The sequence below is a fragment of the Zootoca vivipara genome, chromosome 9 (assembly GCF_963506605.1).
Source record: "Zootoca vivipara chromosome 9, rZooViv1.1, whole genome shotgun sequence".
NCBI classification, from domain to species: domain Eukaryota; kingdom Metazoa; phylum Chordata; class Lepidosauria; order Squamata; family Lacertidae; genus Zootoca; species Zootoca vivipara.
The window spans coordinates 569142-631262 of NC_083284.1; the positions used below are offsets into that span (position 1 = coordinate 569142).

Sequence of the window (62121 nt, forward strand, 5' to 3'; positions counted from 1 at the left end):
TCTATGACACAAACAGAAGGAAGCTGGTTTTTTACTCCTGTGGAGAGTAGAACTTAAACCAATGGTTTAAAGCAGAGCTTTCCCAACTGTGCGTCGCAACACATCATTGTGGGTCGCTATGTCTTGCGAATGCTCCCTGTGTTTCTCCAGGGGCTGGAAATGGGTTAGTTTAACCTCTGGTTAACCTGACTGTCCCCTGACTGTATTGCAAAATGATGCCGGTCTAAAAAGTGTGTTTCCAACATGAAAAGTTTGGAAAGCTCTGCCTTAAAACTTGTAAGGAGATTCCGATGAAACATCAGGAAGGAAGGGGCAGCCTCTCCTTCCTCGGAGGTTTCTAGGCAGAGGTCGGATGGCCGCCTGCCAGGGATCCTTGAGCTCCGATTCCTGCATTGCAGGGGGTTGGACTAGAGGACCCTTGGGTGTCCCTGCCATGATGATCTGCCTTTCCAGCTGCTAAAGGCGATGAAGCCCTGCCATGTTTGAGAGGAGCAGGAAGCAGTGGCGGCGGCGGCGGAGGTGGTGGTGGTCATCTCCCCCTGCCGCCATTTCTGCTTCCCTCTTCCCCTCTGCATGCTTGTTTGGGAAATGGATGCAGGAAGGTTTTTCTTCCTCTCTCAGAAGACCAGGACCTGGGCGGTTCTACAAAAGGGAAGAGGTCGGTCAGTAGTGGCTGGAGGCAGCCACGCTTCTGAATAGCACCTGCTAGAAACTGCAGGAGAGGAGAGAGGACCTAACAGCATGAGTGGCTGAACCCCCTGCTTGTTTGTGAGAAAAGGATGCTGGGTGCTTTGCAGGGGGCTGGACTAGATGACCGTTGGGGGACCACTGGGGTCCCTTCCAGCTCTGCAGTTCTAGGATTCTACGGCCTCATCCAGCACAGCTCTTCTTCTTGCAGAGGGGAGTTGACACCCAGGGGTGCATTTCCCCCCTTTGCTCGTCCTCCTAGGGAGCAGGGTCTCTGCCTTTGGCCTCCTCCAAAAGCCCTTCCTGCATCAGACTGAGTGGCGGAGGGAAGAGAGAAGTGTTGGCTGGGGCGGAAGTCATGAGAGTGTTGCTCCACGGAGCACCTGACGTCCCCTGGCAAGCCTCCTCTTCTTCCAGGGCCTGCAGCTGCCTTCTGGCCCTGGGGGGCTTGGGCTGGAGCTGCAGAAGTGCCCAGAGAGGAGCCCCTCTACCCCCGCCCCCAGGACCCTTGATGTGGGCAGAGGCGAGAGGCCTCCTGGTTTGCAGGAATCCTTTGCTGCCACGAGCAGGGCAACAGCCTGGCCATTTCTAGAACAGCCCTGGAGGAGGAGGTGGCTGCCCAAACGCCTGGGCAGGGAGAAATGTGATCGGAGCCTGTTTATAGCTGCTTCCAGGCCCCTGCCCAGCCCTGCCCGCTGTTGCAACACGCTGCCAAAGTTGGCATCCCTCCACTTCCACGCAAGCAGGAGCTGCCCTTGGAGTTTGGCCCAGAGGCTCTTCGTTGCTGTTCTGTGCAGCCAAGAGGGAAGCGCTGGGTTCAGACAACCCCCTTTCCCTTGGTCCCCTTTGACTACAGGTGGAGGTCACCTGGGCGGGGGGGGGGGAGCCCCTGGAGCGGCGGCTCCTTCCCCCAGTCTCTCCCCTGGGGAAGCAGAGCAGCAAGACCAGCCTAGATGTCCGTTCCCCCCCCACTGCAACCGGAGAGGCAGCGATGTTGCTTAAGGGAGCCACAGGGCAGAAGGGCCCATCCTGCCAAAAGCAATGTTGGGCGCGGAGGGGGCTTGGACCGTTACATGCCTTCTTTGCAGAAGGGTAATTAGAGAGATGCCCAAGGCTGAGCTGTGACCTTATGCGAGGGTCTGGTCCTGGGGGTCCGCATGCAAAGGCCAAATGGGGCACAGCCAAGAAACCCCCCCAGCCGCTCCCAGCAGAACCATCCCTACCAGTCTGCAGTGGGCCTCTGCCTCACTCACAGGCCTCTGGGAAGGGGGGATGAGATCTGATTGCCCCTTCTAATTCTCCATTCATTTCCCTGCCTTTCCATGCAAGGCTGCAATCCCAAAAGTTGTGAGACTGCCGTATGCACACACACACACACGCTGTGGCCGGGGGGTGGAAAAGCAAGAGGCCTTTTCCCTTTCCCAAATGGGACAAATGCTTCCACACTGGTGGCTAGCAGTGAACATCTTTATTCATCTAGCAAAACACAGTTCAGCTCGTAGACAGAAACGGCGGAAACTCTGAACACAGAACTCTTGTGAGCAACACCACATTTGCGACCTGACTTGCACCCACGGGAGCCCCTCCTGGGGGCTTCTCGCTGCTCTTGGGCCAGGGGAGGACCGGGGTGGGATGTGGAGTCCAGCCCCCTGGGGAGGGCCAAGGGCTGCATGCCCCCTCCTGGCAGCTGGCTAGTGATCAGAGTGCCAGGAGGAGAGGGGAATTAGTCCTGTCGTCCGAGGCTCCTGTTGCTGGGCTGATCCTCTTCACCTGGCACTAGAAACCACCTAACATGACTCCCTGCCCCCCGCATGGTTGGTTTGAAGAACTCTTGCTCAGCTTCTCCTTAACTTTCTGTTTCTTGCTAAAATATTTTTTACACTATATGTAAAAAAATAAATGTGACCATTGGTAGGCAAACCCTCCTGTCTAGCCTCTCCTGGTGGGAGGCAGAGAACAGCAGGACCCCAGGCAAGAGGGGGGGGGCAAGGCCAGGGACTCCCACCAGCACATGGCCCTTTGCATCCGGGAGAGAAGCTGTAGAAGGGCCAGGCCTGGGGGGGGGGAGGCCTGCATCAGAATTTGCCCCCTCTGGGCCAGGAGCCACTTCAGCCTGGATCCCAGCACTCCGAGGGTCTGGGCGATAGGAGATCACTTCCGTCAGGGACAGCTGCCCACTTTTACCAGCCTGGTTGGGGCCAAGCCCCCTTGACAAGTGCCTTTCTAATAGGAGGAGGAGGAGGAGAATATGAGGTGTGGGGTGTGAGCAATCCTCCTTCCAGCTTGCACAGTTTCTTCTCTCTCCCCCTTCAGGTCCCTTGGGTCCGTGAGTATGAGGGCCCTGGGAAATATTCTCGGTTCTTCTCCCCCATCGCTGGGCAAGGATGATGGTGGTGTCCCGGGTTCTGGAGCCAGAGTAAGTGGTCAGCGGGGGGGGGGGGGGAGGGGGAGGCAGAGACAGCAGCTCCTTGGGGCTTTGAACAGCATGAGGTTGAGAGCAAGTGGGGGGGTGGGGTTCCACATGAGGATTTGTGCTCCCTGCCTTGCCCGGAATGCAGACAGTGGAAGGGAGTGTTTGGGGGGCTGTGGCCCTAAAAGGAGGAGACAAGTTGGGCCCCTGATGCTTGTTCCCTGAGCCCCCTCTCTGCAGGATGCCCAGAGAGCCTGTTTCATCCATCCCACCCCCGCCCCCCCTCCAGGCCTGCCTCCAGATGGTCCCCTCCTCTCCTGCAGGGCTATGCCAGGACATAGTGGATTATCTCGCTGAGCTCGAAGCCGGTGACCGCAAAGGCGCTGCCCTCAGGGTTGCAGAAGCGGGCGCCACAGATCATGGTGTCAGTCACGCATTCCGCGTGGCAGTGCTGAATCTGCAGGGAGATTTGGGGGGGGGGACCTTGTCATTCCGGGCGCCCACCGTAGAGGAACTCCCTGACCCCCATCCTCTGGCAGGGACAGGAAGAGAGCCGTGGGCTTGCTGCAAGTCTTCCACTTCTGACTGGGGCACAGCGGGGGGGGGGGAGATAAGTCACCCAAATCCCTTTCATCCTCCTCCTCCTCCCGCCCACCCCTGCCCTTGGGAGGCCCTGGGCTCCCTCAGCCTCCGTCCTCTGCCCTCTAGACCTGCTGCTCAGCTTAAAACAAACCAGGATGTTGCTTCAAGGCTGTGCAGTTCGTTTGGAAACAGATTGGGGAGGAAGCACCCTGTTATTTCGGGGGGGGGTGGATGTTGGGCTGCCGTGGGAAGGGCTAAACCTCAGGGGCAGAGAGACTGTTCTGCACGGCAGGTCTCCGATTCAATTTCGAATGGCATCTCGCAGCCAGGCTGGGAAGGGGACCTCGGCTGAAATCCCAAAGAGCTGCTGCCAGCCAGTGTTGACAGCACTTAGAGGCTGGCTCGGTATAAGGCAACTTCCTGTGGAGAGGAATGTCCCTAGGTGGCAGGGGGTTGGACTAAATGGCCTTGGGGGGGTCCCTTCCAACTCTACAAGGTTATGATTCTGTGAGAACAGAGAGGCAGAGCTGCTGGCCCAATCCAGCCAAAGGGCTTCTGTCCCTCTTTTTTGAAGTTTGTCAGAAATGTCTGCCCCCCCCCCATCGTCAGCATGGATGCTCCTGTTTCCGCCAAGTTCCAACTCAGGCCCAGGAGGAGGAAGCAGGTTGCATGGACGAGCCCCAGCTGAGCCCAGGAGCCCCATCCAGTGGTGGAGAGTCCCCCTGAACACAATCCAGGGGGCAAGGGTGGAGTGTGGGGTGGGCAAGCAATAGGAGATATGCCCCTGGCAGAAGTGCCTGGAGGAATCACAGAATCTAAAGAGCTGGAAGGGGGCCCAGGGTCAACTGGTTCCAACCCCTGAAATGCAGGAATCTTGGCTAAGGCATCCATGACCGATGGCCCCCCAAGCAGGCAAGCCAGCCCTCCTTACTGACCTCAATGCCCTCCGTGTCCTGGCTGGGGCTCAGTTTCCAGACTTGCACAAAGGAGTCCTCCGCTGCCGACAGGAGCTGTGGGGGGAGAGGAGGAGTCAATGGGGCTTGGGCCTCCCTTCACTTGTTATTGTTGATTGAATTTATATACCACCCTATCCCTGGCGGTTCACAGAAAAGATCAACATAAAAACCGTAAAATCAAAACCACCACCCAATAACTCCCTTGTGTTCTGGAACCCTGGCCTGGGAGAGCTCCCCTACGGTAGGAGCGACTGAGAGCACGTGCAAAGGGCAAGAGAAGTCAAGCCGGCACCTCCTGATGGGAACTGCCGCTGGAGAGAGCCTCTCCCCAAAATGAGCGATGGCACTTTGGTCGCCAGAGCTCCTAGCCCCTTGGCACAGGTTGTACTGATCCCCCATGAAGCCACTGAACTGTTAGTCTGGGCTATATCCCGGGGCAAGGAGTTCCACTGGTGCAGGCTCACTCCTGCCCAAACCTGCTGTCTGGCATGTCAGTGGCCCAGTCAGAGGAGGCCTTTCACATGCGATGGAGCCTGAAGGAGAGGAGATGCAACTGGATTGTGCTTCTCCCAGAAGGGAGACACTTCCGTGACTCTCTGCCCGGTCTACTGCACCTGCAAGGCTCTGCCCTGCCCCAACATAATAATAATAATAATAATAATAATAATAATAATAATAATAATAATAATAATAATCTACTTCTGCTTCATTGACTATGCAAAAGCCTTTGACTGTGTCGACCACAGCAAACTATGGCAAGTTCTTAAAGAAATGGGAGTGCCTGATCACCTCATCTGTCTCCTGAGAAATCTCTATGTGGGACAAGAAGCTACAGTTAGAACTGGATATGGAACAACTGATTGGTTCAAAATTGGGAAAGGAGTACGACAAGGTTGTATATTGTCTCCCTGCTTATTTAACTTATATGCAGAATTCATCATGCGAAAGGCTGGACTAGATGAATCCCAAGCCGGAATTAAGATTGCCGGAAGAAATATCAACAACCTCAGATATGCAGATGACACAACCTTGATGGCAGAAAGTGAGGAGGAATTAAAGAACCTTTTAATGAGGGTGAAAGAGGAGAGCACAAAATATGGTCTGAAGCTCAACATCAAAAAAACCAAGATCATGGCCACTGGTCCCATCACCTCCTGGCAAATAGAAGGGGAAGAAATGGAGGCAGTGAGAGATTTTACTTTCTTGGGCTCCTTGATCACTGCAGATGGTGACAGCAGTCACGAAATTAAAAGACGCCTGCTTCTTGGGAGAAAAGCAATGACAAACCTAGACAGCATCTTAAAAAGCAGAGACATCACCTTGCCGACAAAGGTCCGTATAGTTAAAGCTATGGTTTTCCCAGTAGTGATGTATGGAAGTGAGAGCTGGACCATAAAGAAGGCTGATCGCCGAAGAATTGATGCTTTTGAATTATGGTGCTGGAGGAGACTCTTGAGAGTCCCATGGACTGCTAGAAGATCAAACCTATCCATTCTTAAGGAAATCAGCCCTGAGTGCTCCCTGGAAGGACAGATCGTGAAGCTGAGGCTCCAATACTTTGGCCACCTCATGAGAAGAGAAGAATCCTTGGAAAAGACCCTGATGTTGGGAAAGATTGAGGGCACTAGGAGAAGGGGACGGCAGAGGACAAGATGGTTGGACAGTGTTCTCGAAGCTACGAACATGAGTTTGACCAAACTGCGGGAGGCAGTGGAAGACAGGAGTGCCTGGCGTGCTCTGGTCCATGGGGTCACGAAGAGTCGGACACGACTAAACGACTAAACAACAACAAACAAATAATAATAATAATAATAATAATAAGAAGAAGAAGAAGATACTGTTTATACCCCACCCATCTGGCCGGGCCTCCTCAGCCACTCTGGGTGGCTTCCAACAGAAATATTAAAATACAATAATTTATTAAACATTAAAAGCTTCCCTAAACAGGGCTGCCTTCAGATGTCTTCTAAAAATCTGGTAGTTGTTTTTCTTTTTGACATCTGACAGGAGGGCATTCCACAGGGCGGGTGCCACTACCGAGAAGGCCCTCTACCTGGTTCCCTGTAACTTGGCTTCTCGCAGCGAGGGAACCACCAGAAGACCCTCGGCGCTGGACCTCAGTGTCCGGGCAGAATGATGGAGGTGGAGACGCTCCTTCAGGTATACTGGACTGAGGCTGTTTAGGGTCCAGTATCTCCTGAGAAATCCCGACTTCCTCCAACGCAGGATGGACTCACCTTCCCCGAGAGGGGTGCCAGGTCCAGGGCATAGATCCAGCGGGCATGAGCACGGACTTCCGCTCGCAGGATCCCGCTTGCTGCCTCATACAGGCGAATGTGCCCGTTGCCATAACCAGCCGCGATGATGCCGTTCCACAGCTTGACTGAGGAGCAGGTGCACCTGGGCAAGGAGGGGGGGTCTTGGGTGAGGCTCCAGTGCTAGGGGGCAAAAGCAACTGCTGGACATGCAGGGCCCCCCCCGCTTGACCCCCAGGGGCACCTCTGGACAGGACTGGGAAAGGGGCCTGCTTGGAGCAAGGCAGGCCCCTGGCAGAGGCTGGGGCCAGCCTGCTTCTGCTCAGGCCCTGGAGTGGGGCAGGGCTGGGCTGAGCTGGGTTCAGGGCAGTGTGCTCTGCTCCTCCCTCCTCCCCTGCCTCCCCCCATTAGCCAGAGGGGTCAAGGCTTAGTTTCCATCTCTCTCTGGGTCGAGTGCTTTCAGGAGAGCCAAATTCCCGTCCCCAGAGCAGGCCCCTCTCTTTCCGCGCTTACTCAGAAGCTGGGATCTTGTTGGCCAGTGTGAACTTCTCTCCGGAAAACCAGACACACAAGGCTCCAGAGTCATCGGCCGTCACCAAATCAGGCACTCCTTCCTGCAGGGGGGGGGGAAGGGCAGAATCAGCTCATTGCCCCCACAACGCTTGGCAGAAACTCACCCGTGAAAAGCGCATGAGGAGGAGCTGCAGGACAGCTGCTCCTGCTCTAGGCAGGAAGGCGAGCACAAAGCTGGGCGCCATGCACTGCCGAGGGTGATGCTTGCTGTTGCCTCCGCGTTAAAGGTTTGCAGGACTTGACATGACATGGCCACCTGTCTTGAGCTAAGATTCCTGCCTTCCAGGGGGTTGGACTAGATGTCCCTCGGGTCCCTTCCAACTCCAGGATTCTATGGTTGAAGAGGCTCTTCCTCAAGCTCTGCTCTTGCCGCAGGGAGCAGGGAGGATGCAGACAGGGGCCCCCCTGCCTTGGCCCATGGCCTCTTAGGTTGCCACAGAAGCACCCTGCAATGATCCTTCTCCTAGGGTGCCCCCACAGTGAGCCTTTTAATTCAGGCCAAAGGGCTGGGTGCAAAGCGCCTGGGGCCAAAATGGGACTCCATTTGCTTCCCAACGAGCTCAAGGCGAGGCGGGGCCACGGCCAGGCAAGCAGCAGAAGCTCCCCCTGAGCAGGGGGCTCTGGGGGCCCTGTGGGAGCAGCACCCACCCACCCGGCGGCTCCCGGCTCCTCCTTACCGGCTGCTCGCACAGCTCGGCGCCAATGTCGGTGATGGAGTCGCAGTGCCTCTCAAGGACTTCGCTCAGCGTGATGTTGGTGCCTTTGGCGGGGACGTCGAAGACGAGGACAGACCCCAGGGACGTCCCTGCAGAGGGAAGGCGGGCAAGGGGTTTCTGAAGCAGCAGCCCCAGGTGGGCCAGTCTCACCTCACCTGCGGAGGAGCAACCTCCCACCGGCCCAGGCGAGCTCACCGTGGCAACCCATTCCTTGGGGAATCTGCCTTCATGCAGGGCGAACAAGTCCTCTGGAGTTAGTGGGTCCTGGCTAGCTCCGCAAAGCCGTGCCACTAGCTTTCCATTCCCACCGCCAAATGCAGGGTCAACAAGGTTTACCTTGCCTGGGCCACTTCACTCCAGCGGAGATCCCTCCGTGGGCCAGATTGCAATTCCTGCAATTTCTGGCATCTGCGTCTGCACAGACGCGATTTCCGGTGCGGCGGAAGTGAGTCCCTGCGCCGGTTTAGTGCAGCGGGCGGGGACTTGCCTAGCAGGCGGCTCAGTTTGGGGGCGGCTCGTGGGCCAGTTAAACGACCCCCATGGGCTGCTTGTGGCCCGTGGGCCTTGGGTTGCCGACCCCTGGCCAAACGTGTATGTGTGAAATTCAGCCATGGGGCCAATCCCTTCTGCAACTGCTGCCACTGACACAGCAAACTGAAGCAATGGGGTCAGCCCCCTGACCAGCAGTGCCTTTGCCTGTCCTCAGCTCTCCTCCTCTGACCTTCCCCCCGCCCAGGTCCCTCTCCTGCTTCCTCACCTACGCAAACAAAGCGCTGTCCAGTTGCCGCGATCCCACGAGCTAACACGGCCTTCCCTGGAAAGGAAAGAATGCAGAGATCAGGCAGCCGCAGAGGCCCGGGCCTGGCTGGGGGTCTTTGCCCCAGACAGAGCTCCCTGGGCGTGAAAGTGCACCCCTCCAAACGGGCAGGAGACATGTGCCAGGGAGGTGCCTTGCTACTCGCCCCTCACGGCTTTGGAGGTGTGCACTGCCACATCCCCAGCAGGGGGGAGCGATGCAAATTCAGAAGAGGGTTGGGTTTCTAAAAAGTTCAGCTCCGAGGCCTCTGCTTCTTCTCCGACCTGCTGAGATGCAACTTCAGAGAAGACATCAGGACTAGAGGAAAAGAGAAGGAGCCTACAGGAATACGAGACAGGAGGATTCCAAAATACCAATTGTATCTGAGGGCAAGACCCTACTGGTAACTGGTCTCCAATAGCTAAGAAAAGAGGGTGTTTTATAGCTCCTGTTTTGGAAATGTGATGTTTGTTTGTCTATAGAAGTATTTATATACTGCTGCATCATACAAATATTTCACAGTGGTTTACATGAAACGAGCAATAGATTAATAAAAAGTTTAAAACAAGTGAAAAGCAAAAAGAAATGAAAAACAAACATCAACAGAGCATTATGGAAAGATGTACTTCTTGGTGGACTGCATAGGCCTGGCAAAATAGAAAGGCTTTCAGCAGGTGTTTATAAGTTGGCACAGAAGGCACACACTGAATCTCTAGTGGCAGCATGTTCCACAGGACTGAGACAACTTCTTGTACTTCTTTTTGAAATATTTTTGGTGGTTCTTTTTTTTAAGGGAGGGGAATATCTCCTGTCTTGGACAAAAAAGGCGGGACAGGTGAAAAAAAGGCTATTGCTGCTGCTTGAGATAGGAAAGCTCCATGGAATTTCACTGTTTGAAATATGGCAACGGCACTTTTGCACTTGAAAGCAGGGGCCCTTCCCAAGAGATCATCCTGCCAGGAATAGAAAGGGTACCTGGAGGTGACTCCAAGCCCTCCAGGGCATGCCAGTAGACCATGATGGACCCGTCCGACTCGTACATCTTGGAGGAAGAGGGAAAGAGCAGAGAGAGAAAGGTCAGAGGCGGCAGGCAGTTCTCAGGGGCCAGTCCGCATCCCAGAAGACGGGGTCTGGAAGGTCACCAGCTTGAGGCCCTTCTAGGGCAGAGGTTTCCGTGGGCCCTGGTTCCATTTCTCACCTGGATCCCCTTCCGTGAAGTCAGAACCAAGAGGACCCGGGAAGGGAGGACACACCAGGCAGCCTGGAAGACAAGGGTGCAAATACAGGAAGCAGGAAGATGTCGGGTGCCTTTCTCTTCTCCACCCTCTGCCTGCTTCCCCTCGGCCACAGAGCAAAGCACAGAGATTGAATGAGGAAGGCAACGCTTCAGAGCGCGTGCAAAGTGCCTTCCAACTCTCCCCTCCCTGTGGAGTAAATGCAGCCAGGGGAACCAGGCTGCCATCACCTGTTAAGCACGGAGCTGTCCACCTGGGGGCCAAAGAGACTCTGGGCGAAGGGTCTTATGTGGACTTCCTCATCCTCCGTCACCTGTCAGGGGTGAGGGAAGTGCAGGATCCAGCCTGCTGCACGAAAGCTGGAATGCAAGGACGCCAGGTCCTCGAGGGACAGAGAAGGGCTTGCCGATGGCAAGAGCTGTTCAGCAGTAGAAGGTGGTGGTCAGGGATGCTTTAGTTGTGATTCCCGTATTGCAGGGGGCTGGACTAGATGACTCCCTGGGGACCCTTTCACTGCTACAGTTCTATGATTCTACGTCTGTGGGCAGCAAGGCAGGGAGATCCAAGGAGGCTGCCTGAGATGCCACCATGCCCACAAGCCACAGAGCTAATGCAGGCCTAGAAAGGTGCCAGCGACTGACTGGCTCAATAGTGAAGGAAAGGCATTCTGCACGGGCTCAGAGGGCACTGCCCTCTTTGTTGTTCCTTTTGCGCATTCTGGACTGGGAGTCTGAGAGAAAGATCTGGGGCTGAGTTTAAATAAAGCCCTGCACTTAGAATCATAGATTCATAGAGCTGGAAGAGACCACAAGGGCCATCCAGTCCAACCCCCTGCCAAGCAGGAAACACCATCAAAGCATTCCTGACAGATGGCTGTCAAGTCTCTGCTTAAAGACCTCCAAAGAAGGAGACTCCACCGCACTTCTTGGCAGCAAATTCCACTGCCGAACAGCTCTTACTGTCAGGAAGTTCTTCCTAATGTTTAGGTGGAATCTTCTTTCTTGTAGTTTGAATCCATTACTCAGTGTCCGCTTCTCTGGAGCAGCAGAAAACAACCTTTCTCCCTCCTCTATATGACATCCTTTTACATATTTGAACATGGCTATCATATCACCCCTTAACCTTCTCTTCTCCAGGCTAAACATACCCGGCTCCCTAAGCCGTTCCTCATAAGGCATCGTTTCCAGGCCTTTGACCATTTTGGTTGCCCTCTTCTGGACACGTTCCAGCTTGTCCATATCCTTCTTGAACTGTGGTGCCCAGAACTGGACACAGTACTCCAGGTGAGGTCTGACCAGAGCAGAATACAGTGGTACTATTACTTCCCTTGATCTAGATGCTATACTCCTCTTGATGCAGCCCAGAATTGCATTGGCTTTTTTAGCTGCTGCATCACACTGTTGACTCATGTCAAGTTTGTGGTCTACCAAGACTCCGAGATCCTTTTCACATGTACTGCTCTCAAGCCAGGTATCACCCATCCTGTATTTGTGCCTTTCATTTTTTTTGCCCAAGTGTAGTACCTTACATTTCTCCCTGTTAAAATTAATCTTGTTTCCTTTGGCCCAGTTGTCTAATCTATTAAGGTCATTTTGAAGTGTGATTCTGTCCTCTGGGGTATTAGCCACCCCTCCCAATTTGGTGTCATCTGCAAACTTGCTCAGGATGCCCTCAAGCCCATCATCCAAGTCATTGATAAAGATGTTAAATAAGATTGGGCCCAAGGCAGAACCCTGTGGCACCCCACTAGTCACTTCTCTCCAGGATGAAGAGGAGCCATTGATGAGCACCCTTTGGGTTCAGTTAGCCAGTTACAAATCCACTGAATGGTAGCATTGTCTAGCCCGCATTTTACCAACTTCTTTACGAGAATATCATGGGGCACCTTGTCAAAGGCCTTGCTGAAATCCACAGCATTCCCTTCATCTGGCCAGGCGGACTCCTCTCCACCCCAGCCTGTTCCGATCGCCCTTTCGATCAGCATGTTCTGGGCTGGCCAATGTTGACGCCTCAGGGTGCTGATATTGGCTTCTCAGTGACAGCAGAAGAGCAGCTGCCCTGTGGGGAATTGATCGGGTGGGGACTGGGTGGCCGGGGACGGTCTCTCCTCCCTCCCTCCCTCCCTCCCTGCCAGCCCCGTTACCTGGGTGATGATGGAGGCCCCGATGCCCAGGCTGCCCTCCTTGGCCTGCAGCTGGCGGTGGGAGAAGCTGAGGCCGTCGTCGGAGGCGCTCACCATGTTGACGGTGCTCCCATGCACACTGGCAAAGTAGGTGAGCTGCTTGGCTGGCAGGGGCAGGACGCTCAGGTTGTTGTAGAGCGCCAGGCTGCTGTCCTTCAGCAAGATGCTCTTCTCCTTACGGTACATCTTGCTCGGGGGAGACTGGAGGAGGAAAGGGGGGGCGGAAGGGGCATGAGGCCAATAGGCATTAGAAGGCGGCTCCTGAGACAGGCAGCAGCACAGCTTGAGAGCCCGGTTGAAGTACTGGCCTCCAGGACTGGACTACAACTCCCATCAGGCCCAGCCAGCGCTGCCAATGGTCAGGGGTGATGGGAACGGCAGCTCAGCCATGATGAATGTCCACCTAGGGGGTTGGACTAGATGGCCCCTGGGGTCCCTTCCAACTCTTCAGTTCTATGAAGGTCTGCAGCCCTGGACCACCACTACCACCTGAACCTGCCAGGATTGCTTTTGACATCTTCTGGAATTTTCGCCTTGGCCCCTGAGGCTGCTGGGAGGTGCCCTGGCCTCATTTTTTTTTAATGTTTGATGTTTTCTTCTGTTTTTAATATTCTGTTGGGAGCTGCCCAGAATGGCTGGGGAAACCCAGCCAGATGGGTAGGGTATAAATAAATAAGGTAAAGGTAAAGGGACCCCTGACCATTAGGTCCAGTCATGACCGACTCTGGGGTTGCGCGCTCATCTCGCATTATTGGCCGAGGGAGCCGGCATATAGCTTCCAGGTCATGTGGCCAGCATGACAAAGCCGCTTCTGGCAAACCAGAGCAGCGCACGGAAACACCGTTTACCTTTCCGCTGTAGCGGTTCCTATTTATCTACTTGCATTTTGACGTGCTTTCGAACTGCTAGGTTGGCAGGAGCTGGGACCAAGCAACGGGAGCTCACCCCGTCACAGGGATTCGAACCGCCGACCTTCTGATCAGCAAGCCCTAGGCTCTGTGGTTTAACCCACAGCGCCACCTGGGTCCCTGTATAATAATTATAATAATAATAATTAATTAATTATAATAAATAAATAATTATTATTTATTTCACACTCACCTGTGGCATAAGAATTACACACCAAGCACCATCTGAAGAAGTGTGCATGCACAGGAAAGCTCATACCAATGACAAACTTACTTGGTCTCTAAGATGCTACTGGAATGTTTTTTTATATATATATTTTGTATCAACCCCAAGCGCCAGGCGCTGGATTCATGATCCACAAAGGCTAACACCCTAATAAATTTGCTGGACATGCACAAGGTTCTTCACTGGTTTTGTTTTAATATGCATGCATTAACGAAAACGAACGCCTGCTGCACACACATATGAGGAGGGAGGGAGGGAGGGAGCAGGCCAGGACTCTGGTTGCCCTGCACTTCGTCCCTCGGGATCCGTTACCCGTTCTTGGCTCAGGCTGAGCTGCATGCAAGGTGGACAGGAGCCTTCCTGTGGCTTCCTCAGCTGCAGAAGCCCAGCTTCCTCCCTCTGCCCCCTCCCTGCCCTGGCAGGGTGCTCAAGGTGGCATGGACAGTTCTTCCCCTTCCCTGTTGCGTTTTCGCTGCAACCCTGCGAAGGGAGGCGAGGCAGAGAGGGTGGGACTGGCTCAAGGTCTGCCCACCAAAACCCATGCCTGAGGGAGGATTTGAACCGGGGTCTGGCACCCTGAGCACCCCTCAGGAACACTTCCAGCCTCTGGGGTGGGTTTATTTGGGGGTGGGGGACGGTGTGCCGACATAGGCAAACAAACTTGGCCCTCCAGATGTTTTGGGACTACACTTCCCACCGTCCCTGACCACTGGTCCTGTTAGCTAGGGATCATGGGAGTTGTAGTCCCAAAACAGCTGGAGGGCCGAGTTTGCTTCTGCCTGGGGCAGAGAGAGATGGGCCAGGGGCTGGTGCTGGGGAGACCCAGTCAGATGGGCAGGGTACAAATAATAAATTATTCTTATTCTTATTATCTGGAAGATATAATAAGTTCCAGAAAAACGTCTACTTCTGCTTCATTGACTATGCAAAAGCCTTTGACTGTGTCGACCACAGCAAACTATGGCAAGTTCTTAAAGAAATGGGAGTGCCACACAATTGAGCTCAACTACCACACAATTGAGCTCATTTCACACGCTAGCAAGGTTATGCTTAAAATTCTACAAGGCAGGCTTAGGCAGTATGTGGACCGAGAACTCCCAGAAGTGCAAGCTGGATTTCGAAAGGGCACAGGAACCAGAGACCAAATAGCAAACATGTGCTGGATTATGGAGAAAGCTAGAGAGTTCCAGAAAAACGTCTACTTCTGCTTCATTGACTATGCAAAAGCCTTTGACTGTGTCGACCACAGCAAACTATGGCAAGTTCTTAAAGAAATGGGAGTGCCTGATCACCTCATCTGTCTCCTGAGAAATCTCTATGTGGGACAAGAAGCTACAGTTAGAACTGGATATGGAACAACTGATTGGTTCAAAATTGGGAAAGGAGTACGACAAGGTTGTATATTGTCTCCCTGCTTATTTAACTTATATGCAGAATTCATCATGCAAAAGGCTGGACTAGATGAATCCCAAGCCGGAATTAAGATTGCCGGAAGAAATATCAACAACCTCAGATATGCAGATGACACAACCTTGATGGCAGAAAGTGAGGAGGAATTAAATAACCTTTTAATGAGGGTGAAAGAGGAGAACGCAAAATATGGTCTGAAGCTCAACATCAAAAAAACTAAGATCATGGCCACTGGTCCCATCACCTCCTGGCAAATGGAAGGGGAAGAAATGGAGGCAGTGAGAGATTTTACTTTCTTGGGCTCCTTGATCACTGCAGATGGTGACAGCAGTCACGAAATTAAAAGACGCCTGCTTCTTGGGAGAAAAGTGATGACAAACCTAGACAGCATCTTAAAAAGCAGAGACATCACCTTGCCGACAAAGGTCCGTATAGTTAAAGCTATGGTTTTCCCAGTAGTGATGTGTGGAAGTGAGAGCTGGACCATAAAGAAGGCTGATCGCCGAAGAATTGATGCTTTTGAATTATGGTGCTGGAGGAGACTCTTGAGAGTCCCATGGACTGCTAGAAGATCAAACCTATCCATTCTTAAGGAAATCAGCCCTGAGTGCTCCCTGGAAGGACAGATCGTGAAGCTGAGGCTCCAATACTTTGGCCACCTCATGAGAAGAGAAGAATCCTTGGAAAAGACCCTGATGTTGGGAAAGATTGAGGGCACTAGGAGAAGGGGACGGCAGAGGACAAGATGGTTGGACAGTGTTCTCGAAGCTACGAACATGAGTTTGACCAAACTGCGGGAGGCAGTGGAAGACAGGAGTGCCTGGCGTGCTCTGGTCCATGGGGTCACGAAGAGTCGGACACGACTAAACGACTAAACAACAACAACATTCTTATTATTCTTATTCTTCACCTGGCGGGCGCATGGCTGCCTCTCTGCCCCCCGACCTACCTCGCAGGGGGGGTGTGTGTGCTAGGGCTCTTGTGGCGAGAAAGGCGGGCTCGAGAGGCCAAGGAGGTTCCCCTCCCTCCCTCCCTGCACTCCGACAACTAGCTCCTCAGGGCCGCCTCCCGCCGGGACGGAACAGGGGCGGGAAGGGCAGGGCAGGTCACCGCCGCGCAGGGCGCATGCGCTCTCTCTCTCTCTCTCTCTCTCTCTCTCTCTCTCTCTCTCTCTCCAGCTCCGGGGGGGCGTGGCCTTGGTGGGCGAGGCGGGGTCCCGGCTCCTCCCGGCCCCCGCGACCCCCTCCCCGGCCCGCGGCGGCCGCCTCACCCGCCTCCTCCTCCTCCGGCGCCTCTCCCGGCTCTCGCCCGCTTTCCCGCTGTCATGGAGACGGCGCACGGGCGCGCTGACGTCACGACGGCGGCCGGCAGGGCGCGGGCGAGGGGAGGCGAGGCGAGGCAGAGTAACCATGGCGATGGCGGCGCGGCTCCTCGCGGCGGCTCGCGGGGCCCGCCCATCGCTGCGCGAAGTCTCCTCGACCTTCCTCAGCTTGGCGGTGAGGGGCGCCAGGGGCGCACTGCGCATGCTCGCGGGTCGCCCGGGGGGGGGGGCGGAGGGCGCGCCAGGCTGGGCGGGATTGTCTCGGGAGCGCGCGGGAGGAGCTGCGGAACTCCGCGCCTCAGGAGGCGTCCGGCCACATGCGCGGGATGCCAGAGGCGGTAGGGACCCCCAGGGGACATCTAGTCCAACCCGCCGCCTGCAAGGCAGGAAGATCTTCTGCCAGGGATGCTGGGGCTGAAATCCCTGCTGCACGGCAGGGGGTTGGGCTGGATGACTTCTGGGGGTCCCTCGCCAGCCCTCTGGTCCTAGGGTCAATGAGCACAGGTCCCTGCCTTGCAGGAGGTTGGAAGGAATGGTTCTGACTCCAAGGTTCCGGCTTGAAGGTTCTGGTGGCCCCGATGGCTCTGCTCGGCTGGTTCCCCAGGTCAGAGGCAGCCCTGCAGCGCTGGAAGGCGCCCGAGGGGAGAGGGCGGCTCTGGGGCCAGCGGCCGGCTTGCAGGATTCCCACCCTGGAGAACAGGAGGCTGGACTGGACACCAGGATCCCTCGGGCTCTGATCCAGCAGACTCCTCTGACGTTCCTGGAAAATTCTCCTTTGGACATCAGAACGTCAGCGTTCGGCTGGATCAGGCCTCTGGGTCTCCCCGTGGCCGACCAGATGCCCTAAATGGGAAAACCGCAACTATGACCCAAGCAGAAGAGCAACACTCCCCTCCTGTGGCTCCAGCAACTAGGATCCAGAGGCATACAAATCAAATAGCATGCAGACTTAGTGGTGGGAGGAAAAAATCCTTAAATAAGAGACATGGAGCAATGGTCTTCAATGTCTGTATACTAATGCACAATGCCTGTATACTAATGCACAGAGCATGGGAAATAAAAAAGATGAACTCGAGCTCTTGGTACAGCAAACTAAATGCAACATAATAGGCATCACTGAAACCTGGTGGGATGAGTCTCATGATTGGAATGTGAGTAATAGAGGGATACAATCTATTTCAGAGAAATAGACCAAACAGGAAAGGAGGAATAGTGGCGTTATATGTCAGGGATGTGTATAGAGAAGAGGGCAACCAAAATGGTCAAAGGCCTGGAAACGATGCCTTATGAGGAACGGCTTAGGGAGCTGGGTATGTTTAGCCTGGAGAAGAGAAGGTGAAGGGGTGATATGATAGCCATGTTCAAATATATAAAAGGATGTCATATAGAGGAGGGAGAAAGGTTGTTTTCTGCTGCTCCAGAGAAGCGGACACGGAGCAATGGATTCAAACTACAAGAAAGAAGATTCCACATAAACATGAGGAAGAACTTCCTGACAGTAAGAGCTGTTCGGCAGTGGAATTTGCTGCCAAGGAGTGTGGTGGAGTCTCCTTCTTTGGAGGTCTTTAAGCAGAGGCTTGACAAGCATATGTCAAGAATGCTTTGATGGTGTTTCCTGCTCAGCAGGGGGTTGGACTGGATGGCCCTTGTGGTCTCTTCCAACTCTATGATTCTATACCTGTGAAGAGATCCAGGATTTAAAACTTCAAAGCCATATTGAGAGTATCTGGTTAAAAATTAAGGGAGAGAAAAATAAGAGTGACCTCATTGTGGGAGTTTACTATAGATCCCCAAGCCAAACTGAGGACACAGATGATGCCTTCCTGGAACTGATGGCCAAGCATTCAAAAGGAGGTGAGATAGTAGTAATGGGGGATTTCAACTATCCTGATATTTGTTGGATATCAAACTCAGCCAAGAGCATAAGGTCGACCAGATTCCTCACTGGCCTTGCAGACAATTTCATTGTCCAGAAAGTGGGAGAAGCAACAAGAGGATCACCCATTTTAGATCTGGTCCTAACCAATAGTGATGACCTGGTTAGTGGGGTAGAAGTGGCAGGATCATTAGGTGGGAGTGATCATGCTCTTCTGGAGTTTATTATACAGCGGAAAGGAACAACCAAGCATACTAAGACTCAAATCCTAGATTTCAGAAAGCCGACTTCAGAAAACTTAGAGAAACGCTGGGTGAGATCCCATGGACAGAAATACTAAAAGGGAAGGGAGTTCATGATGGTTGGGAGTTTGTTAAAAGGGAGATATTAAAAGCACAATTTCATGCAATACCAATGAGACGGAAACATGGAAGGTGCCTAAAGAAGCCAGGGTGGCTATCTAAAGAACTTTTAACTGAGTTAAGATTTAAAAGGGATATGCACCAAAAATGGAAAAAGGGGGAAATCACCAGAGAGGAATTCAGACAAATAGCCAGCACTTGTAGAGACAAAATCAGAAAAGCTAAAGCACAGAATGAACTCAGGCTTGCTAGAGTGGTTAAAAGAAACAAAAAGGGCTTTTATGGGTACGTCCGTAGCAAAAGGAAGAACAAGGAAACAGTGGGGTCACTTAGAGGAGAAGATGGTGAAATGCAAACAGGGGACAGAGAAAGGGCAGAACTCCTCAACGCCTTCTTTGCCTCAGTCTTTTCCAAAAAAGAAAACAACGCCCGACCTGAAGAATATGGAGCCGATCACTCAGCAGGGGAAACACAGCCCAGAATAAGTAAGGAGGTAGTACAAGAATACTTGGCTAGTTTAGATGTATTCAAGTCTCCAGGGCCAGATGAACTACATCCAAGAGTATTAAAAGAACTGGCAGAGGTGATTTCAGAACCACTGGCAATAATCTTTGAAAATTCCTGGAGAACAGGCGAAGTTCCAGCAGACTGGAGGAGGGCAAATGTTGTCCCTGTTTTCAAAAAGGGGGAAAGAGAGGACCCAAACAATTACCGCCCAGTCAGCCTGACATCAATACCAGGAAAGATTCTAGAGCAGATCATTAAGCGAACGGTCTGTGAGCACCTAGAAAGAAACTCTGTGATCACTAAAAGTCAGCATGGGTTTCTGAAAAATAAATCATGTCAGACTAATCTGATCTCATTTTTTGACAGAATTACAAACCTGGTAGATGAAGGGAATGCTGTGGATGTAGCCTATCTTGATTTCAGCAAGGCCTTTGATAAGGTGCCCCATGATATTCTTGTAAAGAAGCTGGTAAAATGCGGGCTAGACAATGCTACCATTCAGTGGATTTGTAACTGGCTGCCTGACCGAACCCAAAGGGTGCTCATCAATGGGTCCTCCTCATCCTGGAGAGTAGTGACTAATGGGGTGCCACAGGGTTCTGTCTTGGGCCCAGTCTCATTCAACATCTTTATCAATAGTTACAGGTAGGAAGCCGTGTTGGTCTGAGTCGAAGCAAAATTAAAAAATTCCTTCAGTAGCACCTTAAAGACCAACTAAGTTTTTATTTTGGTATGAGCTTTCGTGTGCAACATCATTACTGGCCCCAACAACATCCAACATACCATCTCAGGACTATTTAATTGCTCATCTTCTAACATTGTGTATGCCATCAAATGCCAACAGTGCCCTTCAGCTCTCTATATTGGACAAACGGGCCAAACCCTACGCCAAAGGATAAATGGACATAAATCTGACATCAGGAACCAGAAGACAGAGAAACCAGTAGGAGAACACTTCAATCTCCCAGGACATTCTATACAAGATCTCAAAGCAGCTGTTTTAGTACAGAAAAAATTCAGGAACAGACTGGAAAGAGAAGTTGCTGAATTGGAACTCATTACCAAGCTTAAAACCATGGAGCCACCTGGAATGAACAGAGACATAGGATTTTTATCTCATTATGCATGATCAAGCTTTCTTTAGCACCTCAGCCCTTGCTTCCCCCCCCCCCGCAAGACCAATTGCAGTCATCAACAGTCGTTAACAGCCATCTACATGTTTACCACTCCCATCAGCCCATCACCCATTCCCACCCCCCCACCCTCTGTATATACATAAGGGTCTGACTTCTGTTTCAAGTGTATCTGAAGAAGTGTGCATGCACACGAAAGCTCATACCAAAATAAAAACTTAGTTGGTCTTTAAGGTGCTACTGAAGGAATTTTTTTATCTTTATCAATGACTTGGATGATGGGCTTGAGGGCATCCTGAGCAAGTTTGCAGATGACTCCAAATTGGGAGGGGTGGCTAATACCCCAGAGGACAGGATCACACTTCAGAATGACCTTACAACTGGGACAAAGCAAACAAGATGAATTTTAACAGGGAGAAATGTAAAGTACTATGCTTTGGCAAAAAATAAAATAAAATTAAAAGGCACAAATACAGGATGGGAGACACCTGGCTTGAGAGCAGTACATGTGAAAAGGATCTAGGAGTCTTGATAGACCACAAACTTGACATGAGTCAGCAGTGTGATGCAGCAGCTAAAAAAGCCAATGCAATTCTGGGCTGCATCAATAGGAGTATAGCATCTAGATCAAGGGAAGTAATAGTACCACTGTATTCTGCACTGGTCAGACCTCACCTGGAGTACTGTGTCCAGTTCTGGGCACCACGGTTCAAGAAGGATACTGATAAGCTGGAACGTGTCCAGAGGAGGGCAACCAAAAATGGTCAAAGGCCTGGAAACGATGCCTTATGAGGAACGGCTAAGGGAGCTGGGTATGTTTAGCCTGGAGAAGAGAAGGTTAAGGGGTGGTATGATAGCCATGTTCAAATATATAAAAGGATGTCATACAGAGGAGGGAGAAAGGTTGTTTTCTGCTGCTCCAGAGAAGCGGACACGGAGCAATGGATTCAAGCTACAAGAAAGAAGATTCCACCTAAACATTAGGAAGAACTTCCTGACAGTAAGAGCTGTTCGGCAGTGGAACTTGCTGCCAAGGAGTGTGGTGGAGTCTTCTTGTTCCGGTAACGTAGAACTGCAGAATTGAAGGGACACCAGGGATCATTTAGTCCAACCCCTGGAATATGTCCAACCCTCTTCTCGATTAGTGGTCATCACTGCCTCCTGTGGCAGCGAGTCCCGCGGTTTATCTCCCGGCTGCGTGAAGAAGGCCTTTCTTTCATTTCTTCTTCATCTCTTCCGCATGAGCTCTAGCTGCCCCGCTCTCCCCTTGGCCTTCACCCTTGGGGTGTCCCCTGGCGATGACCTGCAACTCCCGTCCTCCTCCCTGACCATTGGGCCTGCTGATGGCGGGTGCTGGACTTCAGATCCCCTGGAGGGGTTTGTTAGCTGGCCCCACGGCAACCGCAGCTCTGGGGCCCTTGCGGCTCCTCCTCCCTTCAACTCCTCTCTGTTCTCACTGTTCTCAGAAGAATGAGCTTTGTGGGTTCTTTGGAATGGTCTGGCGGTTGGTGGGCAGGGCTAGGCTTCCGATCTGGGACTCTGCGGAGTTTGTGGTCCAGAGCGGCCGCAGGTGAGCCTACCTCAGGTGGGCATCAGGTGTGTGACTCTTCCCTAAAGAGAGAGCAGGTAAAAAATGGCAGTGTCCCGCCAGCACAAAGAAAGGGGTGGAAACCCAGAGGTGCAGGGTGCTTCCGGGGGGGGGGGGTCTTCAGTCCTGGGGGTTTCATCACAGCTGAATTGGTTTCACTTTGTTTCCTTTTCGGGGGGCAGAGGAGTTGGTGGCAGGTTATAGGTCACTTGCATCTTGCGCATGGGTTATGTTCTGGGACGGAGCACGTGATGCAGAAGTACACATAGTTGGGCCGCCCAATTCGAACTGCTCCTGCAACATGGGGTGCCGTGTGGAATAGGTTTCTGGCCACCATCGCCCCCCCAAAACTACAAGGTTAAAATCTCTTTTTGCGCAGGGTCATTGCAGCACAAAATAGCTTCTAAGCTCTCTACCATCCATGTTTTTGTAAGGTACTACACTTGGGCAAAAAAAAATGAAAGGCACAAATACAGGATGGGAGACGCCTGGCTTGAGAGCAGTACATGTGAAAAGGATCTAGGAGTCTTGGTAGACCACAAACTTGACATGAGTCAACAGTGTGATGCAGCAGCTAAAAAAGCCAATGCAATTCTGGGCTGCATCAATAGGAGTATAGCATCTAGATCTAGGGAAGTAATAGTACCACTGTATTCTGCTCTGGTCAGACCTCACCTGGAGTACTGTGTCCAGTTCTGGGCACCACAGTTCAAGAAGGATACTGACAAGCTGGAACGTGTCCAGAGGAGGGCAACCAAAATGGTCAAAGGCCTGGAAACGATGCCTTATGAGGAACGGCTTAGGGAGCTGGGTATGTTTAGCCTGGAGAAGAGAAGGTTAAGGGGTGATATGATAGCCATGTTCAAATATATGAATGGATGTCATATAGAGGAGGGAGAAAGGTTGTTTTCTGCTGCTCCAGAGAAGCGGACACGGAGCAATGGATTCAAACTACAAGAAAGAAGATTCCACCTAAACATGAGGAAGAACTTCCTGACAGTAAGAGCTGTTCGGCAGTGGAATTTGCTACCAAGGAGTGTGGTGGAGTCTCCTTCTTTGGAGGTCTTGACAGGCATATGTCAAGAATGCTTTGATGGTGTTTCCTGCTTGGAAGGGGGTTGGACTGGATGGCCCTTGTGGTCTCTTCCAACTCTAGGATTCTATGATTCTATGAAACTACAAGAAAGAAGATTCCACCTCAACATCAGGAAGAACTTCCTGACAGTAAGAGCTGTTCGGCAGTGGGATTTGCTGCCAAGGAGTGGGGTGGAGTCTCCTTCTTTGGAGGTCTTTAAGCAGAGGCTTGACAGGCATATGTCAAGAATGCTTTGATGGTGCTTCCTGCTCGGCAGGGGGTTGGACTGGATGGCCCTTGTGGTCTCTTCCAACTCTAGGATTCTATGATTCTTTAATGTCCACGATTTAAACCAGCTGTCAGCTGCGTCAAGTTGAAATCGTGCAGGTGAACGGGCCTCAGTTGCGAGTGACCTGCATTTCCCAAGGGTTCTGGGTGCGGTTTCTTGTAAGAACTTACTTCTTTTCATCTTTCGTTTGCGATCCCCACTCAGGCGCTTCCAGTTCTGACCAGCAAGCAGACATGGCCGGACGCCTGGGTTCCCTCTCCGGGCCTGAGGTTGAGCTGTCACATCAGGTACACCCGGCCCCCTGCTGGCTGCTCTGCTGCTTTCCTGCCTGGCCCCATCCTGTCAAATGTTCTTCCTGCAGAGATAAGGCTGGCACCAGCTGGAGGGCCTTTCCGCCTCCTCCCGGACTTTCCCTAACCCTCTCTTATTTATTTCCTTGATCCCCCTTTGCTCTAAGGAGGTCCGTGGGGTATGCCTGGCTCTCCTCTTCCTCACTGAATCCCCGGAACAATCCTGCAAGGTAGGTGAGGCGGAGAGTCGGGGCCTGGCCCAGCATCACCCACTGAGCTTCCTGGCTGAGTGGGGAGTTGAGCCGTGGTCTTCCAGCTCAGAGTCTGAGACTCTAACCATTACGCTGCACAGCCTCTCCCTCCCTATTGGTTCCTGGTGTCTTCAGCCACGATGGTGACTGTTGATGGTTATCTTCGTTGCCAGTTGCTCCACGCTATCATTACGTGAGCCGCTTTCCTTTTGTAAATGAAAGGCAGCACGTAATGTTCTAATTAATGTCTTTAATTAACTCCCTGCCTTGTGTCACGAGGATCAGACAAATCCGCGGAGGAGGAGAGGGCTAGCGATGACTGCTAGCCAAAAGGCCTCTGCTCTGCAATGCTTCTGAATCCCAGTTGCTGGAAGCCACAGGAGGGGAGAGGGATCTCGTGTGCGAATCCTGCTTGCGGGTTTCCTATTGGGGCATCTGGTCGGCCACTGTGAAATCAGGGTGCTGGACTAGATGCCCTCCCTTTGGCCTGATCCTGCTGCCGGTGGTCTCTTACGCTGTTAGATCCATGCTCCACCGCCCATGTGGCAGAGGCGAGAAGGGGCCAGAACCCCCACCAGGGACCCTACAGAGCTGTGACCCCCTTTGGCCAAAGCTGGAAAGGGCCCAGAACTCATAAAAGATCCTCTGGTGTGTGCAGAAGCCCCCAGATTCCCTCCGGGGCATCTCTTGCTCCTTGGAGATCCTGGGAAGCTGCTGCCACCCCCCTACCCCCAGAGTAGGTGTCCCAGGCTGGATGGACCAGTGGTGTGAGCTGCGGGGAACCGGCTCCCTAAGCTAAGCCAGTCACCTTGTCCCTGGAGCCCATGCCAGCCTTCGGTGCTGAGTATCTTTTCTGGGACCCAGAGCTTCTGGCTTGGCTCCGCTGCACCCCATTTCCTTCCCTCCCAAGGAAGACCCTTCCTTTCTCACCCCAGCTCCAGTCCCCCTGCACCGCTTTGCGGGATCAGGGAGGGCAAGGGCACGGGAGCGTTCGTTGGCACCAGCGCCGTGCCTGAGGACCAGGCGCAGAGCTGGGCCCCAGGGTGTCCCCAGGGGGGGCTGTTCCTTGCTCACCCTCCTCCCCCCATCTCAAGAGCTGACTGGGAGGCACGTTCTGTTTCCCCCTGCAGAAGATGTCGTCCCGCGTGACCCTGGCCAAGTCCCGGGCGGAGAGGTCGCGCCCTCCCACGGTGCCCCTCCCCCAGGTGGAGATCGTCCCGGGGCGCATGACGGAAGGAGACTGGTTCTCCCTGCTGGGCTTTGAGGAAGCCGAGGATCATGTGGGCGACATCCTGGCAGGGCTGCTGGATCAGGTCCTGGAGGAGTGCTTCAAGGTCTATTTGGAGCGGCAGGTGAGTCGGTCTTGGGGCAGGCCTGCCTTCCAGGGGGATAAGGCCACCAGCGTTAGAAACTCGGATATATAAGCTAGGAGGCATTTGGGGGCAAGTCTTGTTTTTTAAAAAGATGGACTGTGTGATTCGGAGAAGGCGGTGTGGTTAATGCTGCTTCTGTTCTTAACAGGTCTTATATATATATATATATATATATATATATATATATATATATATATATATATATATAGTTTTAATGCCTTTGCATTTTAGTAGCTTCCTCATGATTACCGTTCTATGCTTTCAGCTTTTTCTCTAGCTTTCCCTGTAAGCCACCCTGAAAAACAGAAGATAAATATAAATATAAATGGATGGTCCCCTGTCATGTGTGATCTGGTGGAGATTCCTGCATTGCAGGGCGTTGAACTAAACGGCCGGACGACTCGGGGTCCCTCACAACTCCACCATTCTGTGATTCTATCAAATAGAACAAGAATAAGAATCATGTGCACCAGGCATGTTTTGGTTCTTAGCCCAGCCGTCGCAAACAGCTCGGAATCAGAGAATTGCAGAGTTGGAAGGGCCCCCCAAGGGCCATCTAGTCCAGCCCCCTGCAATGCAGGAACATTTTTTGCAGGCACCAAAGGGGGTAGGCTGAAGGTGTCCATCCCATATCAAGGAGCCTGGCGGTGTGGCCTTTTGAAAGAGGCCAACCAGGTGCGCATGTGCCACAGGTGCAAATCTCACCCCTTAGCCTGAGCTTCCTGCCTGCCGCTCTGCCTTTGATGCTCAGAGCTGGGCTGTTTGTGTGAGAGTGCAGTGTGTGTGTGTGTGTGTGTGTGTGTGTGTGTGTGTGTTTCCTCTCCTTGGGGTTTCTAGACTGGCTGGGGGGGGGGGTGAGGCCGTGAGCCTTGGAGGGGACCCTGCCGGACTCTCTCCCCCGCCCCCCCCGCCTCCTGCTCACCCTCCGCTCTGCCCCCTCCCTCCCTAGTGCATCCCCTACGTCATCACCCAGGCCCGGGACGCCATGCTGCAGATCATCGAGTGGCGCTTCCTGGTGCGGGACGAGGGTGAGGCCGGGGTACCCACGGAGCCCACCTGGCAGGAGGACGAGGAGCCTGTGGCCGGCATCACCGACTCCTGGGCTCAGGGCTCTGTGCCTGTCTTGCAAGCCATGCCACGCCCGGAGGAGCCAGAGGTAGGATGGCAGAGGGGCTGACATCGTCCTGCTTGGGCTGAGGAATCTGAGATCCTTCCAAGAATGCTTTTGGGGTGGGGGTCAGGGAGGCATCCAGAGGAGGGCTGGGTGGACCAGGGGCCTCAGAGGGCAGATCCTGCTTGGCCCGCAGAGAAGGCGGCAGGCCTTAGCAGCTGATATTAGAGCTGGACGATATCTTGTCCAAAATTATATCATGACCTCCATTTCATCATTTTTGACCTGGCAATATACAGCTGTGCCTTGGATCCTGAACGCTGCAGACCCGGGAGTGACTGTTCCACTTTGTGAACGTTCTTTGGAACCCAAATGTCCGACGAGGCTTCCGCGGCTTCCGATTGGCTGCAGGAGCTTTCTGCAGCCAATCGGAAGCCGCGCTTTGATTTCCGAACCTTTTGGAAGTTGAGTGGACTTCCAGAACAGATTCCATTTGACTCCTGAGGTGCGACTGCATTGCAAATCATGCTGTGTTTGCGCTATCCAAAAATCACAATGCGGGAAATACCATGGATTCAGCCAGAGCCTCTACGTAGTTCCATGCTGGCTTCATTTCAGAGAGGCGGCCTTGGCTGTAAAAGAGCTGCAGGTCACCTTGTTCTCCTCCTCCTGGGCCTGCAGCATTCTGGCAGTTGCACAAGCCCTGAAAATCCCTCCCCATTTGGCACAGCCCTCCAGCCAAAGTTCACGCTTTGCCCTTTCTGCTGAGGTGCCTCCACCCCTCTGCAGTTTTGCAGTTTGCCAATCCCGGGCAGAGGAGTCGGGTTGGGAATGTCCCCTGCCTGAGTCTGACTCCCCGGAGAGCCTCTGCCAGTCAGAGCAGGCGGTGCTGAGCTCAATGGTCTGCTTCTTCAGTGCAAGGCAGCTGCGTGAAGCGTCCCTTTGCCTGCACCAAAGGAGAAATCCTGATGCTTGCCTAGAAACAGAGAACCAACGTCTCCCCACAAACACTGGGATTTGTCTCCTCCTCACTACGAGGACTTGGAGAAGTGGCTTGTGCGGCAGATGTCTGGATTCTGCTCTTCAAACCCCCAGTTTGGAGGCTAGCCTTGGAGTCTTGGAACCATAGAGTGGAAAGAGTTCCCCGAGAGTCCTCAAGTTCAACCCCCTGCAGTACAGGAATCTCAGCGTAAAAGCCCCAAGGAAGGAGAGTCCACCACCTCCCAAGGGAGACTCTTTTACCATAGCAGCAAAGCCTAGTCTTTCAAAGCATTGCAAGAAACAACCACCACCCATAAATTTGGTATTTTATGTTGTGAAATGCCCTGTTGTTTCTTGAGGAAGGGTGGTGCATACATTGAATAAATAATAATATTATAACCAGTCAGCTTTCCCCACCCAGCCCAACAGGCTGCCTTTTTCTAGCCCCTTGGCTTGTTTTTTAAAACTGTTTTTAATGGGTTTTTCAAAAGGAACATGAGACTACAGCCCCCCTTAGTAAGCAGCTTCCCCTCCCCACCCAATTCCCCCAACCAGAGAGTCCTATGGAGAAGCATCTTTTCAAAGCCACTCTTGAGAGATGCCATTGGAATGGACCTAGTGCCATGTCTCTATGAAACGGTCTCTTCCCAGCTTAAGGCTTTAAGCTTTTGTCTCCAATGCGGCCTTTGCGAGGGTTCCAGAGACTTCCAGTTTGGGCCTACAAGTTCTCCGGCTTCTCCTGAAAGAAGAGCAATCGGTCCTTCTTTTCTCAGACAGATATTGCCATTTTTAAAGGTTGCTAACCTTTAAAGTTGGGGCGCTGGTCTTCCGGTCCCTCGGCTGACCTGGTCAACGTCTCCCCTCCAGGTTCCCAGACTCCCAGAGGAAGTTCCTCAACTCCTGGAGGAGTCCCACGTTGCCAAAGAGGAGCTTGCGGCGCCCTCCGATATTGCTGCTCGGGGCTTCCCCCTGGGGACCCCCAGCGGGGAGGCAGAGAGGCTGGCTCAGGAGTCCTTGAAGGAGCTGCAGCTCACCAGGTCCCGCAGCAGCAAGGCGGTGCTGAAGTCCGGAACCGAGCTGGCCCGCCTGGTGTCCATCGCGCCCCTTCCGTCCCCCCTTCCGTCCCCCCTCCCGTCCCCCTCGCCATCCTGCAAGAGCAGGCTGGGCCCCCAGGCCTACTGTGGGCCCCTGCAGCCGTCCCGGCTGAGTGACATCGTGAAGCCGCTGGCTGGCTCGGAGAAGGAGACCCTCCTGCGCCAGCTCTCCCAGATGCCCATGGAGGAGGCCTTGCACCCATGCCTCCTGCCGCTCTCCTGCAGCAACCTGCTGCGGATCCAGCTGGGCCGCCCGCCCAACACGCGGGACGTCTTCTACGACCAGGCGGGCAACATTACCACGGCGCCGCGCCTGGAGCCAGCCAGCCTGCCCAAGCGCTGGGTCAAGCCCTCGGCTGAGGTGGTGGACCCGGACGTGGAGTCGCAGCAGCAGGAGGCCCTGAAGTCTGTCTCGGGGCGCCGCAGAGCCCTCAAGCTCCGCAGGGGCCTGGCTGAGCCAGGCAGCGCCCATGGCGAAAGGCGGGTGGCCGTGCGGAGGAGCCTGGCAGGGAAAGCCGCCCAGCCGCCCAGCCCGGCCGGGAGGGTCCTGCAACCCACCAGCTTCGTCTTCGTCAAGCCCAACTTGCTGACCAAGACGGTGCAGCTGGCCACGGGGGTGACCCTCCGGTGCGTGGGGGGCGTCCGGGAGAAGGTCTCTTCCCATGCGCACCAGGAGGAAGCCAAGGAGGGGCCAGAGCACCTCCACCCCATGGGCCTTCAGGTGCCCTCCCCCAGCCGGGAGATCATCCTCCAGCAGCCCAAGCCCCTGCCCCGCTTGCGCCCGGGAGCTGCCCTCTGATCAGCACGGCCCTGCCCTCCCTGACAGCCCCTCCAGTGATCCACCCCTTTCATCTCCTTGTAACTTAATAAACGGAGAGGTTTTTGGAGCCTGGCTTCTCTTCTTGTCTGCCTCACGACTGCAACGCCTCAAGACCTGCCTCGCCCCGTAGGAAGCAAGCCGGACCCTGTCACCCGAGGCCCTTCCTCGTGTGCCTCCTACAGGAGAGGTCCTTTTTGGAGGTGGCTCCCCGGTTGTGGGATGCTCTCGCCAGGGAGGTTCGCCTGACGCCTTCGCTACGTATCTTCAGGTGCCAGGCAAAAATGTCCCTCTCCAAGTAGCCTTTGGCTGTTATACTGTGACCTTTTAGATGTGCCTGCAGGGTTGGGGCGATGGTAATTGTTTTTAAATTATTTTATTATGCATTTTGTGGTTTTCCGTTGCAAACTGGCCTGTGATCTTTGGATGGAGGGTGGTATGCAAATTTAATAAATAATAATGATTGGCTCTCGCAGGTTCTCTGGGTAGCAGCCAAGTCCACACACACACACACCCCAAGCAGACTGTTGTGTGTTTAATTTGCAAAAGGCAATGGCTCTGGGGCCCAGGCCTGCCTGGAAACCTGATGCTCTGGCCCAGAAGCCCTGCCTCCAGTCCCAGGCATGCTCCGAGGGCTACTTTGCAGAGAGAAATACTTTGCATGTGCTCAGAGGCACCAGTGCTGTTGCTTTTCGTGCCCCGGGTCTGGAGCTCCATGGCGATCCCTCCTGCCCGGTTGCCTCCACAGATTGAGGCGAGGGGGGACCCCAAGACACAAGGAGGCCTAGTTGGGTTTCAACCAAGAGCTTTCCTAGCTAGTGGGTTGGCTCCTTCCTTGGTGCACAGAGGGCAGGAACGGAGCTTTTGGGGGGAGGAGGGGAGGCTGGCTGGCAGGCCGGCCGGCTGGGGGTAAAGCTTCATGGGCGCCCCTCATGAATCCTTCATCCATTGAGGGCAGGGGGCTTGTCCTCTGGGCCTTCGCATGGAGAAGAAGCCATTTGCGCAGGAGATAATCTAGGGGCTGCTGAGGTGGGGTTGGGCTGAGGGGAGCTCTGGAGGGCACCCTGTGGGCCAGGCCCCATTCAGAACTCCCCCCCCCTTAAGAACTGGCCCATCAGATTGCAGCAGGTTCTGATCCATCGTGGGTGTCCGTATTCTAGGAGAGAATGGGATGGAGTATGTTCCTCCATCTCCCTCCTCGCGCGAGAACCGTGATGGTGTTTAGGCACAACGTCCGGCTTGAGCCTGTTTGGCCACGTCAGAATGTCAAAGGTGATTTCAGCTTTTCTTGCAAAACTTGTCCCTTGCGGTTCCTTAGCTGGGCTATAAAAACCTGTCGGCTCAATTGATTGGTCAATCGGTTCAGAAGAGTGTCCTGCTGCTGGGCTTTTCTCCCACTCAATGGCCTTGTCTTGAGATGTCTATCTGAAGCAGTGTGCATGCACACGAAAGCTCATACCAATGACAAACTTAGTTGGTCTCTAAGGTGCTACTGGCATACCCGCCAAGTTGCTGTCAGAGAAATAAGGGACCGGGCTGGCAATAGCAAACCGGAAGTAGCGCTGCCGCCATTTTGGAACTGGGCGGAGCATGCTCAGAAGTGACTTTTGATGCTGCTTTGCCCAGTTCCAAAATGGCTGCCGCGCCAGAAGTCGCACTGCAGCCATTTTGGAACTGGGCAGAGCAGCATCAAAAGTCGCTTCTGAGCATGCTCCGCCCAGCTCCAAAATGGCCGCCGCGTCAGAATAAACCGGGGGGAAACAAAAAAAATCCATTTTTTTCAGCTAGGAACAGCTGGAAAAACGGGGATTTCCCGGGGAAAATGGGAGACTTGGCAGCTATGGCTACTGGAAGGAGTTTTTAAAAATCTTGTCTTGAGAAACATTCTTGGACAGACCTTTCCCCTAACTGCATCGCAAAGGTTGGGTTTTCTTCCACAATTTTGGTGTCAGGTGTGGTCCGCATTCGAGACCTCAGCAAACCCCCGGGTGCCGCCTTTCCCGTAATCCTAGCGAGACGGGTTGGTTTTCTTCCACAGTGGTGAGTTTGAAGCAGGGCAGGGCAGGGCAGTCGGGGTGGATCAGTTGAACCATCTTCGTGTCATTTCTGCGTCAGCCGATTGGGATTCTTATTGATTTGTTTCATGAAATTTATACACCATTTGATTGTAAAAAGAAAACTAGGTGGTTTACAAAAACAATTAAATTAATGGTTAAAAAACTTGCTGCTTAAAACATGCAAAAAATGAAAACCAGCAATAATTAAAAAAACAAAAAGAAAGAAAGAAAAAGAAACCAGCATTCTAGATGTGGGTCGGGTTGTCTAAAAAGAAAAATGTTTTTCGCAGGCGGCTTAAAAGGACAGGGAAGTTGCCTGCCTGGCTATCTGTTTCTTCTGTCTGTTGAGGCCCTGATATGTGCAGCAGGGAAGGAGGCATGAAGGCAGGATCAAAGGGGAAATATGCCATGTTTTGGCAAGCCAGAATTAAGGGCATATCAGGGTGCCTTGCTGATGAAGCAAAGAGCCCAGCCACTCCCTTGCCATTCCCAGAGAGATAAAGATCTCTGTGTTACTCATGCAAGCAATGGGGAAGGTCCAGAACCCCCCGTCCTTGATAGAATCTCAGGTATTAAAATGAATGTATTGCCCAAGATGTTGTTTTTATTCCAATCAATTCCAGTTGTAAATAATTCAGGCTGCTTCAAAGAATGGAAGAAAGATATTTCTAAATTTACCTGACCGGGGGAGGAGGGGAAGCCAAGAATTAAACATAAAAATTATGATAGGTATAAAGGAAAGAGGAGGCTTTGCCATACCAGACCTGCAAATGTATTATGAGGCAGCCTGTTTGTGTTGGTTAAAAAAATGGATTGCATTGGATAATGCAGACATCCTGGATTTAGAAGGTTATGACCTAAAATTCAGCTGGCATGCATGACTTTGGTATGGGAAGGCAAAAATGTATAAATGTTTTATGAACCATATTCTTAGGAAGAATCTGTATAGAGTTTGGGGGGAAATATAAAAATCATCCGGAAAGGAAAACACCTTTATGGCTATCTCCTATTGAGGCTATTACTTTTAAGAGAGTTAATATGGATAGACAGTGGGCGACTTACAGGGAATTGATTTATTTTACAGGGGGGGGGGGGCGGGAACCAAATTGAAATCAATGGAGAATGTAAGGAGCAATGTTACGGATTGATTACAATACCATCAGTTACATGAAATGTTTAAATAAGATAGAAAAAATGGTTTTTCAGACCAAAGCTCACAATTCGAAAAAGAACTTCTACAAAACAAAGAGAAACCTTTGTCCAAGATGTACATCTTGGACAAAGGTTTCTGCAAAACAAAAGTCGAGCTTGTTTAAGCCTCAATGACACACTGGGCAATAGATATAGGACACAATATAGATTTTAACGTCTGGGGAAAACTCTGGAAAAGTGACTTGACATTTACAGCATGTTATTCTTTGAAGGAGAACTACCTGAAAATGATTTACAGATGGTATTTAACTCCGAGTAGGCTTGCTAAGTTGCATAATACTGAATCAGATAAGTGCTGGAAGTGTAAGGAGGTGAGGGAACGTTCTTTCATCTGGGGTGGACTTGTAAAAGGGTAAAAGAGTTTTGGGAAATTATCCATAATGAATTGAAAAAAATGTTTAAAAGTACTTCCCCCCCAAAACAGAGTCCTTTCTGTAGGGGATAATTCAGACTGACATTCCCAGGTGTCAAAGAAGGTTATGTATTTCACTACTGTGCCCAAAAATGGAAAACGAGCGAGGTCCCAACCAAAGAAGAATGGCAACTTAAATTGACAGATTATGCACAACTCGCAGACTTAACATATAGAACAGGGGTCCACAAACTACGGCCCGGGGGCCGGATGTGGCCTGCGCAAGCCAATTGTGCGGCCCCCGCTGGCCGCTCTTACTGGTGCGCTGCAGTGCGGTTGCCCATCTCCAGGTCGGTGCGGCGCCAGAAATAGCTTGTGCGCACGTGCGGGCCGTAGGGCGGGGGAATGTGCTCCCATACGCATGCGCACAAGCTATTTCTGGTGTCGTGCCGACCCGGAAGTGCACCAGAAATGATGTCTGCATATGCGCAGAAGCCATTTCAGGCACCGCGCCACGCCAGAAAAAGCAAGTGCACGCACGTATGGGAGCGCGTTCCCCCGCCCTCCGACCCACCGCACAATCGGGGCCGGAGGAACTGTCCCGAAGCTGGGTAAGTTTGGAGACCCCTGATATAGAATAAAAGAACAAGAAGAATATATGTTTAAAGAAGATTGGAAAACGTTTATTGAATATATGGGAAATAACTGTGTACAGTTGACAACACTGACAGCATTAAGATAAATTCAACAGTGTAAATAATAATAATAATAATTTAATAATAATAATAATAATAATAATAATAATTATTATTATTTATATCCCGCCCATCTAGCCGGGTTCCCCCAGCCACTCTGGGCTGCTTCCAACAAAATATTAAAATACAGAAATCCATCAAACATTAAAAGCTTCCCTAAACAGGGCTGCCTTCAGATGTCTTCTAAAAGTCTGGTAGTTGTTGTTGATGTCTTTGACATCAGATGGGAGGGCGTTCCACAGGGCGGGCGCCACTACCAAGAAGGTCCTCTGCCTGGTTCCCTGCAACCTGGCTTCTCGCAGCGAGGGAACCGCCAGAAGGGCCTCGGCACTGGACCTCAGTGTCCGGGCAGAACGATGGGGGTGGAGACGCTCCTTCAGGTATACAGGACTGAGGCCATTTAGGGCTTTAAAGGTCAGCACCAACACTTTGAATTGTGCTTGGAAACATACTGGGAGCCAATGCAGGTCTTTCAAGACCGGTGTTATGTGGTCTCAGCGACCGCTCCCAGTCACCAGTCTAGCTGCCGCATTCTGGATTAGCTGTAGTTTCCGGGTCACCTTCAAAGGTAGCCCCATGGAGAGCGCATTGTAGTAGTCCAAGCGAGAGATAACTAGAGCATGCACCACTCTGGCGAGACAGTCCGTGGGCAGGTAGGGTCTCAGCCTGCGTACCAGATGGAGCTGATAGACAGCTGCCCTGGGCACAGAATTGACCAGCACCTCCATGGACAGCTGTGAGTCCAAAATGACTCCCAGGCTGCGCACCTGGTCCTTCAGAGGCACAGTTACCCCATTCAGGACCAGGGAGTCCTCCACACCTGCCCACCTCCTGCCCCCCCCACAAACAGTACTTCTGTCTTGTCAGGATTCAACCTCAATCTGTTAGCCGCCATCCATCCTCCAACCGCCTCCACACACACACGACCTTCGCTGCCTTCACTGGTTCTGATTTGAAAGAGAGATAGAGCTGGTCAAAGTGTAGCAAGTATGTTTGCAAAGTGTACCAAGTATGAGCTAGCAAGGCGTAAACATACTTGGTACACTTTGACCTGTGAATCTTTGCTGATGAAGAATAGTCGAAACAGGGCCTTGTCCTGATTTTTACTGGAATTTATCTTTATTTGCCTTCGACATTGGGATTGATTCCTATTTAAACTCCGCATCACATCAATAAAACCTTGTGAAGATTTTTTTGAAATCCATCTTCTTTTGGCCTGAGTTCTTGCAATTTATCGTTTATTTCTAGAAATGTTAAAAAGCATGGGGGAGAGGACAGAACCCTGAGGCAACCCACAAGTGAGAGCCCAGGGGTCTGAACACTCATCCCCCACCACCACTTTCTGAACACGGCCCAGGAGGAAGGAGCGGAACCACTGCATGACAGTGCCCCCAGCTCCCAAGCCCTCTAGACGGTCCAGAAGGATGTTATGGTCGATGGTGTCAAAAGCCGCTGAGAGATCCAGCAGAACAAGGAAACAGCTCTTACCTTTGTCCCTAGCCCGCCAGAGATCATCGACCAGTGCGACCAAGGCAGTTTCAGTCCCATGATGAGGCCTGAATCCTGACTGGAAGGGATCCAAATGGTCCGCTTCTTCCAGGCGTGCCTGAAGTTGTTCAGCAACCACTCGCTCAATCACCTTGCCCAAGAATGGAAGATTTGAGACTGGGCGATAGTTGGCCATATTGGCCGCATCTAAAGATGTTTTTTTAAGAAGCGGTTTAATAACCGCCTCTTTCAGCGGGTCTGGGAAGGCTCCCTCACAGAGAGAAGTGTTCACCAACCCGCGAAGCCCATCGCCCAGCCCTTCCCGGCTAGCTTTTATAAGCCAGGATGGGCAAGGATCAAGGAGACAGGTGGTTGGTTTCACTCGTCCAAGCAGCCTGTCCACATCCTCGGAGGTACCGGTAACAGAGTTTTGATGGATGTAATAATGGAAAACCGATTGGTATAGTTTTTGTAAAATATGCAGGGATTTATAGTATGTAAAATGAACCATAGAAGAAAGGAAGTCTTTGATATCTTAAGGATGTTAAATGAGTATTTTAAATTGTAAAACAGAAAATTTAATAAAAATTATATACAAAAAAGCAATAAAATTAATGGTAAAAAATTGAAACCCAGCGATTATGATTATATATATATACCAGCATTCTAGATGTGGGTCGGGTTGTCTAAAAAGAAAAATGTTTTTCGCAGGCGGCTTAAAAGGACAGGGGAGTTGCCTGCCTGGCTATCTGTTTCTTCTGTCTGTTGAGGCCCTGATATGTGCAGCAGGGAAAGAGGCATGAAGGCAGGAGCAAAGGGGAAATATGCCATGTTTTGGCAAGCCAGAATTAAGGGCATATCAGGGTGCCTTGCTGATGAAGCAAAGAGCCCAGCCACTTCCTTGCAATTCCCAGAGAGATAAAGGTCTCTGTGTTATGTGGGTCCACAAATATGACTCATGCTGCAAGCAATGGGGAAGGTCCAGCAGCCCCCGTCCGATTCCACATGGATAAAAGGTGCAGTGTGAGCCAGAGTTAGTTACTTGCTGGGGGGGGCTCTTATTGAGAGGGGGTTCTTCTCCTCCTCCTCCTCCTCCTCCTCCTCCTCCTCTGTGCTCCCCTTTGCCCATCTGAAGGCTACACAACTCTTCTGCCTTGGATTCGTAACGATGAAATTTGCTAATCTCACTTGCATGTTACTAGCTGGGCTAGAGGAACATCATGTCCTTTGGTGTTTGGCTTTCCCAGTACTGTACAGTACATACTGTTTATTACTTCACACCATTCCGAAGCCATTCTTAATTAATTTCATAGGTTTAACTTTCATCCTGTGCAAATTCCTTGCAGCCTGCCAATGCAGCATACAGGTAAACGCTTTAAAGTCTCCTGGGAACTGTAATTTACCTGTCACCGAGCTGCAATTCACAGCACCCTTAACAAACTCTGGTGCATACACAGTATCTAATTTGCCCTATTTCCTATAAGTTAAATAAGCAGGGTTAAAGTTAAATTAAATTAAAGTTAAAATAAGTTTATTTAACTTATATGCTAAGTTTATTTAACTTATATAAGTTTATTTAACATATATGCAGAATTCATCATGCGAAAGGCTGGACTAGATGAATCCCAAGACAGAATTAAGTTTGCCGGAAGAAATATCAACAACCTCAGATATGCTATTGAAACAACCTTGATGGCAGAAAGTGAGGAGGAATTAAAGAACCTTTTAATGAGGGTGAAAGAGGAGAGCGGAAAATATGGTCTGAAGCTCAACATCAAAAAACCAAGATACATGGCCACTGGTCCCATCACCTCCTGGCAAATAGAAGGGGAAGAAATGGAGGCAGTGAGAGATTTTACTTTCCTGGGCTCCTTGATCACTGCAGATGGCGACAGCAGTCACGAAATTAAAAGACGCCTGCTTCTTGGGAGAAAAGCAATGACAAACCTAGACAGCATCTTAAAAAGCAGAGACATCACCTTGCTTACAAAGGTCCGTATAGTTAAAGCTATGGTTTTCTCAGTAGTGATGTATGGAAGTGAGAGCTGGACCATAAAGAAGGCTGATTGCCAAAGAATTGATGCTTTTGAATTATGGTGCTGGAGGAGACTCTTGAGAGTCCCATAGACTGCAAGAAGATCAAACCTATCCATTCTGAAGGAAATCAGCCCTGAGTGCTCACTGGAAGGACAGATCGTGAAGCTGAGGCTCCAATACTTTGGCCACCTCATGAGAAGAGAAGACTCCCTGGAAAAGACTCTGATGTTGGGAAAGATGGAGGGCACTAGGAGAAGGGGACGACAGAGGACGAGATGGTTGGACAGTGTTCTCAAAGCTACAAACATGAGTTTGACCAAACTGCGGGAGGCAGTGGAAGACGGGAGTGCCTGGCGTGCTCTGGTCCATGGGGTCACGAAGAGTCGGACACGACTAAACGACTAAACAACAACAACCTATAAGTTACTTTATTTTCTAGAGCAGGGGGTGAGCAGCGAGGCGGTCAAGTTTGCTGACCGTACCAAATTCCAAGTATCAGGATGGAGATAGTTCGTGAAGGGGTGTGTGGGTGTCTCTTTTTATCTCAAGTTATGCCAACTTCACTGATGTCATGATCTGCAGGAATAAACCATGCAATAATGTCTAGCTTGGAATCATAGAATTGTACAGCTGGAAGGGCCCCAAGGCTCATCTATAGATAGATTGAGATATAGATAAACATTTCTGTATGCTGCTTGACTCCACTCCAGCTCTGCCAAGCCCCCACTGTGTGCAAACACACATTCTTCTATTTACAAAGATGCTTTTTTAAAAAAGAAAAAGAACAGGCTTTTCTTAAAAAGAAAAGTCGATTGATTCTGAAGTCCCCTGCCTTCTCCCAAAAGGCTGCTTCTCAAAATGCTACACCTGGATGGCCTGGGGGCGCTGATCAGGCCCGCCTCACCTCTATGCGAAAATAAAGACTTCCTGAGCATTAACAACCAGGGCTCAAAACGGGTGAAAATTGGACATTGGTTGCAGACGCCTCGCGAAGCCTTCCCTCTATGAGGGGAGGGGGGACTTGCCAGGGTGCGGAGGTGTTTTGCCCCCTGGAGCCTGAGGCGGCACCTAGCAACAAGCCAGAATTGTTCGTGGGATGCCCAGGAGTGCCCAGACCACGCGAGGCAGAGGCTGAAAGAGCAGGATGTTGGGTTCAAGCTCCAAGTTGAGCACAAGATTCCTGCCTTGATGACCCTCGTGATCCCTTCCGACATTGGCCTGATCCAGCAGCCTGCCTCTTCATTTGCTCCTATGTTCATAAAATGTGTTTGCGGGGTGGGGGTGGGGAGGGTGATTGCATTGTCTTCGTTTCGTTCTGCATGTTGTGCTCTCATTTTTTATTTTTATATTGTGTGCTGCCCTGCTGCGATCTTTGGATGAAGGGCACCATGCGGATTTAATAGGTAGATAAAATAGAGAAACCTATAGCTGAAACTCCCAGAGGCACAAGGAGTGCGCACAATCAAAGACTATATTATAGCAAGAAAAAATCCAAAACTAGAGCAATGCCGAAAACACTTCTTGTTGCCCACAATGTTGCCATTGGATATGAATATGGACCGAGCTTTAGCTGACGGGGGAAGCTCTCCTTTTCTTTCCCAAGGTAACACCCAGGGTGACACAACAATACACCCGCCGCACCCACCCGCTGCTGGCTCCCTGCCCAGTGGAAAAGCTGGCTATTAATTAAACCCCAACCCTGCTGGCCCGGACTGGCAGAGTTCGCACCCCTTGGCCACTCTTTTTCTTTGCAGCCGGCGGAGCGGAGCGCCTGGCCGGAGCGCCCCGGGGAGGGAGAAGCGCTGCAGGGAAGGAAGCGCAGCTGGGCGCCAGGACGCACCGGCTGTGTCTCGGGGAGACGGGGCCCCCATGGAGCTGCTAGCCCTCTTTTGGCACCCTGTCTGGGTGCCTTGCACCCTGGTCCTGTCCGTGGTGCTCTGGGCAGGGAGGCGAGCGTGGAGACCAGCGGCTTGTCCCGTGGATCTGCGTGGCAAAACCGCCGTGGTCACTGGAGCCAACAGTGGTGAGTCCGCTAGCTGTGCTGGGGTCAGTGGGCGCGTAAGCCTTGACCCCTCCCCTCCCCAGACCCCAACCCCCAACCTGGTAGATTTTACCTGCTTATTGGGGCTGCGCAAAGGGGTTAAGGTCCCATGGAACGCTTCGGAAAACAGAATCGTAGAATTGCAGAGTTGGAAGGAACTGCCAGAATCATTTATCCCAACCTCCTGCAGGACAGGAATCTCAGCTCAAGATTCTGGAGGGTCATTTATCATAGAGTTGGAAGGGACCCCCGAGTTTCATATAGTCCAAGCTCCTGCCATGTGGAAATCTCGAGACACAGTTGTTGCGTGGTTCTGAATTTGCGGGTTATGTCTGCATGGGCGTGCATTTCCCTTGCACGTGCACCCTAATATTATTAGAACACCATGCATGTGATGTGGGAGTTCAAGGTTAACAGAAGCAGAGGCTGGATGGACACCTGTCGGGTATGATCTAGTTGAGGTTCTTGCATTGCTGCATTGTCCAATTGGGTGGGAGAGAGAGAGAGAGAGAGAGAGAGAGAGAGAGAGAGAGAGAGAGAGAGAGAGAGAGAGAGAGAGAGAGAATGTTGCAGCAGGACAGATCCGACGACGTTGCAGCGCATGGTTAAACTATGTAACTCGCTCCCGCCGCAGCAGGGAAGGCTTGAAAATGCCTGGCGGACCCATGGAGGAGGGGAAGGTGGGAAGTCCAGAGATTCGGAGGAAGGAAGCTGTAAATATGGATGTTCGTATTGTTATAATTTTACACTTGTAATACAAGTATAATTTTATACTTGTAAAACCAAATAAAAAATATTTCAAACAAACAAACAAAATTATATAAAAAATAGTTATGTTAAAATAAAAGAAAATGCCTGGAAGAGGAGAGGGCTCTCGAGGGCTGCGAGCCACAGCTGATGGGAGCAGAGCTTCTGAGTCCAGTATTGGTTGTTGGAGACCCCAGGGGGGGAGGGGGCTCTGGGGCTCCAATCCTATTTACAGGTTTCCCATAATAGACACCTGGTTGGCCGCGGTGAGAACTGGACGCAGGACCGGGGTGGCTTCCCTTTGGCCGGATCCAGCAGCCTCTTCTGATTTAGCACTGCGGGGATTGCTGGGCCTTCCTTCCTCCTGCCCCCCTGAAATAATGGGGCTGGGGTGGTGGCGGGGGTGGCATGAGCTGGCCTGGGCTGATGCCTCTGTCCTGACTTCATAGCACTGCAGAGTTGAAAGGGACGCCGAGGGTCATCCTTCTAGTCCAACCCCCGCAATGGCAGAATCCTGCCCACAGGCAGCTGTCCCTGAATGGGCTCAGACCACCGACCTTCTGGCTGACAGCCAGACCCACTGACCCTGCCTGGCTGGGGGCCTTCCCAGGGAACCCCTACTCCCCTGCGGCAGGTGAGCGGGGTGCAGGATCTGGGCAGAAGGACGAGCCTGCTGCTGCCAGCTGGGTCAGGTTGGGTTCCCAGACCAATAGGGCAGCCGGTGGGGGTGGGTGGAAGCCGGGCGCGCCCCGCCAAGACCCACCAAGCGCTGGTGAGGGGCTTTGGCACGGTCCTGGCCCTTGACTGCCCCCCCCCGGCTCTTCTTCTTCTTCTTCTTCTCCTTCTGCTGCTGCTGCAGGGATTGGCAAGTGCGTGGCTCTGGACCTGGCGCGCAGGAATGCCCGGACCATCCTGGCGTGCCGCAGCCGAGAGAGAGGGGCAGCAGCCGTGGAGGAGATCCGCAGGGCCACGGGGAACCCCGACGTCCACCTGCGCATCCTGGACACCAGCTCCATGGAGTCAGTGAGGAGCTTCGTCAGGCAGTTCCTGGAGGAAGAGGGGCGGCTGCACATCTTGGTCAACAACGCCGGCGCAGCAGGTAACTGGCAGGGCGCTGGAGAAAGGGGAGTGGGTAGGATCGGACCCCTGCTGCTCGCCTGCGGAACCTCTCCAGGGGGCCTCTAGGAAGCAGAGCTGCCAAGTTATCCCCTTTTTAAAGGGATTTTCCCTTATGCTGAATAGGCTTCCTCGTGAGAAAAGGGAAAACTTGGCAGCTATGCTAGGAAGCCGCAGAGCCTCTGCTCCTGGGGGCTAAGACTGCTGGACTGTGCCGCCTGCCTGCTGCACCAAAGGGTTATTGGCCCCGATTCTGGAATCCCGGCGGGACGCACCCACTAGACAGCAGGGCGCGCGCCCCAGTACCTAAGCAAAGGCACCTCTTGGTTTCCTGTTGGGATCTCCTAATACCGGTATATATATTACAACATGTTAGTTACCGTACATTTTCAGCCCTATACTGTACATATTAACACATATTATAGGCTATTATTATATATACGGATATAATATACGGATATACGGATTCCCCACATCTAACCCTATACCCAACTCACCATTTGCCTAAATACCCATGTGACTTCCTTCAGCCACGAGCACGATATCCTTCAAACGCTAACATTCGGTTCATAATTCTTCATCACATTGAGCAACCCTTTGTCTCAAAATCATTGCATCTGAGCTTCATGAACTCAATCAGTACTTCTCCAGAGATTTCTACTGCCGTAATTTTGTGCAATGTATTCTTCAACCCACTTCCATCCCTTTCTTAATTTTTGTTTTGATTGCATTGACGCTGTCATCTTGGCTAGTTCAACAATATACTGGAAAATTTTAGTTTGCCACTCGGACATTGAGGGAGTCTCTCTCCTGTCCTGTTGGGATCTCCTTCCAGCCGGAGGCTCCTCCTCTTCTTAGGGCTCGTCCACCAAGGCAAGTGTGGACTGCAGACCTCTGGGAGGACACGGGAGGACAGCTGTCACCTGCGCAGCGCACCTCACCTGTCAGCCTCCGCGGAGCACAAAATAAACAGCGAAGCGTCTTGCTGCGCCTGAAAGACAAGAGCGTAGATTCTCTGGAGCGCAAAAGCTGGCTTCTGCGGAGATACATTCTCTGCTCTTTCAGGTGCTGCCAAAAAGACTCGTGCGGCGACGTCACCTCTGGAAAAGCCATTGCGAGCGGGACCCTGCTTGGCTTGATCCAGCAGCCCGTCTCTCCTGGTGGTGTAGAGCTCCAGGAGGCATCCGTCCTTCTCCAGTGCCAGATTTACGCATAAGCTAAACAAGCTCTAGCTTAGGGCCCCACTCTCTTGCGGCCTCCCAAAAAATTAAAGGGAAAAACTCCTAGATGCACATTTCCAAAATATAAGATAAAAAACAAATAAAATAAAACCGACATACAGCAACAGTGTTTTGTGTTGTGTATGGACCTATTAGCTCCCTCAATTACCATATAGCATCTATTCAACACAAAAAACAGGACAATTTGTTGTTGACAAAGGACAGCTGGACATAGAAAGGGCCCCATTACCTTCAGTAGCTGTGGGCCACATCAAAACTAAATCTGGCCCCGGTCCCCCCCCTCTGTAATCCCCAGAATAACAACTCTGAGAGGTTGTGTCTGACCCCCAAGATCACCCAGGGACCTTCATGGTCAAATGGTGGAGATTTGAACTCTGGCCTCCCCGGTCCTAGTCCAACTCTAACCATTGCACCACACTGCCTCTCTCTCCGCTGGTGCCTTTCCTGGTGTCTGCTCCAGGGGAGACTTTGGGCAAGGACCTCAATTGTGCCCATTTCAGGGGGTGGAAGGAATAACTCAGGACCATGTCAGATCCAGCTCCGTTTGCCACTTGGGCAAGTTGGCTGTCTGTCTGTCTGTCTGTCTGTCTGTCTGTCTCTCAGTCTGCTCCCCATCTTCTCTCTCCCTCCAGGTTTGCCCTTCAAGGTCACCCCTGAGGGACTGAGCCTGATGTTCGCCACCAACTACCTGGGCCACTTCCTGCTCACCAACTTGCTTCTAGGTAAGGCCAGGCCACACATCTCTTCCCCCTTCCAGCCCCATAGCTTGACCCCCAGGGTTAGCTGTGGGGATTCAGGAGGCATCTAGATCAGTATTCCCAAAGTGGGGTGGGGATATCGCCCCCCGGAGATGCGGGGTTTTCCCTAAGGGGTTGCCAAAGGTGTAAAGGAGTCTCTTCTTTCTTCTTTGGCGATCACTCGTAGCCGTGTAAGATTGTCTTCCATAAACACGATTTTAACAATGGGTCCCTAAGTGACTGCGGAGGCCAATTCTGGATCCACACATCCTTCCACAGTGGGGACATTGGTTTCCGGGTGGGAGTTGATCATGGTGTGGATTTGCCAAGCGTGCCGTCCTCTTAGCACGTCCTGTGTTCGAGTTTCTTCAAAGCCCATGACACCTTTGGTCAAGGCTGTTCTCCAACTGGAGCGCTCGCAGGCCAGTGTTTCCCAGTTGTCTGTGTTTATACTACTGGTACATTTATTAAGATTTGCCTTGAGACAGTCTCTAAACCTCTTTTGTTGACCACCAGTATTGCACTTTTCATTCTTAAGTTTGGAATAGAGTACAGTAGTTGCTTTGGAAGACGACCATCAGGCATCTGCACAACATATCAGGCTTTGAAAAGCTGGCAAGTGCCTCTGTTTTGTTAAATTAATTAAACGGAGTAGATTTCATTGGATTTCAAATAAGCGTGCAATTAATTGGTTCGTGTTTTGAATTTGATTGCGCTATCAATAAAATCGGGTTGTGCCAAGCGCTCTTCCAAGCTATTTATTTATTTAATGAAACCTATGCCCCGCTTGATTGTAAAAAGAAGAAAAACAGCGGCTTATGAAAAGAGGAAACAAGAAAATTGAGGAGAAATTACAACAGCAAATAATTAAAATGCATCATTTCCAGGCCTTTGACCATTTTGGTTGCCCTCCTCTGGACACGTTCCAGCTTGTCAGTATCCTTCTTGAACTGTGGTGCCCAGAACTGATGATGTTAAGAATAATGGGTTTTTTTGTAGGTGGCGAAGGGGTTGCTGGGGATGAGTTTATGGAATCAAGTGGGGGGCCAAAAAAGTTTGAGTGTAGACCGGCAAACTATGGGGACCCTTCCCCGTAAAGGGAGCAAATGCCACTTGGGGAAGCAGCCGCTGTGGGACAGTGAGAGAAGTGGGCGTTGTGGGGCAGGGGCTGAGCCCGCCCCCGATCCCTCCCAATTCACTGGTACGTAGGAGGGTCTTTTGCTCCAGCCCATCACACTTTTTTCGAGTTGTTTTTTTTTTAATAAAATTTTATTTATTTATTTGGTTTTTCAGATCAACTTTTGCAGTCCCATAGACACAATATTCCCAAGAATCTCTTGGATTTCCCTCCTCTCCTCTGTGGGTCCTATTGTTAATCATTTCCTCCTGCATCTTTTATGATAATCCAAATCTTTTACCTCTCCATTGTGTCAAAAATTCACCATTAAACTACAAGCTGTTTTTCTTCTTTTTACAATCAAGCGGGGCACAGGTTTCCAATCCCACCAAAGATTTATACTGTTTACAGTGGTTTTAAGATAAATTATCAATGTTCCCCATTCCTTATGAAAATGGTGGTCTTCCTGATTTCTGATTCTTGCGGTCATTTTTTCCATTTTGGCATAATCCCTCAACTTGATCTGCCATTCTTTTCTACCTACCAGCAGCCTGTCATCCTTTGTGCCCTCTTCTTGTGTCCTCCAAACCCCGCAGACACCCTGAAGGCCTCGGCCCCTTCGCGCATCGTCAACGTCTCCTCCTTCCGACACCACCAGGGGAAAGCGAACGTCCAGTTCCTGAGCGGAAAGGAGCAGCCCAAGAACTTTGACAAGGGCTATTGTAGCACCAAGCTCATGAATGTCCTCTTCACGGTGGAGCTGGCCCGGAGGCTGCAGGGGACGGGTCAGCCCACCACCCTTCCCGCTCGCGGTTAGGGGACGCGGGTGGAGCTGTGGTCTAAACCACTGAGCCTAGGGCTTGCTGATCAGAAGGTGGGCGGTTCGAATCCCCGCGACGGGGTGAGCTCCCGTTGCTCGGTCCCAGCTCCTGCCCACCTAGCAGTTCAAAAGCACGTCAAAGTGCAAGTAGATAAATAGGTACCGCTCCGGCGGAAAGGTAAATGGTGTTTCCGTGCGCTGCTCTGGTTTTGGTGTTCCGTTGTGCAGAAGCGGCTTAGTCCTGCTGGCCACATGACCCAAAAAGCTGTCTGTGGACAAACACCGGCTCCCTTGGCCTGAAAGCGAGATGAGCGCCGCAACTCCTGAGTTGCCTTTGACTGGACTTAACCGTCCAGGGGTCCTTTACCTTTACCTTTGAGGGGCTGCCCCGTGGGCGGGAATCCTGAGTGGGAAGGAACCTCCAACAGCCATCTAGTCCAGGCATCCCCAACCTGCAGCCCTCCAGATGTTTTGGCCTACGACTCCCATGATCCCTAGCTGACAGGACCAGTGGTCAGGGATGATGGGAATTGTAGTCCAAAACATCTGGAGGGCCGAAGGTTGGGGGTGCCTGATCTAGTCCACCCCCCTGCCATGCAGGCATCTAAACGAAAGCATCTCTGAGACGCCCCCCCCCCCAACCCTTGCTTGAAAGCATCCAAGGAAGGCGAGCTCACAACCTTCTGAGGATGAACATCAGAAAAGTCTGGCTGCAGGGTCAGGCTCAGTGCCCATCGAATCCAGCCTCCTGTTCTCACAGTGGTCAACCAGATGCCTGGGATGGGAAACCTGCAAGCAGGATTCGAACACAAGAGCAAGACTCTCCTCTCCTCTCCTCTCCTCTCCTGCTGTTTCCAGCAAGAGGGACGCAGGGCATTGCTGCCTCCAACCGAGCAGGTAGAGCCATTGATAGCTGTAAAGACTTCAAGGCACCCCATCCCTCCCCCCAATTAATTCAGAGGTGGGCAATGGGATCCAGCCTGACCTCGGCAGACCTCTCAGACAGGTCCCATCCACGAGTCAATCACATGGCGCAACGACGACCCATTTCCCCACTGGTCGGTGCTGACTTCGAGATGCACTTTCTGCTGGGATCAGTTGGCCATGAAGTCCCACCCCCCCGGCAGGACTTGGGCCGATTCCAGGGAGCTCAGAGGCCCCCGCTTGCCAGCCATGAAATGGTGGCCTATCCGCCCCCCCCCCCGGCCCCAGCATTCCATCAACATCACTCTGCATCGTGGGATATGTTTGGGAAAAACACTTTTAATTCAATTTTTATTTCTGGTCTGCTCTTGTGAAATATCACCCCGTCACATTATTATTTTTTACAAAAGCTAGCATTAAAAGCTTGGGGCAGCGCTCAGCAAAGCTCCCCAGTGGCTCACAGCCCGGAGCCGCTGCTGGTTTCGTGTGGAGCTGCTCTCAGGGGGGCCCCACCTGGACATGGAAGCCCTGATTTTGTTGCAGATGTGCCCCTATGCCCTCTGCCCACAATGCCCTTTCTGGGTGTGAGTGCGATAGGAGCCTCCTCACCAACACCTGCTGCCAATGGGCTAGGAAGACAGGGAAACGTTTTTCCTCCCTCTCCCTTCACACCAGAAACTCGTGGCCAACAAACGAAGCTGAAAGTCCTTCATGCAGCACAGAGTTAAACTCTGGAACTCCCTGCCACAAGAGCCAGTGATGGCCACCAACCTGGGTGGTTTCAAAAGAGGATTGGAGAAATTCCTGGAGGGGGAGAAGGCTCTCGAGGGTTACTAGCCAGGGTGGCTCTGCTCAGCCTCCACACTTGGAAGCCACAAAACCTCGGAAAAGGCCGCGAGGGTGTGCTGGGTGTGCTGTGGACTCCCAAGCACAATTCAAAGTGTCGGTGCTGACCTTGAAAGGCCCAGTAGACCTGAAGGAGCGTCTCCACCCCCATTGTTCTGCCTGGACACCGAGGTCCAGTTCTGAGGGCCTTCTGAGTTCCCTCCCTGCAAGAAGCGAGGTTACAGGGAACCAGGCAGAGAGCCTTCTCGGTGGTGGCACCCGCCCTGTGGAACGCCCTCCCATCAGATGCCAAGGAAATAAACAACTATCTGACTTTTAGAAGACATCTGAAGGTAGTTCTGTTTAGGGAAGTTTTTAATGTTTGATGTTTTGTTCTGTTTTTAATCTCTTGGGAGCGGCCCAGAGTGGCTGGGGAAACCCAGCTGGGTGGGAGGGGTATAAGCAACAAATTATGAGTATAATTATGATTATGATTACATCTCTTTGGGGCAACTGGATGGTCACTGAGAGAACAGGAGGCTGGTGTAGATGGCCCCCCTTTGGTCGGATCCAGCAGGCTCTTCTCGTGTTCTAAGGTGGATCACACCAGCACCCTTGGGCCATGTTTCGCCGGGGGGGACGGGGGACGGGACGGGACAAAATGTACCCATTTCTGTGATTGCTCTAATGATGGACTTTTCTTGCACTGTGCACGGATCCAGGCTGCTTGCCCCCTGCTCAAGTTCTCTCACCCTGTAAGAATCCAGGCAGAGATCTGTCCTGTTGCCAGTCAGGGGTGGAAGAGCTGGGCGCTGTGTGTCCCCAGCCCTGGCACTCAGTCGGGGACTGAGCACCCGCTTCCCTTGCAGGAGTGACCGTCAATGCTCTGAACCCAGGCCTCGTCCACACGGAGATCATGCAGAACTACAGCTGCTGGGTTCGCCTCCTCTACCATCTCATGGGCATCCTCTTCCTCAAGGTGAGACGGGACGAAGGCTGGTCCTCGGGGGGCGGCCAGTCGCTGCCTCTCAGAGCCTTAGGGTCTAGCCTACCCCACAGGGTCGTTGTGGGGATTGAATGAGGAGGGGAGAAGAACCGTGTGCACCACCTTCGGCTCCTCGGAGATCAAGGGGGGATAAAAGAGCAAAAATAAATACCATAAATAAAGCCAAGGAAACCAGAAGCGCAAATGTCCCAAGGTCAGCCAGTGTCAAGTGGGGGATTTGAACCCTGGTCTCTCCCAGGTCATAGTCCGACACTAAGCCCTCAGCCCCCCCTCCACCTGTCTTTTGTTGTTGTTTAGTCGTTTAGTCGTGTCCGACTCTTCGTGACCCCATGGACCAGAGCACGCCAGGCACTCCTGTCTTCCACTGCCTCCCACAGTTTGGTCAAACTCATGTTGGTAGCTTCGAGAACACTGTCCAACCATCTCGTCCTCTGTCGTCCCCTTCTCCTAGTGCCCTCCATCTTTCCCAACATCAGGGTCTTTTCCGAGGATTCTTCTCTTCTCATGAGGTGGCCAAAGTATTGGAGCCTCAGCTTCAGGATCTGTCCTTCCGGGGAGCACTCAGGGCTGATTTCCTTCAGAATGGACAGGTTTGATCTTCTTGCAGTCCATGGGACTCTCAAGAGTCTCCTCCAGCACCAGAATTCAAAAGCATCCATTCTTCGGCGATCAGCCTTCTTTATGGTCCAGCTCTCACTTCCAGACATCACTACTGGGAAAACCAGAGCTTGAACTACCCCTCTTCTACAAGCCAAGTTGCACCCCATCTTCCAACAGAGGCAGTTTATTCCTCTCCGTTATCCGGGCTTCCAAGCATAGACAGACCTGCCCCTCCCTTCATGTTGTTGCCCTGGGGTGAGATGTGTGAGTGAGGGGACCTGCCTGCAGGTGGATCCCTGAGTGGCAAGGATGCCCCTTTCCCGGCTCTCACCTGCCATTCTTGCTGCAGGACTTCTAACTCAGGGCGTTTCCCCCCCCCCAAGCATACAAAGCAGGAGCTGGGTATGTTTAGCCTGGAGAAGAGAAGCTGCAGAGCCCTCTCCAAAGATCAGAAGATGGAGAAAACCTGTTTTCCTTGGAGGTTTTCAAGCTGATTCCTCCCCTGTGATCCCTGCATTGCAGGGGGTTGGACTGGATGTCCCTTGGGGGTCCCTTCCAACTTGACGATTCTGTGTTGTGGAGCTGGCTGACCCTCTTTCTTTGCCTCCTCCCCAGTCACCAAGGCAGGGCTCCTTCAGCACCACGTACTGCGCTGTGTCTGAAGAAGTGGAGGGCATCTCTGGGAAGTACTTTGACAGCGACTGCAGCCTGGCACTGCCCTCGCCCCTCGCCCGAGATCCTGTCGTCGGCCGCAAACTCTGGGAGGCTTCCGAGAAGCTGGTAGGCTTGGATGATGGCGGAAGGGAGCCTGCCAGCGCCAAGGTGGCCTAGGCTGGCCTGCGAGAAGGAAACAGGGAATCACACTGCTCCCTATGGTGGCAGAGCAGGACTCATGTCTGCCAGCAACGATCCTGGATGCTTGCTCCAGTTTTTTCCTCACCTGGACGGACTGCTTGGGATCTCTGCAGAAGCAGCTGCCTCCTGCTGCTCTCCCACTTGATAACCGACATTAGGGGAAAGACCAGAAAGTTATTTGGGGTTGTTGTTGTTGTTTAGTCGTGGGGGAGGGAGACAGTGGTCCTGAAGGTAGGAATCTGTCAAGTGCTGAAGATGATCATCCAAATGTCAAGGACCAAATGGAGCAAACAGCACACAGACATAGTGGTGGGAGGAAAATATCCTTAAATAAGAGACATGAGGGAATGATCAATGGAGTTCAATGTCTGTATACTAATGCACAGAGCATGGGAAATAAACAAGATGAACTTGAGCTCTTGGTAAAGCAAACTAAATATGACATAACAGGCATCACTGAAACCTGGTGGGATGAGTCTCATAATTGGAATGCAGTAATAGAGGGATACAATCTATTTCAGAGAAACAGACCAAACAGGAAAGGAGGAAGAGTGGCGTTATATGTCAGGGATGTGTATACCTGTGAAGAGATCCAGGATTTAAAACCTCAAAGCCAAATTGAGAGTATCTGGGTTGTCATAAAGCTCCTAGACATTTCCAGTCCAGGGCCGTCGTCCCCAAGCCACCACTCAGTCACAAACTCACCCCCCCCCAGTCCCTTCTCCGAGGGCAAGCTGGGTTCCGGTAAGGCAGATGGTGCACGGCAAGGGCAAAACACAGGTGGAATCCTCCCAACCTGCGGGTAACTGCTGCCACCAAGGCCCCTCCTCCAAGGATGCCCACCAAATACTTCACAAACTGGTAGAATGGTTTTGCGGAGGCACTGAGTTTAGCTCAGGTAGTGAGGACGAGTAAACCCCCAACACAAATGGCGTTTAAAGTTTTATTAAACTAAAAGGTTAACCACCAAAACGTAAAAACAGTTCTCATTCAACAAGAAGGGTTACAAACAAAACAACAAACTTACTGACTAGCTAGCTGATCTTGGCTTAGCTGGAAAGTTCATAACTGCGGGTCTCCAAAAGGTAGAACGCAGCATCAGGCAAAGATTCACATGGTGTAGCAAGCCTTTTCCTGAAGACAGCCAGTAGCAGGGCATGACAAGACCTCAGCCTTGGCATCACACACTTAAACAAAGGACTCTTTCACTTTTATACTTTAATTCCCCCTTTGGGCGTGAAAGTAACCCCACGAGGGTACACAGGTACACAGCCAATCAACAATTGTTTTCTATTCAAATTAACCCATCAGGATTAAGCTGACCGTTAGAGATGTCAGTCAAGAGGACACTTTCCAGAGCCCCAGGTGATTTACATTTGAAATGGCCTTCAGCTCTTTGTCTCTCCCATGTGAAGGCAATTCACTCTCTTATCAGGACTCCTTCCTCTAAACCAGGGTTTCCCAACAAAATTTTCTCGAGGACCCCTCATCGAGCCGCTATTGTGACAAGGACCCCCATTAATTCCTAATCCTAAAATTAAAAAGTGAGAGCCAAATTAAGAGTCTTTTTATATTTTATATTTATACATTTTTTACAGTTACGATTTAGGTTCAATGGACACTGACAAGATTGGTTCGAGAGTCACTGACTTACTTGCTTGAACATCAAATGCATTTTCTTCCTCTTCATCTGTAGGCCTTTGTCATTTTAGCGAACCACTTTTTAACCAACGGTCCATTTTTAACTTCGCGAACTGTAGCTTCCGCGAAAAACGACGCTTTGTTTACAAACACTACTGTTTTGCAAAGAGGCAGCGCACGCCAGGGAGGAGGGAGGGGAATGGAGAAGACAGGGTACCTGCGCAGTAGCGCACAAATGAAGCCGACGCGCGCAAAGTATCTTGAGGAGGTGAGCGTTAGTAGAATGCGTGCGCTGCCTCTTTGCAAAACAGTAGTGTTTGTAAAGCGCCACCTAACGGCATACAGCAGAACTACTGCCTCTATCTAATTCTAGTTTTGCGCTAGACTCTGCTCATGCAGGAAGCGGCCAAAACAAAAAATCTGTTATCATACAAAATATATTTAATATATTTTTTATTCTAATAGCATCTTGAGGACCCCTCTGGCATAGCTCGCAGACCCCTGGGGGTCCCCGGACCACCTGTTGGGAACCACTGCTCTAAACAAACTGTTTCTCAGCTGAGACCCTTTGCAATTAACACTACATCAAAGCGTAGAACACGGGGGTGTGAATTCCGTTCCCAGCTCAAGCTTTCCCGGGGTTAAAAGTACATATTCCCAGCTCAGCCTTCCCAAAATCCTTTGCAGAATTTCCCAACATTCATTGCATGAGAGCAAGAGTCTTTGGCACATCATTACATGGGTAAAAATTAAGGGAGAGAAAAATAACAGTGATCTCATTGTGGGAGTTTACTATAGATCCCCAAGCCAAACTGAGGACACAGATGAAGCCTTCCTGGAACAGATGACCAGGCATTCAAAAGGAGGTGAGATAGTAGTAATGGGGGATTTCAACTATCCTGACATTTGTTGGATGTCAAACTCAGCCAAGATCATAAGGTCGAACAGATTCCTCACTGGCATTGCAGACAATTTCATTGTCCAGAAAGTGGGAGAAGCAACAAGAGGATCAGCCATTTTACATCTGGTCGTAACCAATAGTGATGACCTGGTTAGTGGGGTAGAAGTGGCAGGATCATTAGGTGGGAGTGACCATGCTCTTCTGGAGTTTATTGTTCAGCGGAAAGGAGCAACCAAGCATACTAAGACTCAAATCCTAGACTTTAAGAAAGCCGACTTCAGAAAACTTAGGGAAACGCTGGGTGAGATCCCATGGACAGAAATACTAAAAGGGAAGGGAGTTCATGATGGTTGGGAGTTTGTTAAAAGGGAGATATTAAAAGCACCCCCTTCATGGATCACTGCCTTGTCGTGGCGAAGGGGCTTAAATAACTTAGAGAAGTTATGTTTTGACCAAACGTGATCCACCTGGAGAAGGAATTGGCAAGCCACTCCAGTATCCCTGCCAAGAAAACTCTATGGACAAAGACAACAGGCATATAAAAGTTATGACGCTGGAAGATGAGCCCCTCAGGTCGGAAGGCGTCCAACATGCTACTGAGGAAGAGCGGAGGACAAGTACAAGTAGATTCAGAGCTGATGAAGCGGCTGGGCCAAAGCCGAAAGGTCGCTCAGTTGCGGATATGCCTGGAAGCGAAAGGAAAGTCCGATGCTGTAAAGAAAAATATTGCATAGGAACCTGGAATGTAAGAACCATGAGTGGAGGTAAGCTGGATGTGGTCAAAAATGAGATGACAAGAATAAATATCGACATCCTGGGCATCAGTGAACTAAAATGGAAGGGAATGGGCAAATTCAGTTCGGGTGACTATCATATCTACTACTGTGGGCAAGAATCCCGTAAAAGAAATGGAGTGGCCCTCATAGTCAACAAAAGAGTGGCAAAAGCTGTAATGGGATGCAATCTCAAAAATGACAGAATGATCTCGATACGAATCCAAGGCAGACCTTTTAACATCACAGTAATCCAAGTTTATGCACCAACTACTGGTGCTGAAGAAAGTGAAATTGACCAGTTCTATGAAGACTTGCAACACCTTCTAGAAATGACACCAAAGAAGGATGTTCTTCTCATTACAGGTGATTGGAATGCTAAAGTGGGGAATCAAGAGATAAAAGGAACAACTGGCAAGTTTGGCCTTGGAGTTCAAAATGAAGCAGGGCAAAGGCTAATAGAGTTCTGTCAAGAGAACAAGCTGGTCATCACAAACACTCTCTTCCAACAACACAAGAGACGACTCTACACATGGATATCACCAAATGGGCAGCATCGAAATCAGATTGATTATATTCTCTGCAGCCAAAGATGGAGAAGCTCTATACAGTCAGCAAAAACAAGACCTGGAGCTGACTGTAACTCAGATCATCAGCTTCTTATAGCAAAATTCCAGCTTAAACTGAAGAAAGTAGGAAAAACCACTGGGCCAGTAAGATACAATCTAAATCAAATCCCTTATGAATACACAGTGGAAGTGAGGAACAGGTTTAAGGATTTAGATTTGGTGGACAGAATGCCTGAAGAACTATGGATGGAGGCTCGTAACATTATACAGGAGGCAGCAACGAAAACCATCCCAAGGAAAAGGAAATGCAAGAAAGCAAAATGGCTGTCCAACGAGGCCTTACAAATAGCGGAGGAGAGGAGGCAAGCAAAATGCAAGGGAGATAGGGAAAGATACAGGAAACTGAATGCTGATTTCCAAAAAATAGCAAGGAGAGACAAGAGGGTCTTCTTAAATGAGCAATGCAAAGAAATAGAGGAAAACAATAGAATGGGGAAAACCAGAGATCTGTTCAAGAAAATAGGAGATATGAAAGGAACATTTCGTACAAAGATTACCATAATAAAGGACAAAAGTGGTAAGGACCTAACAGAAGCAGAAGACATCAAGAAGAGGTGGCAAGAATACACAGAGGAATTATACCAGAAAGATATGGAGGTCTCGTACACCCCAGGTAGTGTGGTTGCTGACCTTGAGCCAGACATCTTGGAGAGTGAAGTCAAATGGGCCTTAGAAAGCATTGCTAATAACAAGGCCAGTGGAAGTGATGATATTCCAGCTGAACTATTTAAAATTTTAAAAGATGATGCTGTTAAGGTGCTACACCCAATATGCCAGCAAGTTTGGAAAACTCAGCAATGGCCAGAGGATTGGAGAAGATCAGTCTACATCCCAATTCCAAAGAAGGGCACTGCCAAAGAATGCTCCAAATACCGCACAATTGCGCTCATTTCACACGCTAGCAAGGTTATGCTTAAAATACTACAAGGCAGGCTTAGGCAGTATGTGGACAGAGAACTCCCAGAAGTGCAAGCTGGATTTCGAAGGGGCAGAGGAACCAGAGACTAAATAGCAAACATGCGCTGGATTATGGAGAAAGCTAGAGAGTTCCAGAAAAACGTCTACTTCTGCTTCATTGACTATGCAAAAGCCTTTGACTGTGTCGACCACAGCAAACTTTGGCAAGTTCTTAAAGAAATCGGAGTGCCTGATCACCTCATCTGTCTCCTGAGAAATCTCTATGTGGGACAAGAAGCTACAGTTAGAACTGGATATCCAACAACTGATTGGTTCAAAATTGGGAAAGGAGTACGACAAGGTTGTATATTGTCTCCCTGCTTAATTAACTTATATGCAGAATTCATCATGCGAAAGGCTGGACTAGATGAATCCCAAGCCGGAATTAAGATTGCCGGAAGAAATATCAACAACCTCAGATATGCAGATGACACAACCTTGATGGCAGAAAGTGAGGAGGAATTAAAGAACCTTTTAATGAGGGTGAAAGAGGAGAGTGCAAAATATGGTCTGAAGCTCAACATCAAAAAAACCAAGATGGCCACTGGTCCCATCACCTCCTGGCAAATAGAAGGGGAAGAAATGGAGGCAGTGAGAGATTTTACTTTCTTGGGCTCCTTGATCACTGCAGATGGTGACAGCAGTCACGAAATTAAAAGACGCCTGCTTCTTGGGAGAAAAGCAATGACAAACCTAGACAGCATCTTAAAAAGCAGAGACATCACCTTGCCGACAAAGGTCCGTATAGTTAAAGCTATGGTTTTCCCAGTAGTGATGTATGGAAGTGAGAGCTGGACCATAAAGAAGGCTGATCGCCGAAGAATTGATGCTTTTGAATTATGGTGCTGGAGGAGACTCTTGAGAGTCCCATGGACTGCAAGAAGATCAAACCTATCCATTCTGAAGGAAATCAGCCCTGAGTGCTCCCTGGAAGGACAGGTCGTGAAGCTGAGGCTCCAATACTTTGGCCACCTCATGAGAAGAGAAGAATCCTTGGAAAAGACCCTGATGTTGGGAAAGATTGAGGGCACTAGGAGAAGGGGACGACAGAGGACAAGATGGTTGGAAAGTGTTCTCGAAGCTACGAAAATGAGTTTGACCAAACTGCGGGAGGCAGTGGAAGACAGGAGTGCCTGGCGTGCTATGGTCCATGGGGTCACGAAGAGTCGGACACGACTAAACGACTAAACAACAACAACAACATTAAAAGCACAGCTTCATGTAATACCAATGAGACGGAAACATGGAAGGTGCCTAAAGAAGCCAGGGTGGCTACCTAAAGAACTTTTAACTGAGTTAAGATTTTAAAGGGATATGTACAAAAAATGGAAGAGGGGGGAAATCACCAGAGAGGAATTCAAACATATAGCCAGCACATGTAGAGACAAAGTCAGAAAAGGTAAAGCACAGAATAAACTCAGGCTTGCTAGAGAGGTTTAAAGCAACAAAAATGGCTTTTCTGGGTATGTCCATAGCAAAAGGAAGAACAAGGAAACAGTGGGGTCACTTAGAGGAGAAGATGGTGATATGCTAACAGGGGACAGACTAATCTGATCTCATTTTTTGACAGAATTACAAGCCTGGTAGATGAAGGGAATGCTGTGGATGTAGCCTATCTTGATTTCAGCAAGGCCTTTGACAAGGTGCCCCATGATATTCTTGTAAAGAAGCTGGTAAAATGCGGGCTAGACAATGCTACCATTCAGTGGATTTGTAGCTGGCTTACTGACCGAACCCAAAGGGTGCTCATCAATGGCTCCTCCTCATCCTGGAGAGTAGTGACTAGTGGGGTGCCACAGGGTTCTGTCTTGGGCCCAGTCTTATTCAACATCTTTATCAAGAACTTGGATGATGGGTTTGAGGGCATCCTGAGCAAGTTTGCAGATGACACCAAATTGGGAGGGGTGGGTAATACCCCAGAGGACAGGACCACACTTCAAAATGACCTTAATAGATTGGACAACTGGGCCAAAGCAAACAAGATGAATTTTAACAAGGAGAAATGTAAAGTACTACACTTGGGCAAAAAAAATGAAAGGCACGAATACAGGATGGGAGACACCTGGCTTGAGAAAAGGATCTAGGAGTCTTTGTAGACCACAAACTTGACATGAGTCTGCAGTGTGATGCAGCAGCTAAAACAGCCAATGCAATTCTGGGCTGCATCAATAGGAGTATAGCATCTAGATCAAGGGAAGTAATAGTACCACTGTATTCTGCTCTGGTCAGACCTCCCCTGGAGTACTGTGTCCAGTTCTGGGCACCACAGTTCAAGAAGGATGCTGACAAGCTGGAGTGTGTCCAGAAGAGGGCAACCAAAATGGTCAAAGGCCTGGAAACGATGCCTTATGAGGAACGGCTTAGGGAGCTGGGTATGTTTAGCCTGGATAAGAGAAGGTTAAGGGGTGATATGATAGCCATGTTCAAATATATAAAAGGATGTCATATAGAGGAGGGAGAAAGGTTGTTTTCTGCTGCTCCAGAGAAGCGGACACGGAGCAATGGATTCAAACTGCAGGAGGGAAGATTCCACCTAAACATTAGGAAGAACTTCCTGACAGTAAGAGCTGTTCGACAGTGGAATTTGCTGCCAAGAAGTGTGGTGGAGTCTCCTTCTTTGGAGGTCTTTAAGCAGAGGCTTGACAGCCATATGTCAGGAATGCTTTGGCAGGGGTTTTTGGCAGGGGTGTTTCCTGCTTGGCAGGGGGTTGGACTGGATGGCCCTTGTGGTTTCTTCCAAGTCTATGATTCAGTGATTCTATGACTCTTTGTGACCCTCTGGATCAGAGCACGCCAGGCACTCCTGTCTTCCACTGCCTCCCGCAGTTTGGTCAGACTCATGTTGGTAGCTTCCAGAACACTGTCCAACCATCTCGTCCTCTGTCGTCTCCTTGTGCCCTCCATCTTTCCCAACATCAGGGTCTTTTCCAGGGAATCTTCTCTTCTCATGAGGTGGCCAAAGTATTGTAGCCTCAGCTTCAGGATCCGTCCTTCCAGTGAGCACTCAGGACTGATTTCCTTCAGAATGGATAGGTTTGATCTTCTTTGTCGGCAAGGTGATGTCTCTGCTTTTTAAGATGCTGTCTAGGTTTGTCATTGCTTTTCTCCCAAGAAGTCGGCGTCTTTTAATTTAGTGACTGCTGTCACCATCTGCAGTGATCATGGAACCCAAGAAAGTAAAATCTCTCACTGCCTTCATTTCTTTCCCTTCTATTTGCCAGGAGGTGATGGGACCAGTGGCCATGATCTTAGTTTTTTTGATGTTGAGCTTCAGACCGTATTTTGTGCTCTCCTCTTTCACCCTCATTAAAAGGTTCTTTAAAAGGCACTTTCTGCCATCAAGGTTGTGTCATCAGCATATCTGAGGTTGTTGATATTTCTTCTGGCAATCTTCATTCTGGCTTGGGATTCATCCAGCCTTTTGCATGATGAATTCTGCATATAAGTTAAATAAGCAGGGAGACAATATACAGTCTTGTCGTACTCCTTTCCCAATTTTGAACCAATCAGTTATTCCATATCCAGTTCTAACTGTGGCTTCTTGATTTCCTGTCTACCGCCACTCCTGAGCAGCGAGGAAACCTCGAGCTCTGAGGTTCCTGGCGCTGCGGAGGGGGGGGGAGCCGTGAGAGCAACGCGGCCTCCCAGAAGAACCGCAGATCAAGCTTTCTGGGGTTGTGGAGACTCAGCTAAGCCCTAAAATGACTCCTTCGCCCACCGGCAAGCTCTTTTTAAAAGCCCCGAGAGAGGGTGAAGTAGAGACAAGGGTGCCCTGAGTGGACTCGCTACCTCTGCAGCGCAAAGCTTTGAGCTGACAGCACTTTGAGTGGCAGATACCTCCAAATTTGAAATAATTCAGGACTTTGGTCACCGTGAGTAAAAGAAAGATTTTTAATTCGGAAAAAATTGGCATGGGAGGAGATTTAAAAATGGAGGTCGATCTCCCCCATTGAGAGAACAAAGACGCAGATATCTTGCCCGAAGCCGGGAAGACTGACAGGAAACCTTCAATTTCTCAAAAAGTGGACCTAAAACCTTCTCCCTGAGGCAGGGTAAAGGGAAGAAGGTTGGAATCTATTGAAATCCTTTTATAAATTTGATGTTCGATTGGGTAAGCCCCCCTTTAAGCTGGGGTCGGGTCCCGGGAAGGACCAGCGAGCTGCCATTATGACGTCATAAAGGAAGTAATCTATTTACCTCTTTGAGGTTGTAAACTGTCAATATTGAAGATAATATAAAATATAAGACAGTGAATAAATAGCAAGATAACATTTCTTTTTATAATTGGACTAAATCATGAACAAGATTGAAAAATGAGACTATGCAACCAGTGCGGATATAACTTTTGTTTTTGAAGTCTGGAAATAAGAATCGTGCCAACTTCTGCTCTGCAATCTATGCTGTCCCCACGAAATTTGAGACGACAAGGATGGCAGCAGACACAGCACCACCTGACTCTTCAGACTTTGAACAGCAATTTTTGGAATTAATTTTGGACTTTTAAAGTGAACTGCGTCAGAATGCAATTCAGCCTTTTAAAATAAACCAGAGCTGTACAGAACCTGAAAAGGAACTAATTTCAACAGAGAGTGTGGAGCCACTAAGCCTGGACAATGTAATTGAACCCAAAGAAGAAGAAGAAGAAGAAGAAGAAGAAGAAGAAGAAGAAGAAGAAGAAGAAGAAGAAGAAGAAGAAGAAGAGGAAGAAGAAGAAGAGGAAGAGGAAGAGGAAGAAGAGCAAGGCAAATGGAGCATTGTGCCCCAGTGAGGGGGCGGGGGACAAGACTTATACTTAAATCAATGGGCTTTCAATGAAGAACCAGCATGGAACATTGCACCCTCAGTGAGAGGGGGGGAGCAAGCCCCAAGCAGGGGTCAGAATCTATGGGGAATAAAAACTGGGAAAAGGCTGAAATGTAGATACAAAGTTGGATGGTGTGGTGCTATAGTTAAAGATTTGGGGAGGCAGCAGGGGACGAAGAGGGAAGAGTGGTGGTTGGGCTGGGATAGAGTAGGAGTGGGGCGAGGGGTATCAACGTATGTTATTTTCTGATTGATTAAAATGATCCGGAACTGGAACGATTTAAGGAGCTAGCTGGAGACCCTGAGTCCAGGGGAGGGGGGGGGCTGAATTAGATTTAATTGTTTAATTGTGATCATGGTAGAAATAGTATTAGTTGAGATGGAATTTTTTGAGAAAAAATATAGGCTATGGGGAGAAATAGAAGATAAATGGATGGGAAAGTAATTTTAGATTTAGAATATTTAATGATTGATAGAATGTGGATAGTTGATGTTTTTTAGATTAGAAACAAGATTAGGGTAAATTGATAATGTTAAAATGTGTTAGATTGATAGACGAAATAATATGAAAACTGCTTAATTTGGATTTAAAAATGGACCCAGTGTGGGGGGAATTGAGGAAGTCAACAATGTTAAGTGTGCATGCACACGAAAGCTCATACCAAAATAAAAACTTAGTTGGTCTTTAAGGTGCTACTGAAGGAATTTTTTTATTTTATTAAAAAATGATAGTAAGAATATGTTTTGCTTTTTATGCTTTGTATTTTTGTATTTTTTCTGTTTTTGTAACTTTGTTTTTGTTTGCGTTTTTTCTTTTTCTTTTTGTGAAGGAACATCAATAAAAATAATTTGAAAAAAACAACAACTAACTGTAGCTTCTTGTCCCACATACAGATTTCTCAGGAGACAGATGAGGTGATCAGGCAATCCCATTTCTTTAAGAAGTTACCATAGTTTGCTGTCGGCGACACAGTCAAAGGCTTTTGCATAGTCAATGAAGCAGAAGTAGACGTTTCTCGGGAACTCTCTAGCTTTCTCCATAATCCAGCGCATGTTTGCTATTTGGTCTCTGGTTCCTCTCCCCCTTCAAAATCCAGCTTGCACTTCTGGGAGTTCTTGGTCCACATACTGCTTAAGCCTGCCTTGTAGAATTTTAAGCATAGCCTTGCTAGCGTGTGAAATGAGGGCAATTGTGCGGTAGTTGGAGCATTCTTTGACACTGCCCTTCTTTGGAATTGGGATGTAGACTGATCTTCTCCAATCCTCTGGCCATTGCTGAGTTTTCCAAACTTGCTGGCATATTGGGTTTAGCACCTTAACAGCATCATCTTTTAAAATTTTAAATAGTTCAGCTGGAATATCATCACTTCCACTGGCCTTGTTATTAGCAATGCTTTCTAAGGCCCATTTGACTTCACTCTCCAAGATGTCTGGCTCAAGGTCAGCAACCACACTACCTGGGGTGTACGAGACCTCCATATCTTTCTGGTATAATTCCTCTGTGTATTCTTGCCACCTCTTCTTGATGTCTTCTGCTTCTGTTAGGTCCTTTCCACTTTTGTCCGTTATTATGGTAATCTTTGTACGAAATGTTCCTTTCATATCTCCTATTTTCTTGAACAGATCTCTGGTTTTCCCCATTCTGCTGTTTTCCTCTATTTCTTTGCATTGCTCATTTAAGAAGACCCTCTTGTCTCTCCTTGCTATTTTTTGGAAATATGCATTTAATTTCCTGTATCTTTCACTATCTCCCTCGCATTTTGCCTGCCTTCTCTCCCCTGCCATTTGTAAGGCCTCATTGGACAGCAACTTTGCTTTCTTGCATTTCCTTTTCCTTGGGATGGTTTTCGTTGCTGCCTCCTGTATAATGTTACAAGCCTCCATCCATAGTTCTTCAGGCACTCTGTCCACCAAATCTAAATCCTTAAACCTGTTCCTCACTTCCACTGTGTATTCATAAGGGACTTGATTTAGATTGTATCTTACTGGCCCAGTGGTTTTTATTACTTTCTTCAGTTTAAGCTGGAATTTTGCTATAAGAAGCTGATGATCTGCATTACAGTCAGCTCCAGGTCTTGTTTCGGCTGACTGTATAGAGCTTCTACATCTTTGGCTGCAGAGAATATAATCAATCCGATTTTGATGCTGCCCATCTGGTGATGTCCATGTGTAGAGTCGTCTCTTGTGTTGTTGGAAAAGAGTGTTTGTGATGACCAGCTTGTTCTCTTGACAGAACTCTATTAGCCTTTGCCTTGCTTCATTTTGAACTCCAAGGCCAAACTTGCCAGTTGTTCCTTTTATCTCTTGACTCCCTACGTTGCATTCCAATCCCCTATAATGAGAAGAACATCCTTCTTTGGTGTCATTTCTAGAAGGTATTGTAAGTCTTCATAGAATTGGTCAATTTCAGTTTCTTCAGCACCGATAGTTGGTGTATAAACTTGGATTACTGTGATGTTAAAAGGTCTGCCTTGGATTCGTATCGATATCATTCTGTCATTTCTGAGATTGCATCCCATTACAGCTTTTGCCACTCTTTTGTTGACTATGAGGGCCACTCCATTTCTTCTACGGGATTCTTGCCCACAGTAGTAGATATGATAGTCATCCGAACTGATTTCGCCCATTCCCATCCATTTTAGTTCACTGATGCCCAGGATGTCAGTATTTATTCTTGCCATCTCATTTTTGACCACATCCAGCTTACCATCATTCATGGTTCTTACATTCCAGGTTCCTATGCAATATTTTTCTTTACAGCATCGGACTTTCCTTTCGCTTCCAGGCATATCCGCAACTGTGTGACCTTTTGGCTTTGCCCAGCAACTTCATCAGCTTTGAATCTACTTGTACTTGTCCTCCGCTCTTCCTCAGTAGCATGTTGGACGCCTTCCGACCTGAGGGGCTCATCTTCCAGCGTTGGCTGTTGTCTTTGTCCATGGAATTTTATTGGCAGGGATACTGGAGTGGCTTGCCGGTTCCTGCTCCAGGTGGATCACGTTTAGTCAAAACTCTCCACTATGACCTGTCCATCTTGGGTGGCCCTGCATGGCATAGCTCATAGCTTCTCTGAGTTATTCAAGCCCCTTCACCATGACAAGGCAGTTATCCATGAAGGAGCACTTATCAGTGTCCAATTCAGAGTTTGTGCAGATCTATTGTTCTATCCAAGTACAATTATCTATGAGTTTCCCTGTGTTGAAGGTCAGTTGCATGCAGGGCTTTTTTGCATCTGGAACTCAGTTCTGACACCTCTCAGGTGGAGACCATTATAAAGGAGAAGGGAAGTGTTTGTGGTCAGTTCCAGTCAGTGGCGAAGCAGCATGCTCTGATACCGGGGGTGGAGAGCAAGCGGGGGCATGGCTGGCACCCTCTGTGGGGAGGATGTGCGCCCAGGGGGCGTGGCACGCATTCTGGGGGTGTGACACACCCCCAGGCATGGTACCTGGCGCACGGGGTGTGTGCCTCGTGTGTCTGGAGCAG

At 50.4% G+C, this 62121-nt stretch overlaps 3 protein-coding genes across 4 annotated transcripts; 2 read left to right on the forward strand and 1 right to left on the reverse strand.

Annotated features, from left to right (window-relative positions):
• Positions 1–2140: 2140 nt before the first annotated feature.
• On the reverse strand, positions 2141–16295 carry WDR54 (WD repeat domain 54). The gene is made up of 10 exons (XM_035134563.2): positions 16207–16295; positions 12354–12593; positions 10174–10236; positions 9951–10017; positions 8937–8993; positions 8141–8268; positions 7404–7504; positions 6873–7035; positions 4615–4689; positions 2141–3554 (listed from the first exon to the last, which is right to left on the reverse strand). The coding sequence occupies exons 2-10, from the start codon at positions 12576–12578 to the stop codon at positions 3423–3425; spliced, it is 1011 nt and encodes a 336-aa protein (XP_034990454.2). The 5' UTR covers positions 12579–12593; positions 16207–16295; the 3' UTR covers positions 2141–3422.
• A 29-nt stretch (positions 16296–16324) lies between these two features.
• C9H2orf81 (chromosome 9 C2orf81 homolog) lies at positions 16325–30564 on the forward strand. 2 transcript variants are annotated; one of them, XM_060278286.1, is made up of 4 exons: positions 16325–16432; positions 24759–24980; positions 25951–26157; positions 27961–30564. In XM_060278286.1, exons 1-4 carry the CDS (start codon positions 16346–16348, stop codon positions 28984–28986), a joined length of 1542 nt encoding a protein of 513 aa, XP_060134269.1. In that variant the 5' UTR covers positions 16325–16345; the 3' UTR covers positions 28987–30564. The 2 variants fall into 2 exon arrangements, with proteins under 2 accessions (XP_060134269.1, XP_034992664.2); XM_035136773.2 differs by lacking the exon at positions 16325–16432 and adding an exon at positions 22855–23607.
• An 8104-nt stretch (positions 30565–38668) lies between these two features.
• On the forward strand, positions 38669–49348 carry LOC118095524 (retinol dehydrogenase 11-like). The gene is made up of 6 exons (XM_060278287.1): positions 38669–38928; positions 40553–40792; positions 42683–42772; positions 44501–44689; positions 47343–47452; positions 48695–49348. Exons 1-6 carry the CDS (start codon positions 38775–38777, stop codon positions 48908–48910), a joined length of 999 nt encoding a protein of 332 aa, XP_060134270.1. The 5' UTR covers positions 38669–38774; the 3' UTR covers positions 48911–49348.
• The last annotated feature ends 12773 nt before the right edge of the window (positions 49349–62121 follow it).

What these genes read in the sequence shown, in the direction of transcription:
- WDR54 (XM_035134563.2), bottom strand. Translation starts at nt 12,578, where the DNA reads ATGTACCGTAAGGAGAAGAGCATCTTGCTGAAGGACAGCAGCCTGGCG. An exon ending in GGGCCTCCATCATCACCCAG is followed by an intron (nt 10,237 to 12,353) that starts GTAACGGGGCTG and finishes CTTGTCTTCCAG; the next exon opens with GCTGCCTGGTGTGTCCTCCC. An exon ending in TGGCACCCCTCTCGGGGAAG is followed by an intron (nt 4,690 to 6,872) that starts GTGAGTCCATCC and finishes CTCCCCCCACAG; the next exon opens with CTCCTGTCGGCAGCGGAGGA.
- C9H2orf81 (XM_060278286.1), top strand. Translation starts at nt 16,346, where the DNA reads ATGGCGATGGCGGCGCGGCTCCTCGCGGCGGCTCGCGGGGCCCGCCCA. An exon ending in CGACCTTCCTCAGCTTGGCG is followed by an intron (nt 16,433 to 24,758) that starts GTGAGGGGCGCC and finishes TTCCCCCTGCAG; the next exon opens with AAGATGTCGTCCCGCGTGAC. An exon ending in AGGTCTATTTGGAGCGGCAG is followed by an intron (nt 24,981 to 25,950) that starts GTGAGTCGGTCT and finishes CTCCCTCCCTAG; the next exon opens with TGCATCCCCTACGTCATCAC.
- LOC118095524 (XM_060278287.1), top strand. Translation starts at nt 38,775, where the DNA reads ATGGAGCTGCTAGCCCTCTTTTGGCACCCTGTCTGGGTGCCTTGCACC. An exon ending in GCTCACCAACTTGCTTCTAG is followed by an intron (nt 42,773 to 44,500) that starts GTAAGGCCAGGC and finishes CAAACCCCGCAG; the next exon opens with ACACCCTGAAGGCCTCGGCC. An exon ending in CCGGAGGCTGCAGGGGACGG is followed by an intron (nt 44,690 to 47,342) that starts GTCAGCCCACCA and finishes CTTCCCTTGCAG; the next exon opens with GAGTGACCGTCAATGCTCTG.